We start from the raw sequence: 72,089 nt of genomic DNA, 5'->3' as shown, positions 1-72,089 counted from the left end.
TGTAACTACAAAAGCAGGCCAGAGACTTCATATGCAATAGTGGGTGACTCACCTCCTGACACTCCAAAGCCTTTCCACCATCTACAAGGCACTAATTAACAGTGTGATGGAATACTCCCTAGTTGCCTGGATGAGGACAGCTCCAGCAGCTCTTAAGAAGCTCAACACCATCCATTCTGTTTGATAGTGTACAGTTGCTGCAGTCTGTACCATCTACAAAGTACACTACAATTATTCACCTCGGCTGTTCCAATAACACCTCCCAAACCAATGAGTCCTACCACTAAAGACAAGGACAGCAGGTACAAAGTAACACCGTGATCTGCAGGTTCCTCTCCAAATTGCACACATCCTGACTTGGTGATTTTTCATCATCGCTGGGCCTAGATCCTGTGACTCTCTCCCCAGCAGAACTATGAGACGAGTTTCAGCAGAAGGTCTGCAACAGTTCGATCAGACAGCTCACCACTATTTCCTCCAGGGGAATTCAGAAAGGGCAATAAATTCTGGCCCTTCCAGTGACACACCGAAGGTATTTGTTGAGGGTCATAGGTTCACAGTGCTGATAATTCAGGCAGCAGACAGTAAAGGCAGGTACAGGTATTGTCTCATAATGGTGATGAAATGTTAGCACAAAGGTATTCGCTGCAAAGTTGACGATAAGGTTGTGGAACCTCGTGTGGAGGAAAGTAGCAAGCTGGTCAGTGAACTGGACCTGAGAAAAATTATTCCAAGTCAGGGTCCAGTGAAAGGCAATGGATTATTCATAGCCTGGGTTGAAGGTGATACTTTTATGGCAGAGGCGAGGCACCTTCAGAACAATAGGACTGTTCACAGACAATGAAGGCAGACTATACAGAGGAAGAGTCTATATTCTGTTTGAACATCATAAAACAGACAGGTCACAGGGATTTTGCAAAAGCAGCTGCACCACTGTAAGAGGCCACGGACAAGGTGAGAAATAACAAGCTGAGCACAAGGTGCTGTGGTGAGGTGATACCTGTCGGGTCTCGCAAAGGCAATGCAGAGAAATCATTTGAAACCGTGGACTCCTAAGAAAGAGCTCCATGCTTACAATGCTCTTGCTATTTAGAGTAGCTGAATGGATTGAACCAAATGCAGATTGAGTTGGATGCAGCAACAGGGAGCTGGACTGCAATATGGTAGTTCAGTCCCTTAAGTCTGCCTTGCTATTCAATATGATCATGGCTGATCTGACCCAGTCCTCATCTCCTCTTCTTTACCAGTTCCCCATAGCCCTCAATTCCTAGATCTTTCTACTTTCTCTTTAAATGCCCCTAAAGATCTAGTTTCCACAGCCCTCTGGGGTAGAGAATTCCCCTCTCAGGGATTATACAATGTACAATGATATAATTATCCAATATAATTTACTTCTATTGTATTTAAGACACTCCTGTAGGTTTGCTCTTCATATTGTTTCCCTGCATCCACAGATAGTGGCTCCCAGTGATTACTACTATTCTACCTTCTTTTGCAAAAGCCATCCTTTTTTTATTGCAATTATAACATAGGCTGCTTTGAATGGACACATTTAGGTTGGTGATTTCCCCTGGCATTGATAATAGATCTAAAGGTGTTGGCTTTCAGGGCACCTGCTTAAGAAGGTGCAGATAATGTTGCCATCACTGTCCCTGTAAACTTTGCAAAATACTCTTACATCTACATCTTGAACTGGGGTTTTTCAGCACTATTTCCATCCTCCCCCCCCTACCCCTTTACTATTCCTTTACTTTTGCCTCTCTCATTTTGCAACATACTATTTTTATCATTTAATCTGCTTTGCAATTGACTCCATCATGGACCTTACCTTTTGTTCTCTCTTCACCTTCCCCCTTGTGAATATCTGGAGGTTGTATGAAAAGGAGGAGGCAAATAAAATCTGAAATACCAAAGAAAATACATTTTAAAAATCTGAATGTTGGTGATGTGAGATATAAGGCTGGAATAATTGATTGCTTGAACTGTTGTAATGAGCCTGGAAGTCTGTAATCTGACAAATCAGAATATATAGTACTGTTCCATGAACATTCGTTGAACTTGGTCAAGATTGTAATATGCGGTGTTTAGGGTGGTCAGAGTGGGAGTGGAGATTCAAAATTGACAGGATGAAAGAAAGCTCAGAGTCACACTTGGAGACTGAACAGAGATCTTCTGCATAAAGGTCACCATCTGTATTTTACGTCCCTATTGCAGAGACAACCGCACTGTGAGCACCAAATGCAGTATACTAAATTGGAAGATTCACAAGTAAATCTCTGCTTCACTTAGAAGGAGAGTTTGGGCTGATGAATAGTGAGAAGTGAGGAGGTAAAAGAGAAGGTATTGCACTTCCTGCAGTTTAAAAAAGGGGAGAGGCTATTGGTGAAAATGGAAGAAGGGACCAAAGCATTATGGAATAAATGGAATGCTGAACGAGGTAGAGAGGGGCAAATGTATCTAACAACGGCATCATGTTGGATGTTTTGGAAATTATACAGGATGATCTGCTAAATGTGGAAGCTGATGGGGTGGAAGTTGAGGACAAGCAGAAGCCCTGTTCTTGTTTTGGGTGGGAAAAGAGGGGGTGGGAGCAGAAGTGCAGGAAACAGATGCTATTGAGAGCCCTGCCAACGGGAATAAGTAAATTAGGAACTGGAAGTAGATCAGAAGCATTGCAGATTCACTGGTTCCTGTAACGACTCCAAGTTTCTCTGTCTCTGTTGCATCTGTTACAATGATGTCATCTTCCACACTAGTATTTCCAATATGCTTCATCTAAAACTTGTCAACTGAGTTCTAATTATTTATTAACAGTTTTGATATTTTAAATTACTTGCCTTGAAGAGTTCAAGACAGACACATTTTCAGTTTACCTAAGGATAAATGATAAAGGTTTCATTCACAAAAAATGAGGAACCAACTTTAGAAAACCCACCACTGGTTGGAATGATACCTAGCACAAAGGAAAATAGTTGTGGTGGTTGGAGGTCAATCATCTCAGCCGCTGGACATCTCTGTAGGAATTCCTCAGGGTAGTGCCCCAGGCCCAACCATCTTTAGCTGCTTCATCAATGACCTTCTTTCAATCATAAAGTTAAAAGTAGGGATGTTCGCTGATGATTGCACAATGTTCAACACCATTCATGACTCCTGAGATAATGAAGCACTCCACAGCCAAATGTAGCAAGACCTAGACAATATCCAGGCCTGGGCTGATAGGTGGTAAGTAACATTCACACCACACAGGTGCTGAGCAATTATGATATCCAGCAAGAAAAAATTCAGCTACCACCCTCTGACATTCAATGTCATTTCCATCACTGAATCACCTACTATCAATATCTTGGGAGTTACCATCGACCAGAAACAGAACTGGAGTAGCCATTTACACGATGGGGCTACAAGAGCAGGTCAGAGGCGAGGAATCCTGTGGCAAATAACCTCACCTCCTAACTCCCCAAAGACTGTCCACCATCTACACGGCTCAAGTCAGGAGTGTAGTGGAATATTTTCCAAATGCCTGGATGAGTGCAGCTTCAAAAATACTCCAGAAGCCTGACAACATACAGGACATAACAACCAGTTTGATAGGCACCTCATCCACAACCATTCACTCACTCCAGCACTGATGCACAGTAGCAGCAGTTTGTACCATCTATAGGATGCACTGCAGCAACTCACCAAGACTCCTTACAGAGCAAACCCACGACTTCTACCAGCTGAAAAGACAAGGACAGCAAAAGCAAGGGAACACCACCACCTGGAAGTTACCCTCCAAGCCACACACCATCCTGACTTGGAAATATAATGTCCATTCCTTCACTGTCACGGGGTCAAAATCCTGGAACTCCCTCCCTATCAGCATTGTGAGTATACCCACATCTTGAGGTCTGTAGCAGTTCAAGAAGGCAGTTCACCGCCACCTTCTAATGGCCACTAGGGACGGACAATTAATTCCTGGCTCAGCCTGCAAAGCCCACATCGCTTGATGATCGTGTAAACTGAATGGACTAAAGTGCTAACATCTTTCATTATTGGTGCAAAATTGCAAATGAGATGTCATGTATTAAATGTCAATATTCGTGAGGGTTTAGTTATTTTCCGTAAGTGATATTGTGGCTTACTTGGATTATGTCCAACAGAAAATTGTTGATTTTGTATATTGATGAATTGGTAAGTTGGTTTATTATTATCACATGTACTTTGTTTTGCATCCCATCCATTCAGATCATTTCATCACAGCCGTTCATCAAGTAGTACAAGGGAAAGGCAATAACAGAATGCAGAATATAGTGTTACAGTTACAGAGAAAGTGCAGTGCAGGCAGACAATAAGGTGCAAGGCCAGGACGAGGTAAATTATGAGGTCTTATTGTACAAGGGGTCCGTTCAATAGTAAATCTCTTGTCACTGTCAGCTGGAAAGCAACTTTTGATTTGGCAAGCCCCAATTAAGTTGCACCCTTTAACGCTGTCTATCATTCAATGTGGGCAAATTAGAAAGATAAATAGTTGCCCAAGCTTTGAAAATACCATTCACAGAAAATGTGCCTGTGTTTATAAATAATTGACCATGACGTTGGTTCGAAGTGTTTCACCTTACAGAGTTGGGAGTTGGAGCGAGATTTGGAGCGGGACCTTTGAAAAGAGGTGAGTCTCTGTGCCTGAGCTTGTGAGTTTCTGCTTGCAGGACTCTAAACAAGGCACATTTGCAAATTGTTACCTGCTGATTGGCTTATTAACAGCAGCAAATAAAGGTAAGGCAAGAATAGGCAAAGTGGCTAGTTTGGGAGTGATGAGTTGAGGTTTTGGTTCAAGAGGCTTTGAGGAGAAGAGGTGAAGGTAAGTCTTTGGTAAGTTTCTTTCTTTGATTTGGTGTTCCCTTCAGTGCAGAGTAGTGAGAATGGCTCCAGGGTCAGTGGTGTGTTCAGTTTGTAAGATGTGTGGGTTCTGGGAGACATCTGGTCTCCCTGATAACTACACCTGCAAGAGGTGTATCCAGCTGCAGCTCCTCATGGATTGTGTTAGGAAACTGGAGCTGCTGCTGGATGACCTTTGGCTGCTATGGGATACTGAGGTGCGTGTAGATGAGAGCTAAGGGGAGGCAGTCATTCCAAAGCTGCAGGAAGTGGGTAGCTGGGTGACTGTTGGGAGAAAGATGGAGAATAGGCAGGTAGTGCAGAGTACCCCTATGGCTGTTCCCCTCAATAACTGGTATACTGTTGGGGGGATGACCTATCAGAGGCAAGCTGCAGTGACCAGTTCTCTGGCACTGAGCCTGGTCATGTGGTGAAGAAGGGAAGAGGAGGGTGGTAGTGATAGGGGATTCCATAGTAAGGGGACCAAACAGGAGATTCTGTGGATGTGATAGAGACACCTGGATGGTATGTTGCCTCCCCGGTGCCAGGGTCAAGGATGTCTTGGATTGGGTTCACAGCATTCTGAACTCTAGTCACTCCACACTTGGAGTATTATGTTTGGTTCTGGTCTCATTATAGGAGGGATGTGTCAGCTTTAGAGAAGGTGCAGAGGAGATTTACCAGAATGTTGCCTGGATTGGAGAGCATAACTTTTGAGGATAGGTTGAGCGAGCTAGGGCTTTTCTCTTTGGGGAGAAGGAGGATGAGAGGTGACTTGATAGAGGTGTACAAGATAATAAGAAGCATAGATCAAGTGGACAGTCAGAGACTTTCCTAGTGTGACAATGGCTAACATGAGGGGGCATAATTTTAAGGTGATTGGAGGAAGATATAAGGGGGATGTTAGGGGTAAGTTTTTTTACATAGATGCTGGGTGTGTGAAATGCTCTGTCTGCAGAGGTTGTGGGGGCAGATACATTGGGAACACTTAAGAGACTCTTAGATAGACACATGAATGATAGAAAATTAGGGGGCTATGTGGGAGGGAAGGGTTAGATAGATCTTAGAGCAAGATAAAATGTTGACACAACATTGTGGGCCTAAGGGCCTGTACTGTGCTGTAATGTTCTGTCTTACACAGAATGCTGTATCGATTAAAGGACCTAGAATTTGTGAGCAGATCCTGAGGTTAAAAATCAAAGTGATTGATATTGGCCCACTGTTAATAAGTAGCAAATCCATGTTTGGAATATACTTGAATTTAATTGTGGTCAACACTGTCATAGAAAATCTTGTGCAGGATTTAAAGACAAAGCAAAAACGATACTTTGTTTTTGTTGACTGCACTGTATGAGGTTAATATCAATGATGTACTTTAATTGGAAAAGGCTTGATTTTCATGATAATTAGAAAGTAATAATTTCCATTGTGTGCAGAACTGAAGCAGACAAGGATAAGTTTACTAATTAAGAACAGTACGTTCTTAATTTACTAAAATGCTGGCAAATTCACAAAACAAATTAACAATGAATGGTGAAGCAATGAACCTTAACTGGTGTCAAGACAGATTTTTATCCCCAGTGGGTTTCAGGGTAATCAAAAGTTTCATTCTCTGAATTAGATGGAGCAATACTTTGAGTGCTTTTTAAATCACTTTCATATATGAAACTTTTAATATACACTGTAGAAACAAACATGTTCCTTGCATACATCCATGCAGACAAATACAGATTTAGCAACAGTGAGGAGGAAACAATAAATCTACCTGTAATTACTGGAAATGCTCAGCCTGTCAGACAGCATCCGTGAATAATCAAATGGTGTAAGTGTCTCAGGTCAATGAGCTATCTTCCAAAGTGAGTAAAGTAAACAATGAATACATTTGAAGGTGTGGAGAAATAGGAAAGAGAAGGAAGGAATGAAGGAAATTCTGTGATAGGGTGGCAGTCTGGGGAGACTATATGTTAAGAGGTAAAAGTGCAAGATGAAAGAAGGTAGTAATTGAACAGTAGAGAATGGAAAAATCAGTACTGGCGGGTAAGTGGGGGAAGCAGAACTGTAACCTGAAAATATTGATCTCAGTGTTAGGTTCAGGAGTCTCTAATGTGCTTAGTTAGAAGATGAAGTTCTATTCTTCAAGCTGATGTAAAGCTTTGTTGCAATAGTGAAAGAGGATGTGGATAGAATGGTCATAAAACACATAATTAAAGTGACAGTCATCCAGAAGTTTGGGAACATGCATGTGGATTGAACAAAGGTAATCTGCAAAGTGGTCAATCCAATCTGTCCGGAGATGCAAGAAACTGCAGATGCCAGAAATCTGGAGCAATGCAAAATCTAAGTGGTATTCCCAGTGCAGAGCACACATTGATGAATATGGTATACCAAGCTTAAAGAAACACAAACTGCTGCATCATCTTGAAAGAGGGTTTGGCCCCTGGAGGACAGAAAGGGAGGAGGTAAAAGGGAAGATGTTGTATCCCTTGGGTTGCTTGGGATACTACCATTGTAAGGAGAAGATGTATTGATGTTGATAAGAGTGAAGCAGAATATTTGGGATTGAATGAAGTCTGCAGAATCCTTGCAGGAAGGGAGGGGAGGAGAGCTGGGTCTGGTGGTTGCATTAAGTTCAATGTGTCAGGAATTAATATTGAATGTGAAGAGCGATGTCAAAGAAAAGATAGAAAGAACTGGAAATGAATTGTGCAAAGATGATGGATGTTTGGAAACAAACTATAACACTAATGACACTTTCCTACTGAGGCAAAGAGTATAATGTTTCAACAACAGTCACCTCTGCACGAGAGGAAATTAAACAAAAAAGGACCATAAATAGGACTAAAACAAAGAATCTTCTGCATAACCCTTGGAAAGATGTGCATGACAAGGAATCAACTGGGGTCCCATAGCAACCAACTGATCAGATTTACATCCTGCTGCAAACTTGGGCAATCTTCTTTGCTTTTTACAACTTCACCAAGAAGCTCACATTTCTTGAATAGATACTTAAAACAATCCTTTAATTTGGAGGAAGTGAATGGAGAGAAAGGGGAAGTTGTTCACTATTTATTCTACCCCATCATTGGTTTCCTTTTCATTATCTCTTCCTCTAATCTTTCTCCACATACTTTACTTACAAGAGGATACAGCCAAGCTAGGTAAATGGGTGAGATTGTAGCAGAATTTAAACTGGGAATCAGGAGGGCTAAAAAGGAATGTTCTTGGAGAGTAGGATCAAGGAAAATCTCCATGCATTTTGTATATAAAGTAAAAACGAAAGTATTACCAAGAAGAGTACAACCACTCAAGGACAAAGGAAGTCTGTGCCCGGAGCCACAGGAAATGGGGGAAGTACTAAATGAGTACTTTGTATTGGTGCTCACCAAGGAGGAGAGTGAGATCAGATGAGGGGTATGCTGATAATCTAGGGTATGTTGATATCAAGGAGTGCCCAGTGTTTAGTTGCAGAATGACTGCTACAGACAGATCAGGGCAGCACAGTAGTGTAGTGGTTAGCATAATGTTATTTCAGCGCCAGTAACCTGGGTTCAATTCCTGCTGCTGTCTGTGAGGAGTTTGTACGTTTGCTCTGTGACTGCTTGGGTTTCCTCCAGGTGCTCCGATTTCCTCCTATTTTCCAAAGATGTACAGGTTAGGAGCGGTGGGCATACTATGTTGACACCAGAAGAGTGGCAACACTTGGAGGCTGCCCCCAACATTCTCAGTAACACAGATGCATTTCACTGTTTCAATGTACATGCGACTAATAAATGCATTGTGTTTGTTTAATGCTCCAACTTAATGCAAATCAAAGTGAAATTCGGCTCTGGAACAATTCAGAAGCCTCCCTAATGCAGTACACTGACAAAGAAATGAGATGCAAGACTCTAAAGCTGAGTGAGTTCAAAACTTTGGAAGATTGTGGTGATGCAGAAGGCATTTCATGCAACTAAAGTTAGATGAGCACATGCAGGAAGAGCTCAAGACGAGATGGCAGTAATAGGAGAAAATAATCCTACTTTTGTGAAGATAGGAGAAAAGTGCTTTCGATGGAGTTGATGATGTGCATGTAGATGAATGTCATTCGGCTCAATGTGTAGGTGTGAGTTCTCGCAGCAAAACAATATGGATAGTGATTGTCGAATCAGGACATGACTATGTGAGTGTTAAGTGTGGATTCATCAAGAAATATGAATCACATTCCACTGAACTATTGATGCTTCTGAAGTCCAAAAATCTGTCATCTCAGACTTGAATATATTTGACTCACCCCTCCACAGTTCTTTGGGAAGAAAATTTCAAAAATTCATGACATCACTGAAGAAATTCTTCCTCCTCACTTACTCTCAGACATTTCTTTATTCTGAGATTGTTTACTAATTCTAGATTTCCCCTCCTAAAGGAACCATCCTTCATCCTTTCAAGCTCCTGCATGCTCTTGATTAGTTCAGTAAGGTCACCTCTTATTTTCTAAACTACAGAGTATGTGAGTAAAACTTGCTCAATCACTTCTCATGAGGTAACTGATTCATCCTAGGAGTCAGTCATATAGGTGTACTGTGCAAAAATGACTGCTTCAGCCTGTCATGTTCATGCCAAGTCCTTTGCCCATCTACCCTAATTTCATTTACCCACATTTAGGTCCATATCCTTCTGTACCTTGCCCATTCTGCTGCCTGTCTAAATATCTCTTAAAGGCAGTGATTGTATCTGATTCCACCTCCTCTTCTGGCAGCATATTCCAGGTGTGTGTGTGTGTCTCACCTTAAACTTATTGTTCCTTTTTTGATCCCTTATCATGGGATAAATATTATGACTATCTATGCTTTCTCTGCTGCTTATAATTTTATATACCTGTCAAGTCACCTTTCAGCCTCCTTCACTCCAGGGAAAACAAGCTCAGCCTATTCAATCTCTCCCCATAACTAAAGTCCTCTGATCCAGGCAACATCTTGGGAGCATTCTCTGTGCTTTATCCAATGTAACCACATCCTTCTCGGACTGTGGCGACCAGAACTGTACACAATACTCTGAGAGTTAACCAGTGTTTTGTAAAGTTGCAATATAACGACCTAACTTGTATTCTATGCCTCAACCCATGGAGGCAAGAAAGCCGTATCTACCTGTGCTGCCATTTTCAGGGAACTGAGTGTGAATGCTAAGGTCCCTTTTTTCATCAATGAATGGCCAAGATTTCCAAGATTATGCCTGGAATGCAAATTAAGCTTTTTTAAATGAATATTAACCCTATCACCTCTATATGGTTTCAATTGACACGTCAAACAAAGAATCGAAACCAAGGTCTGCCAGAGTTTCCTCTTTAGTACTCAAGTTACTTAAGCATGCATCTGTACCACTGACTATTAATAACTTCACATTTGATTTATTGTTCTAACTTATCACTTCTTATACTAAATCACAAGACTCTCTGCTTGGACTCAAATATTACCTGTGTGAGATGAACTGGCAAGGCTCACTTCAACAGGGGTGGTAGTCTTTGGAGTTTCAATCTCAGGGCCTTCTTGCAATGTTTGTTCCTGAGTTATCACTCCTGTTTGACAGCCCTTTTATGATTTTTCTTTCTAAAAGGCTTTCTATGTTCTTACCCTTTCCCAGGACTCTGAAGTCATTCATTCAATCTGCCATTCATTCAAGGACTGGGCAAACAAGATGCATCTGTTTTGCTTCCTCTTTTAAATTCCTTAACTTAGACCTGAGCCCTCATCAAGATGAGCATCCTTCACAATTGACATTCCAGGACTAGTAAACAAGATGCATCTATTTTCTCATCAGGTTAGACAGTTCTTTAACTGTAAGGGTGCCTGTTTATGTTTTGCAGTTCACAGACATCCTTATCTGCTTGTTCTGTGGCCACGGTTAGCTCACAAAGCTATGTTGGCACCACTCTACCACATTGATACTGACCAGCTGTTGTGTGTGTGTGGTGTGTGTGTGTGTGTCTGGCAGTGTATCCCAGAATCTGTCAGGATACTTGACATCTTGTTTCTGGCTACATGAATGATTGAAAGGAATCTCAGTATAGATTTCTGAAACAATGGAAGGTTTTGGAGAAAAAATATTGAACAAAATGATTTCTTTGATCTTGTGTTAACATGACAGGTGAGTCTCAATGTTTTTGTTCAAAACATCAATGGGAAATTGGGAGAGAGAAATCAGACAAAGGCTTTTACTCTGGAATAACTGAATGTTACTTTGAGATGGAAAGCATGTCAATTGGAAGTAAAAGAAATGATCTGGAAGAATACAAGAATTCACTAGGAAATGGACTGAGCACAGGCAACTTCATTTGAAACACATCCATATCTGATAAGTAAATGCCTCCCTATGAAGTTCCTTTTTATTATGACATCTGGAAAACTATAGGGAAATGTTGAATATGTTTGCTTAAAATTAAAATAAACCCTGCCAGATAAAGAACAGAGGTTAACATCTTATGGACAGGTGGTTTAGCTCGTTCTTCATCAGCTGATTTTAAGTTCACTTTACGAAAGGTAATTTGTTTGTGCTGTTTGGGAATGCTGAGGAAAGATTGGCTGTAATGAAATTAGTGACAATACTGAATAAAAACTTAAACAGAAAATGCTGCAAACACTCACATCAGGCAGCCTCAAAGAGAAACAGAATTCATGGTTCAGGTCTGTAATGTATTTAATACTGGTTGTGAATAACAATAGTTTGCCATCCATTTAAGGATTGTCTCATAAATAACTGCCCACTGGATTCCAATAATATTTGTGCAAAGTACTGGAGGCTTTCTATGAAAACTATTGAATAAACTGCATGCACTTTGAGCTTGTGTCCCATGTGTGTAAACCTTAACACTGGAGTGGACTTCATGATGGGTTAAGAACACAGTGAGCACACATTTTACAACTTTAATTATTTCAGTTCTGATGAACTTGAACCTATAACACCGTTCCTTTCACTACAGATGCTGCTTGGCCTGCAGATCATTTACAGTGGCATGCAAAAGTTTGGGCACCCCAGTCAAAATTTCTGCTACTGTGAATAACTAAGCAAGTAAAAGATGACCTGATTTCCAAAAGGCATAAAGTTAAAGATGACACGTTTCTTTAGTATTTTAAGCAGATTACTTTTTTTATTTCCATCTTTTACAATTTCAAAATAACAAAAACAAAGGACCCGAAGCAAAAGTTTGGGCACCCTGCATGGTCAGTACTTAGTAACACCCCCTTTGGCAAGAATCACAGCTTGTAAATGCTTTCTGTAGCCAGCTAAGAGACTTTCAATTCTTGTTTGGCAGATTTTCACCCATTCTTCCTTGCAAAAGGCTTCTAGTTCTGAGAGATTCTTGGGCTATCTTGCATGCACTGCTCTTTTGAGGTCTATCCACAGATTTGATGATGTTTAGGTTGGGGGACTGAGGGCCATGGCAAAACCTTCAGCTTGTGCCTCTTGAGGTAGTCCATTGTGGATTTTGAGGTGTGGTTAGGATTGTAGATGCTGTTGTAGATGCTAATCCTCTTTTTCATCTTCAGCTTTTTTTAAAGAAAAAAAAGACGTGTGATGTTTGCTTCCAGAATTTGCTGGTATTTAATTGAATTCATTCTTCCCTCCGCCAGTGAAATGTTCCGTGCCACTGGCTGCAACACAAGCCCAAAGCATGATCGATCCACCCCCTTGCTTAACAGTTGGAGAGGTATTCTTTTCATGAAACTCTACACCCTTTTTCTCCAAACATAACTTTGCTCATTGCAGCCAAAAAGTTCTATTTTAACTTCATCAGTCCACAGGACTTGTTTCCAAAATGCATCAGGCTTGTTTAGATGTTCCTTTGCAAACTTCTGACACTGAATTTTGTGATGAGGATGCAGGAAAGTTTGGAGAAAAAAGGGTGCAGAATTTCATGAAAAGAATACCTCTCCAACTGTTGAGCACGGGGGTGGATCGATCATGCTTTGGGCTTGTGTTGCAGCCAGTGGCACGGAACATTTCACTGGCGGAGGGAAGAATGAATTCAATTAAACACCAGAAAATTCTGGAAGCAAACATCAGTCTTTCTTTTAAAAAGATGAAGATGAAGAGGATAGCATCTACAACAGGATAGCAATCCTAAACACCTCAAAATCCACAATGGACTACCTCAAGAGGCACAAGCTGAAGGTTTTGCCATGGCCCTCAGTCCCCTGACCTAAACATCATCAAATCTGTGGATAGACCTCAAAAGAGCAGTGCATGCAAGATGGTCCAAGAATCTCTCAGAACTAGAAGCCTTTTGCAAGGAAGAATGGGTGAAAATCCCCCAAACAAGAATTGAAAGACTCTTAGCTGGCTACAGAAAGTGTTCACAAGCTGTGATTCTTGCCAAAGGGGGTGTTACTAAGTACTGACCATGCAGGGTGCCCAAACTTTTGCTTTGGGCCCTTTGCCTTTTATTTTGTATGTGTAAAAGATGGAAATAAAAAAAGTAATCTGCTTAAAATACTAAAGAAATGTGTCATCTTTAACTTTATGCCTTTTGGAAATCAGGTCATCTTTTACTCACTTAGCTATTCACAGTAGCAGAAATTTTGACTGGGGTGCCCAAACTTTTGCATGCCACTGTATCACTTTCTACTTGCATTTATTTTTAACAATCCATAATATCTTTTGCCTGCAGTTGAATACAATATTTTGAAGATTTGATGTTTGATAGTTAGGAACACTGAACTTAACCCTTCATTGAAGGTAAGTTGGACTTCAGCCAAACTTTCTCATTTGCTTAGCTTGTACACTGATTAGCTACAAGCTTTCATTAACCTTATTCTACCAATGTTCTTTTTAGTCACTGCAGAAGATGAGTTCTTTCTTAATTTCAGTTTCCTTAAAGTTTGGTCTCTGATTACCCTGTCTACACATTCATTATTCAATGTATGGTTCTTAACAGTGAATGCTGGCAACTTGTTCATAACCAGGTAACATTGTAACTGAGCTTGATACTGTCTATTACCAACCACCAAACAGTGCTGGCAGAAGTTGCCAATTAGCAATTAATAAGCTAACTTCAATTTCAAAAGGAAAATACTGTGGAGCTTCATCTCATGTTCTCCCTCAGTACACTATAGCCTCCATGATGTAACAAAAAAATTTAACTTTTTAATATAATTCCAGTCTTACTTTAACATTCCAAGCATTAAGGTTTTTTCCCTCTCCTCTTCTGTTTTCATGTTCTTCTCTAAGCTACACCACCTCCAGATTTGCCTTCCATGCCCCCCTCAACTAGCACCACCAGCACCTTTGACCTTCCCCTTGACCTTTTCCCCCCTTTCTCTGTAACTTAAAACTTGTTACTTCTCTCAATTTTGATTAAAAGCCTATTAACCTATAAGACTATACAAGAGACTGCAGATACTGTTATCTAGAGCAAAAAACACTGCTGGAGGAACTCAGTGGATGCAGAGTCTTGACCCAAAAAACATCAACCATCCTGCCTCCACAGATGCTGCCTGACCTGAGTTCCTTCAGTTTTTTTGACCTAAAAGGTTAACTTTCCACAGATGCTGCCTGAGCTGCTAAGTATTTGTAACATGCTCTTTTTATTTTGGCAACCAACTTTTTTTCTCATCCAACCTTTTTGGTATCTGGGGAAATTGTTCTGCTCCTCTTGCCATACAGGTTGACTCAGAACATTCTGAGATCCATATGAGACTTGTGGAAAACCACAGGAACAAGAAGAAATTCTGCTTATGACAGAAATTTAACCACTTGAGCATGTCCAGCAGTTTTGAGGCAGCATTTGTCAAGAGATCACGAGTAGGTCACTGGTTTGTATGCAGGATTCTGCCTTGCTAAACAAACTTTTCATTAGTGTGGTTACTGTCAGGAAAGACACAACAGGTGTCTTTCATAAGCCCCCTGAAATTAAAATCTATGGCTAATTATTATCGAGGGATGGTTTAGCTCGAAACCATCCCCTGTGCTAGGATTAGGGAGTATTGGATTAAAACAACCTGTTTTTTGCATTTAAGTGCATGAAGTTAAAACCACACTTTTTATATATTTAAAAAATGTGCTACTATTTTAGCAACACATTTATATAGTGGGGAAATGAAAGTTTCTATGTGGATGTAAGAACTTTCAGATACAATTGATCTACAAACTTGCCTGCAGATGTGAAAACCACACTTGTGCTTTCATAATGCACATGAGTATGTGTGAGGAAAAGCATAAGCTTATTTCAGAAAATCTAAGGAACAATGATCTTAAAGACATTTGACGGAACTTTTGCTACTCCCTATGATAAACCTAGTCAGACCCCCACTTGGAGTACTGTGCTCAGTTCTGGTCACCTCACTACAGGAAGGATGTGGAGGCCATAGAGAGGGTGCAGAGGAGATTTACAAGGATGTTGCCTGGAATGCGGAGCATGCCTTATGAAAGCAGGTTGAGGGAACTCGGCCTTTTCTCCTTGGAGAGATGGAGGATGAGGGGGGTGGGGGGGACCCTGATAGAGGTGTATAAGATGAGAGGCATTGATCAGGTGGATAGTCAGAGGCTTTACCCCAGGGCTGAAATGGTGGCCACAAGAGGACATAGGTTTAAGGTGCTTGGGAGTAGGTATAGAGGAGATGTCAGGGGTAAGTTTTTCACTCAGTGGTGAGTGCGTGGAATGGGCTGCCAGCAACAGTGGTGGAATGGGCTGCCAGCAACAGTGGTGGAGGTGGATACGATAGGGTCCTTTAAGAGACTGATTGGTACATGGAGCTGAGAGAAAAAGAGGGCTATGGGTAAGCCTAGTAACTTCTAAGGTAGGGACATGTTTGGCACAGTTTTGTGGGCCAATGGGCCTGAATTGTGCTGTAGGTTTTCTGTTTCTAATATACAATGAAAGTTGAAATTGAAGGAAAATTTGAAAACTCCAGTGGAAGTTAAGTTTGCTTAAATGAATGCACGTTCACAAAGTAAAACCATGATAACATGGATAATAAATGTCTCGTCAATAACAAACCTCTCAACAACAAAATTCTGGATAAGAACACTGAAATCTGCAATGAACCACATTTGCAGAGTAGTCTGCATTTAGTTTTCCTCTTTGTGTGCTTCACTGCTTGCAAATGGATTGTACTTAGAACTTCAAAAGCAAAAATCTGATGCTGGACATCTGAAATAAAAACAATGCTGGAGGTACTAAGCAGATAAGGCAGCATGTACAGTATGTACTAACAGAATTACTAGTTCAAGTCAGTGACATTTAATCTTTCTAATGAAAGGTCATTGACCTGAAATACTCAGTATTTCTCTTTCCACTAGTGCTGCCTGGTCTAAGTATTTAGTCTTATCTGATTTTAGTCATATTAACTAAATGCAACATAAGCAGAGCAAACTGGTAACCCACATGTTATCCATTCAGTTAGTAACTCCAATATACTTCACTGTAGTCATGGTGAGGCCTTTAACTACTTGGCTGGGAGCAAGGAATGGCATTAGGGCCCTGGTAGGGTTTAGGCTGCTCCAGGATCTGGTGATGGATCACTTGATGTCATGGTGGAGGCAGGGAGGACCTGCAGGATGATTATTTTCTCTTCTGATTGGAGGCAGGTAACACCAGGAAGATATGGCTGGCAGTGACTGCACTCGTGCAGTCACTAGCTCTTGGATTCATTGTTACAACCAGTTTAATAACTCTTTAAATCACGATTGGTGGGCATAGTGGCATATTCACCTATATCTTAATGTGCACATTATTCTCTGTTATAGTACAATACTCCTCAGACCAACTCATGGTACATTATTCCTCACAACAGTTCACCTTGCACATACACATTTATTTGCACATTTCCTAATCTCCTTCTGTGCAGCCACTGCTGACATTTTGCATATCTCAAAGCTATGCCACACCTCCCCTGATAATCATCTAACACTGTTACACTCCATTCATTTGGCATTACCCTCATTCATACATCTTAACTCTATCAGAAGTAACTCTCCAGCCATTTATTGCCTCAGCAGAAGAGGTGACTGGAGAAAGTGAGCATGATGGGATGTATTGCTATCAGACAGCAATCCCACAGCTGGCTGCAGACAGAAATTTACTTCACACTGTTACATTACATACAGCATTTCACTCATCTGTACTTGAAGCAGCATGGAGTAACACATGATGGATAACATCACTGGAACATTCTTGCCTTGTCAGTTCTCAATCATGACTTTCATCTCTCATGTGGCTTTCACCCACCTTAGTATATATGCTGTATACGAGCAATGGCATCTCCTCAGAGGCATTCCCTCATTCTGAGGGTAGATTCTCATTGCACTCCAGCTGATAAAGCACCATGATGCTGGAGGAACTCAGCAGGCCAGGCAGCATCCGTGGAGAAAAGCAGGCAATCAATGTTTTTTTGGTCAGGACTCTTCTTCAGGACCATGTGCTTTTCTCCACGGATGCTGCCTGGCCTGCTGAGTTCCTCCAGCATCATTGTTTTTCAGCTTGATATTCCAGCATCTGCAGTCCTTTGTTTCTCTTATTATACACCAGCTCAGGCACCCAGGGCCTGGTAAGGGAGAATGTTGTGTTCTCACCTGATGATGCACACTTCCCAAAGGGGAGGGCAGGCAGCAGGATAGCAGTATGTACCTTGCACTGAAGAAGATAAAAAGTTACAAGCTCTACTCATCTGGATGTATGTGCTGGATCTCATGAAGGGAATACTTCTGGAGCATGAGCAATGAATAAGCAGTTGACTGACAAGCTTTCTAGCAACACTCTACACCTGTCTTAAGCAAGAGAAACTTGATGCCACAGGCTTTTGCAAGCCTGATGTCATGAACTTTGGCACCAATAACTTCAACCAGGTAAGTTATTGGAGAAATCACCAAAGTGCAGGTAGCAATTCACTGGTTTGCACACTCTGGGTGCCAGGTGTACTGGGATAATGGATATCCTCTCCTTGCCTGATTGGTCCCTCACTAATGTGCAGCAAAGTGCCCTGTGGCTGATGTAGGAGAGCTATGAGAGTGATAATGGAAAGAGGATCCATGAAGTGAGCTGGTCAAAAAAGTTCACTTTCTCACAAGTTGTTCCTTACTGCTTTAATACCAGAAAAGATCTGATGATAAAATCAGAGACATGGAAGTGACTGCAGCAGAGAATTTAGTGTTTACAAAACTAAGATTGTCAGACAAAGTGAGCTTGACTATCAGAGCAGAGATGGGAGCAGTCTGTCTCAATTACTAATGAGACTACAGGGATGGTGCCAGTTTTGGGAAGAGGAAGATTCCTAATATGCAAAGTAGATTATTATGGTGGAAGGGATAAGGAAAATAGCTGCTATCTTGTCAAATGGGCTATCTATCTTCCTACCCTCCTGTAGGCAATTTGAACCTCAATAACAGGACATCCAAAGACAGGAAGCAACGTATACCATTCCTCTGACCCTGCATCTTCTTTGAACTTCTGCTGCTACTCCTTCTGCATCTTTTCTGCCCTCTGTCTCCAACCTTTGGTTCTGTGAGAAGATCACCACCCTTGTATCCCTGGCTGCTCCTTAACGATGCACGCTGTCAGAGCAGTCAGCCGACAGCTTGCTCATTGTTTCTGCTGCACGTACAACCTCAATCCTTGTGCACCTGTGATTCATTGTTTTGGTCTCTCACTGAGATTACCAGTCATGGGTATCCTTTTATTCCAGGAAGCCAGGCCTTGTATTTAATTTGTGGTCTGAATGTATGGAAAGAGCAGTAGGGTTATTTAGTTCCTCTAGCTTTTTCTGCTACTCATCTGTGACTTAACTCTATACTTCAGCCTTTACCCCACATCAATACATTTTGTTAATAAAATGCAAACAATCTGTTTTAATGTTAATGAATGATCTAACATTAATTCCTGTTTGTGAAAAGGAATTCCAAATTTCTCAGATTCTGTAGAAGTGTTTCGTAACTTCAATCCTGAAAGGCTTGACTTGAATCTTTAAACTGTGCCCCAGTCCTAGATTCCCTGTTTGGTGGAAAGGGGGTCCTACTAGTTCCTCTTGATTGCCCAAACACTTTAATCAAACTGACACTTTAAACTTCTAAATTGCAGGGAATATAGTTGCAGCTTGAGCAATCTCTCATTGTAACTTGTCCCTTGATCTCCAGGATATATTACTAATAGATCTATGCTGCAATTTTTGCAAGCCAATATATTCCTAAGGTGTGGTCAGATACCCAGATCAGCACACGACACTCCCAATATTTATTAACTCTGACTTTATATCAATGTAGTGTCATTTCTGTGCTTTTATTCTTCTGTCTTTGATATCAATATCAGCATCAAAGGGTAGACTGGCTCATTTGCAGCAGCTGCCTAGGAATTAAAAACATACCTGGAGAAAGATCTTCTTGTAAGATGCAGACTGTCTGAATGTTAATAGAATGGAAGAAACCTCCTCAGACCATTGGATATAGGAGCAGAATTAGGCCAATTGGCCATCAAGTCTGCTCCACCATTCAAACATGGCTGATTTATTTTATTTTCTCAACCCCATTCTCTCCATAACCCTTAACCCCCTTATCAGTCAAGAACCTATCAATCTTTGCATTAAATACACCCAATGACTTGGCCTCCACAGTCCTCTGTGGCAACAAATTCCACAGATTCACTACCTGGCTGAAAAAAAATTCCTCCTCATCCTAGTTCTAAAGGGCTGTCCCTTTATTCTGAGGCCATGCCCTTGGATCCTAGACTCTCTTACTCATGGAAACATCCTCTCCCCTCAACCCTATCCAGGCCTATCAGTATTCAGCAGGTTTCAATGAGAACCCTGCATCATCCTTCTGAATTCCATCAATTTCTGGCCCAGTGCCATCAAACACTCCTATAGGTTAGGCCTTTCATTCCCTGGATTATTCATGTGAACCTCCTCTGGACCCCCTCCAGGACCAGCATATCTTTCCTTAAATCCAGGGCCAAAAATTTCTCTCTTCCAAATGGGATCTGACCAATGCCTTAAAGCCTCAGCATTACATCCTTGTTTTTATACTCTAGTCCTCTTGAAATGAATGTTAACGTTGCATTTGTCTTCCTGCCAACTCAACCTCCAGCGTGAACAGAGTGTGTATGGTATTTGTTATGTCCTGGAACTATGGGATACCAGTCAAATCACAAACCTGGCAGCTCACTCATTGTGATTGGTCTCATTGGTGATAATGTTAACATGTATTGGTGTGGCTATCTCATTAGTGGTAATGGTAATATAATTACCAGCTCTTGAGAGTAATACATCCACCGACTGCCACGTGTGTCCAAATACGGCCTGCAGCGGATTCTACAAAACCCTCCAACTGACCTCTGGAATGATGCCAAGGTGTAGGCTTTGACGGCAACGGTCACTTTCACACTTGTTGACAGTGTGTCCACCAGGTTCAGCAAGCAGTAAATCATGTTTCCAGAAGGGTGCAAAAATCTGCCACTACCAGCCATGACACCCTGAGCCTCTTCAGTCACTTGTAGTCATATAGCTGGGAAACAGGCCCTTTGGCCCAAGTGGTCCATGCCAACCGAGATTCCCATTTAAGCTAGTCCCATTTGCCTGCATTTGGTCCATATCCCTCTAAACCTTTCCTATCCACGTACCTGTCCAAGTTTCTTTTGGATGATGTTGAAGTACCTGCCTCCACCACTTCCTCTGGAAGCTCATTGGTACCACCCTCTGGGTGGAAAAAGTTGCCCCTCAAGTTGCTACTAAATCTCTCCCCACTCGCTCTAAACCTATGTCCTCTAGTTCTGATTCACCAACCCTGGAAAAAGGACTGTGTGCATACACTCTATCTATGCCCCCTTTGATTTTATACACCTCAGTGATATCAGCCCCTCATTTTCCTATGCTCCAATGAATAAAGTCCCAGCCTGCTCAACCTCTCTCCATAACTCAGTCCCTCAAGTCCTGGCAACATTCTCGTAAATCTCCTCTGCACTCTTTCCAGCTTAATGGCATCTTCCCTACAACAGGGTGACCAAAACTGAACACAATACTCCAAATGCAGCCTCACCAATGTCTTGTACAGCTGCAACATAACATCCCAATTTCTATGCTCATTGCCCTAACTGATGAAGGCCAGCACGTCAAAAGCTGCCTTCACCACCCTTTCTGCCTGTGCCACCACTTTCAGGAACCATGTATTTGTACTCCTAGGTCCCTCTGTTCTACAACATTCCCCAGGGCCCTACCATTTACTGTGAAATTTCTACCCTGCTTTGTCTTCCCAAATGCAACACTTCGCACCTATCCAATTTAAACTCCACTTGTCATTCCTTAGCCCACTTACCCAGCTGATCAAGATCCTTGCATAATTCCTGATTAATCAGCAAATCAATAAAGCTGGCTCTCTGTCTGCAGATGGTTTCCTGCAAACTGGACCACTCGGATGATATTCTCCCTTGTGGGCAACTGCAACCAGGGGAGAAGCAGTCTGTTGCAATTCCAAAATTCCACTATAATCTTCCTCAATGTCTCTCAAAATCATCACATGATGCTGGGAATGGCAGGAATGCAGTGTTGAGGTCACAATTTGACCGGTCATGAATATTGAATGAAGGAGCTGGTTTAATGGGTTGCCTACTCCTGCTCCTAATTTGTAAGTTTGCACATTTGAATGTTTGGCCATCAGCTGTGACAACATGACGTTAGCTGATGGTGACAAGGTGAGCAAGTCCAAATGTTAAATTTGAATTACACCTTTCACAAAATTATCATCAATTCTACAAAAACTTTCCTTGACTTTTCCCAAACACAGAACCAACACAACAATTGTGAAGGAAGTTTTTTTTTCAAATGGATACTTAAGAGAACCTCCAAAAAGCAGACTCATTTACTATCTAGCTTCTTGACTCCATCCAATGCCAAGTATTTTCACAATGGTTTCGCTGCTGAGTTCCAGGATGCTAGAAAACCTGCATGTTTTGACAAATGTCAAAATTATTCTATGATATAATGAGAACAGCATATTTCAATTCATGGCTTGCTTCCATTTGGTTTGGAAAAAGGAGGATTTCCCAGTCCCATCCTGTTTAAATCTGCAAGTTGATGGACTTGTGTCAAGTTTCTGATGCACTGTTGATTTTTACCAAATTATCCCCCAATGCAGCTCATAACTAGTACCTTCACACATACATTTTATTCAGCCCAGGTGTTTTCTTTTCTCTGTTTTATAGTGGCACTTTCTCTATCTTCACACTTTACATCACTTTGATCTATGTGCTCAGTCACCAAACCAAATCAAGTTATTACTGTTGGCTGAAGCAATGAAATGTACCTGCAATAGTTTTCAATATCTTTCACTTTAAACTGAACTAAATGAGTTGGATGAGAGCCCAAGCTGAGGAGGGAGGAGAACTTCCAATCTAATTCTTATCCTCAAACAATCCCACATCATATAGATAGTTGAACCCATACCTGAGGTTTGTGCAATCAGATGGATTAAGTGAAATGCAATCTAAGATGTATTTTACTGACATTTACACTGTCAGCCAAGTATCTGTACTTTCCTTGGGCCTGATTCCAATCTCATCTCACAAGGAGAACTGTGTATTCAATCTGTTTAAGTTAGTATGTTAAATTATATTTGATTATAAATGGCATCAAAATAACTAGAAGAAACAGCATTTTCCTTCCGTCTTTCAGGAAAAGCAACCACAGTAGTCTTACACTTAGAACTGAATGGAGCCTCTCAGCCGTTAGGTCCACGCTAGTTTCCTAGGGATCAATCCTTAGTTCCATCTCCCTTTTCAATATAGATCAGTACAGCATAATACAGGCCCTTTGGCCCACAATGTTGTGCCAAACTATAAACCTTGCCTAAGACTATCTAACCCCTTCTTCCCACATATCCCTCTATTTTAAAGTCCTCCATGTGCTTATCTAGTAATCTCTTGAATTTGACTAATGTACCTGCCTCCACCACCGCCCCAGGCAGTGCATTCCATGCCCCAACCACTCTCTGGGTAAAAAAACCTTCCTCTGATATCTCCCTTGAACTTCCCACCTATTACTTTAAAGCCATGCCCTCTTGTATTGAGCATTGATGCTCTGGGAAAGAGGCGCTGGCTGTCCACTCTATCTTCCTTATTTTTCTGCCGACATGCAAATTATTTCTCTCACACGCCCATCAATTCTCCTTTGATCGCCTTTATGGTTAAACTACTGTATATTTATCTGCAATAAAGATTATTTACCAGCAGCCTATAGGTTAAATCCTTTGACTTCTAATTTCAATTCATTTAGTAGTGTCAGTACACAGGTGTCATCCCGAGCTTCTGGTTGTTTGTCACTTTATTTCTCCATCCCACTTCCACTTTAACCATTCTGTCTTTGGTCTTTTGGCCAGTTTCAAGTAAGCCCAACATAAACACAAGGAAGAGCACTGTGTCTTCCATCTGGGCATGTTATAACTCTCGGGATTTAACACCAAATTTACCAATTTTAATATAATCAGCTTTTTCAATTTTTGTCAGATGCCCATTTCTGAGGAAATGTTATTAACTTGTAACATTCACTGGTATTTGCCTTTCCACAAATGCTCCCACACCTTCTGGATATTTGCAGCATTCACTTTTGTTACACTGCAAGAAACTGCTGTGTTCTGTATCTCGGTTCCATCAATACTTCTTTCTTATCTCCTCTCTCCCCCTGCCTCTCCCAAACTGATTACCTGCAATTAAGAAGACTTCCTGAAATATGCAAAATAAAACAAATCTTTGCTCTTATCTATGAATATCACATGAATTTTGTGAGTGAAATTATATTTTCCATTTAAGTAGAGCCAGTGGGTCAGCTATAAGACAATTGTTGTTGCTTTTTCTGAGAGGGGGAAGGAAAATGCTATGATCTTCAGCTATTTTGAAGCCATTTATAATATAATTTACAAGACAAATTTAAATTGTTTGAATACACAGTTCCCTTTGTGAAACAAGGTTGGCATCAGGCCCAAGAAAAGTACAGATCATTTTTAAGATGCATCAAGTTGAATGCTGGAAGTGTTTATAATAAAACAGCTGAACTTGAATCTGTTGTAGCAGGAAAGAACTGCGAAATAATAAGATTAATCAGAATGTGGCTCATCCAAACAACTGGGAGTAAATATAAAACAAAGGATTAAAATGTTCAGATAGGTCAGAATGGATAAGAAGAGATGGGATATTTTATGTCAGGAATGTAAAAGACATAAATACTCTGAAGAGTGAAAAATTGCTCAAAAGTCACTCTCAAAAATCCAGATAGGAGTTTGTATCACAAACTATCAAATCAGAATAAGGAAGATTGTGGTGTTAATATACAATGATGCACAAGAACAGAAATATATTCACAGATAGGGGACTTGACTATCTCGGAGAATATCCATCTGGCTTCATAACTTAGAAATGTAGTCCTTCACTGTGTCTGTGTCAGTGCCAAGTGCATCTTGGGAGGCTGTTCACAATACTTCCTGCTTTGTGATCTAGATAAAATTCAGGAAATGCATGTCATATGAGCTCTGGGACAGCAACTTTTATATTAGCCTATTTTATCTGACCTGAAACTTGACATTGGCTGAGATCATGACATCTACAATTTTACGAGAAGGGCCATTTATTATTGTAAATAGGTGCTGCAGTAATGATGAAACTTACTTTTCACTTATTCCTCTGATAGAATACTTCCCTGTATATGGATGATAGATTAAATATATGCCTAAGAAAGGCAAATATAGACCGAGATGGCATCACTTTAAGTAAACAGAGTCAATTGGAAGTGAGGTGAAAAAATGAACTCAAAACTGATAGAGGAACTCCGAAAGTATCTGCTGAGCATTAAGAAATTTGAGAAGCATATTAATATGTGCTCAGGGAGTGTAAAATGAGTTTGACTGGTTAAACCAAATACAAAGCCAAAATATTTATCTGAGGAAAAGACTCGGGATCATAGAAACAGGGCTCCCCAGAAGAGAGACAAAGATTTCAAAGTCCATGTAAAACCAGGGCAGTTCAAGATATTATTGCAGAATGTGAAGATATAATATTCACCATTATCTAAGAAAATTCAGCATTAACAATTGTACCAGCAAAGAGTTGGTTCCAAACAGTATTTAAAGAAAAAAAGTTATCAAGTCTTGTATTTGTGCCTCAGTCTCTCTATGCCAATCAATAATGAGGAAGGATAACAATAAGATTTACCACAGGGGACTCAAATTTATCTACACCACTTTTCTGACATTAAAATGGCACCATAAGCTCTCAAAGTATTTTTGAAAAACTCTAAAATGATTGTGAAATTTGTTAGCAACCATTGAAAGGGAACACCACAATACAAGAGCACTCTTCCAGCAGCTGGGGAATGGGTACTTGTCCCAATCATGGGTATGGAGGATGCAGGGAGTGGGGTGGCAGAGCCATCCTGGGTGACAGATAACTCTATACTGGCTGCTGAAGGGTGGTGCAAGTAAGAAGCACCTTCCTTGTGCTGGGGTGCTTCTGGTAGGCAGCTGCCAAGGTGGTCTCTAAGGGCATGAGTGCCCTCTCAAAATGCCTGTAGTTTAGGAATATCTGCAATGCAACCTAAATCCCCTTATAGTCCTGATTGTTAAAGACACACTAATTTAAAATCAAAGAATCCTTTTTGTGACATCTGAACTTTTGTAACTTCTGTAATGCAACAATATGAAGCAAAGTTTTGTATATCAAGTTGGATGGGCCATGACGTAAGGTTTCTGGGAGAGAGGATTACATTGATGTTAACTTTAAGAGCAGCGAGGGCACCTCTATATAAGTTTACACTTGCTTTCTGAGGACATGAGTGTAAAGACTTCCTTACAGGGAGGTGGCTCTGGCAAGAAGTGTTGATAAGGGGTTGACTTCCTGTGGATCCTGGAAGGAGAAGGTGCTGGTGAGCACCTCGTCTGTCAGGTGCCTTTCTCCTACTTTTAAATTCTTTCATCACCTGATGAACATGAAACCACTTCTCCATCTGCAGAATTTCTTCTGACATTTTTGTTCATTAAACTTTTAGGGGGAATCTGCTGAAACCACCTTGTGGTGCGGCAAAAATTTGCGTCAGTTTATTTAAGGCATATTTTGCCAAGAATTGTGTAACCCTTTGAATGCATGAGAAATGGGTGCGATTCATTTAAATCGTGCTGTTGCCAGAGCATTTGACATTTGCAGAAGTTGGTTCTATTGTGAGTGAACAGTGCCAATAATTATTTGGACCGACGTCACAATCAGAACCAGAATCAGAATAAGATTTATTATCACTGTCTTATATGACATGAAATTTGTTGTTTTGTGGCAGCAGTACAGTGCAAAGACATTAAAAAAAAAATAAATTACAAAAATAAATAGTGCAAAATAAAAGGAACAATGATGTAGTGTTCAAGGGTTCATGGACCATTCAGAAATCTGATGGCGGAAGGGAAGAAGTTGTTTCTGAATCATTGAGTGTAGGTCTTCAGGCTCCTGTACCACCTCCCCGATGGTAGTAACATGAAGAAGGCATGTCCCAGATGGCGAGGGTCCTTAATGATGGATGCCACATTCTTGAGTCACTATCTGTTGAAAGTGCTCTCAATAGTGGGAAGGGTTGTGCCCGTGAAGGAGCTGCAGGAGGAACTCAGTGGGTTGAGCAGCTTCTTTGGCAGGAAAGGAATTGTCAATGTTTCAGGTTAGAACCCTGCATCAGAACATGCTTCAGCAGGTTGTTTGTTGCTCTGTATTCCAGCATCTACAGTGTCTTGTCTCCATTAATTTATCCAATATGTTTGAAAACCTCATTTGGGGTTTTCACTATTGTTGATGTCATTTGGACATGTTGGACATCTGAAAACAGTGACAGGGTAAAAAAAAAAATGCACTAAAAAGACCAAATAATATTAACAACAAGGTTCAACTCTCCGAAAAATATGCATAAAATTGTTTAATGTCATGTTAGTGTGATTTTCATCCCCATAACACCGTTTATTCTGACTTCTCAGCAAATGAAATGCTTTTAAAGCATCCACAATTTTTCCATGTATGGGACCACATTACAATGGTATTGGTTTATTATTGTCACTTGTACTGAGGTACAGTGAAAAGCTTGTCTTACAAACCGATAGTATAGGTCAATTCATTACACAGTGCAGTTACATTGAGTTAGTACAGAGTGCATTGAGGTAGTACAAGTAAAAACAGTAACAGTACAGAATAAAGTGTGACAGCTACAGAGAAAGTGCAGTGCAATAAGGTGCAAGGTCACAACAAGGTAGATCGTGAGGTCAGAGTCCATCTCATTGTATAAGGGAACTGTTCAATAGTCTTATCACAGTGGGGTAGAAGCTGTCCTTAAGTCTGGTGGTACGTGCCCTCAGGCACCTGTATCTTCTACCCAATGGAAGAGGAGAGAAGAGACTATGTCCAGGGTGGGTGGGGTCTTTGATTATGCTGGCTGCTACACCAAGACAATGAGGTAAAGACAGAGTCCAAGGAGGGGAGGCTGGTGTCCATGATGCACTGGGCTGTGTCCATGATGCACTGGGCTGTGTCCACAACTCTCTGAAGCTTCTTGCGGTCCTGGGCAGAGCAGTTGCCGTACCAAACCATGATACATCCACAAAGGATGCTTTCAATGGTGCATCGGTAAAAGTTGGTGAGAGTTAAAGGGGACAAACCGAATTTCTTTAGCCCCCTGAGGAAGTAGAGGCACTGGTGAGCTTTCTTGGCTGTGGCATCTACATGACTTGACCAGGACAGGCTGTTGGTGATGTTCACACCCACGAACTTGAAGCTCTCAACCCTCTCGACCTCAGCACCATTGATGTAGACAGGTGCATGTACACTGCCCCCTTTCCTGAAGTCAATGACCAGCTCTTTTGTTGGCATTGAGGGAAAGGTTGTTGTCATGACACCATTCCACTAAGCTCTCTATCTCCTTCCTGTACTCCGACTTATCACTGTTGGAGGTACAGCCTACAACGGTGGTATCACCTGCAAACTTGTAGATAGAGTTAGAGCAGAATCTGGCCACACAGTCATGAGTGTATAGGGAGCGGAGTAGAGGGCTGAGGATGCAGCCCTGTGGGGCACCAATGTTGAGAATAATCGTGGCAGATGTATTGCTACCTATCCTCACTGATTGCGTTCTCTTTGTTAGGTCAAGGATCCAATTACAGAGGGAGGTGTTGAGTCGGAGGTCTCGAGTTTGGTGACAAGCTTGCTTGGAATTATTGTATTGAAGGCAGAGCTGTAGTCAATAAACAATAGTCTAATGTATGTGTCTTTACTGTCCAGATGCTCCAGAGCTGAGTGCAGGGGCAGGGAGATGGCATCCGCTGTAGAGCTGTTTCGCCGATGGGCGAATTGCAATGGGTCCAGGTTGTCTGGGAGGCTGGAGTTGATGCGTGCCATGACCAACCTCTCAAAGCACTTCATGATGGTGGATGTCAGAGCCACTAGTCGGTAGTTACTGAGGCATGTTACCTTGCTTTTCTTTGGTACCGGAATGATAGTGGTCTTAAAACAGGAGGGAACCTGAGACTGAAGCAGGGAGAGGTTGAATACATCCGCAAATACTTCTGCCAGCTGGTCAGCACAAGATCTGAGCATGCGGCCCGGGACACCATCTGGGCCAGGTGCTTTCCTCGTGTTCACTCTCCGGAAGACTGATCTTATGTCCTCCACTGTGATCACAGGTTCAGCTGCGTTGATGGCTGTCAGGGTGGATGGTGACAATCCACTTCCCTTTTGTCCATGTACAATGAGGTCCTGCTCATGGAAGTCATGAATATAACTCATCTGTAACTTATTAAATCATTATTTAGTATTGTGGTATCTCTTCTGGTTTCCAAAACAAAAACAAATCCTTACTTGCTCATCAATTTGGCCATCTTTAGTATATTTTTATGTCCAAGATGATAAATGTATCTGTAGTTGGAAGTGGTATGTGAAGTAAATATGGCTGGGAATAATGGTGTCAAAAATTGTATTTATAGAAGTATGCCTCAAACCCAGCACCTGCTGATTCAGAGGTGAATTAACATAGAACATGAAACAAAGAACAATGCAACACCAGAACAGGCTCTTAGACCCCTAGTGCCTGTGCCGACCCTGCCAGTTGCAGCTACTTTCTCAGTGCTGATGTCTCAACCTCACAATGATGGCTGATATTACCTGCAAGTTGCCAAACAACTATATTTATATTGGATCAATGTCATAATTTAAATTCATTGAATTTTGGAAACTTAAGCAAAATAGTTGGACCTAACACCATCACTGCTGGGAAACTAAGTGCAAATCTAAAAATAAAGGACAAAGCAACAGAAGAGACCTGGTTTGGTGTGAGATTTCCCATTCACATTGGATGCGGTGATGGTGTGGTCAGGAAAGGGAGGATTCATGTTTCATAATAATTGACTAGAGGCTTAGAAGAGGAGCATAGGAACATCTTCAGCAGCTGTTGAATGGGCTCATGTGACTTGTTCCCTAATTACAAAAAGTATTTTTGAATAGAATATGAAGTTGGGGTTGGCCATATTTGGAAAACTTACCCCATTACTGATTGAATGGGATAAGCATCAATCTGCTTCAAATACTGCGACTGTATGAGGTACCATCAATAAAAATCTTACTTGACAGAATATGTGCCTTTAAGACCAAAGCTTCTGCACGACAGCTCACAAAAACTCAAGTTTATTTTGTGACAGCCTGCTCCAGGGTTGTACTCAGCAGACTGACGTACACCCACACGTGTCTCACAGTCAGCTGCAGATTTTCACCAAGGCACAAGTGACAAATACTCATACAACCAAACAAACGCCCTTTATCTCCCTGATCATTTATCTCTAGATTCCACTCTAATAAAAAGACACCACACACACCATCCTATTGATGTCTTTGTGCTCTTTCTGCATACTCTTGGTTTACGTAAGACGATAAGAACAAATGAAATAGAAACAGAGGTAAGTCGCTCTGCTACTCACACCTGTTCCAATTTCCAAAAGGTCATGCATGATCCAATCTTAGACTCAATGCTTTCCCTTGCTCTCCCTCTCCACTCCTTGTCATGCAGTTAGAATCTTTTGTGGTTCACTTGAAGGCTGACTGCCACAAATAAAGATAGTGTTTGCTTGAAGCTCCAGATCTGAGAATTGTAGTAGTAGAAAAGCAAATAAAAAGGCTGCAGCTGCTGGAACTCCAAAAGAAAAACAGAAAATACTGCAAATTCTTATCAGCTTGAGCAGCATGTGTGGAGAAAGAAACTGAGCTAACTTAGCTCCAGTCCAGTCTTGAACATTCAGTTTCAGCTGCTTGAAGATTATGCGACCTTTATGATTAGTAAAGTGCTGATAAGGGAATTTCCAAGCAATATACTTGCAAAAAAAAAAACTCTTTGATTTTAGGACAGTTTTTTCACATGATTTTTTTTGATTTCCCACATTTCTCTTTGCAGCAAATATCTTCAAATCCTTGCAAATCTATTTTGAACCCTAGAATATTTTAAGTAAGCATCCATTCAAAATTTACTCTGCATATCAAGGCATGCAAGCTATCAGGCATACTCTGGTTTATGTATACAATAACTTTATAAAAGGTGTTGAAATTGACTGCACACCCTGTTAAGGAGTGGCAAATTCACTCCTAGCTATTGGCTCATCTCCTTTACACAGATAAGGAGATGGAACTGTTCTGATTTCCAAATGTAGGAAACTTGTGGATGTGTTCATTCTGAACTTGCTTCTGATCTCATTGCAGAGCTGGGGCAGAATGATCCTTTCTTTGTGGTTCCAGTCCCCATATTAGTTTAAAAAGGGATAAATATTCAGAAATTTCATTTAATTGCAAATGTGATGCCTTTTTTCAGCACTGAGTGATCTTTTTCTGTGTAACAAGCATTTCATCTTTATTTTTTTGCCCCAGTGAGAAAGTGTCATTGGCATCTCCTATCATGAGACACCGACCTGAACTCTGATGTGATTTCTGTATCAGGGTTGCATGGGATGATATCATTCGCCGCACAACTCTCCGTTTGAACATGACAGTTCTGAAGATGCCTGTAAATGGATGCTCCCAGAATAGCGCAGTCTCACTCCTACAACCCCGACCTGGAATTCCTAACAGGTCAGTAAAATATTTACCTAAATTCTCGCCCTCCCACACCCATTATTGAAACTGTCTCCAATGCTCCCTGAGCTCCAGATGGTCAAGTCAAGTCAAGTCAGAAACAGGTTTATTATCATTAACTTATATGATGTGAAATTTATTATTTTGCGTGCAGTAGTCAAGTTTATTGTCATATGCACAAGTACTGTGAGGCACAGGTACAATTAAAAACCTTCTTGCAGAGGCATCACAGGCATGTAGATTCAGATAACACAAGAAAATAAATTATACAAGACAGTGAAGAAAAAGACTGATCAAGCCATCTGTGCAAAAAACCACAATCAGAGACAAGTCGATGGTAGTGTAAGAGGTGGTGCAATTGCTGAGGTAGGATTACAGTTGTGCAGGTTGGCTCAAGAACCTAAGGGTTGTAGGAAAGTAACTCTTCCTGAACTTGGTGGTGACACTGCCTGATCCGTTGCATGCACAATGACCATAACAACACCTACCACCACCAGCCAATCACTTGGCCTCCAAACTCCCACTCACTCTAAACCTCAGATCCCTAGCTCCCTCCCAGCTTCTTTTACATGCTCCTTTCTTGTTTCCAAGCTCCTGCTTCTCCTCCAACTCCTGGCCTCCAGTTGACTTCAGCTCCCCGCCCCCCACCCCCCACAATGCTGATATCGTGGTTCACTTTCTTTCCTCATAACCAAAAATGTTGGTGCCCAAGGATCCTTTGCATAGCACTCAATCTGACCCCACCCTAATCCTATCAGATTATGGCCCGAGCAACCCCTTCCACTTCTACTCTGCTCTCCGAGGTCTGGAATGATCACTCATCCCTTCCACTCTCTGCAGTTGGTGCTTCCAATGTCAAAACTTATGGTGCTGCTGTGGTCTAGCAGAGAACTTACACTGGTAAACCTGTGTGCAGGACCTGCACCATGTTAGAACAGGTATAGGTAGAGTGAGCCCATCCATCTAAATGGAGAAGGGTATGTATAAGGCCACTTTCCTTTTTACCAATTTAATTTAAATTGTATTTAATTGCTCTTTATGGTTGTTTCATGTTAGATTCTTTTGTAAAAATTCTTTAAAAATTAACTGCTTTTTGAATTTTTAATAGCCTTTGTAGTATGAATATTTACAAATGTAAGAGATATTAACAGTTTTCAATGTCTCACAGTTGGTAAATTTAAAGCCGGGGACTCATTCAGGCTGGGTCACGTGATGCTATTTATGATGGGAATGCTTCAGTGCCTACTAGATCCCACCAAGCAGCTCCCAGCTGGCTTGTCTTCTGCATTTCACACCTAGGAACTAACTCCAGGTAAGAGCTGGTTTACCTGGCAGGTTTGCTGATGAAAATCAGATCAATCAGGCCTATATTCCACATCCCATTTACTGTTCCCAGAATGTTTTATTTAACTTTATCTTAACATTAAGCCAAAATATATGCTATCAATTCTCAACCCCAAAGACTTTATTAGCAATTCACTAACCAGTGCATATAATATTTTACTATTTACCCCCTCGTCCTTCCCCATAATGTTGTCCGTGTCAGCTGAGTTTGCTTTTGTTCTTCCTTGATCTAGTGGATGCCGCCTTAGACTTTCAAGTGATCCATTGTGCCATCATCCTTTCAAATGATTTTGAAATCTTTCTGTAATTTTGTGCCAGAAAATTATTTCTGAGGCTGCTGCTTTTGTTTGAATGTGGCTGTCAAGATGACGTGGCTTAAATTGCAGGAAAAAAAAACCAAGGTTTCTGAAACAAAATATTTCATGCCAAAAGCTCTTTTGAAATAAACATCTCCCAAAATGATCTAATGGTCAGTCACTGAAAAGGTGACAGATAATCAGCCATATCCAATTCATCTACTGATCCAGTTTTCTCACTTGTGGAATGAGACCCACAAAAATAAATTTCAGAAAGAATCTGTGTCTTTAAGTTGCTGAGACTGTGAACTATGTAGTCATAGAGCACAACAACATAGATACAGACCCTTTGGCCCAACCAGACCATGCCGTCCACATTGTCCGCCTAGCTAGTCCCAATTTCCTGCATTTGGCCCATATCCCTCCAAGCCCTACCCCTCCATGTGCTGCTTAAGTGATACTATTGTCTCCACCTCAACCACTTCCTCTGACACTTCCTCTGTTCTTATATGGTGAATATAAGAACACTTGGTGACGTCTGGTTCTTTTTAACATATGTATTTAATTTTGTGATGGACCAGTTTCCTGTTCAACATACGTATCATCAGCACAGAAAGATTATACAGGAGGTCTGGCTGCAGGGAGACAGATTCCCTTGGCCAGCAAAGAAAATTCAGGAGATAGAAGAGAAAAGTTTACATAACTTGTACTTAAAGGGTTCCATGCAGTTGCAGTGAGGAAGTGAAATAGCTGTTGCTAAATATGGAAAAAGGAAAGTATTTGACTTTTCTGTTTGAGAAGGGAGAAATACAGCAGTTAGGAAATTAATGAAAAATCCAGATGTACAACAAGAATATAATTTTCATAACTTCTGGTGTACAGAAGTTTATGATCTCATAGATTGACAAAGAGTATCTTGAGATGAATGAGAGAGCAGTTGACATAATCATGTGGAATATCCTAAGAAGAACAGAGTGATAAGGCAACATTGCCTGAAATTATAGTGTATAGGTATAATATTTGGTCACTGCATGGCGCATCAATGACCATTTTGGTTGTGAACTTACCATTGCAAGCTTACCATTGAGGCCTTGGCAAACGGGATCTGACGGCAATAAGTTCAGTTACAACTATGCATTCTTCCTGCAGGACAAGACCAGATATAACACCACATTACAGCAAGTGGCATTTGAAAATGCATGATTCTAATTGGTGTCCATTCTCAATTGTTGGAGATGGAAGGGTGGGTCTTTAATGTGGTTATAGTGAGAATGTGTATAATTTATTTCAGTTGCTTTGTATTTTTCAATCTCTTCCTCAACTACAAGTAACTTCATAAGAGATCCGCAAAATAGTTGATGAAGCTGAGGGCACCAATGACACAACTGAACTCTTCTGTCTTTTCCTTTAGATGTTGGTAGCCAGGAGACAGGAGGGAAGATGGATGAAGACAACACCATGCAGTCTCTTTTCCTTCTGGAAACACAGAATATTTCACCCAGTTAGTCATTCGCTCTTTCGCCTACTCTTATCAGCTCAGACTGATTTCAGAGAGTATAGATAGGGAATGGCCACGTGATAATACACAGAGGACAGGGGAGCCAAGAGTTGCAGGGTGTGCAGACGTAGTGTGATTCAGGAAAGTAGTGGCATTAGGTATGTTGGTTCTTGTTTTCAGAGCAAGTAGAGGATGGTAGTACAGCATCAGCCAGATCTCCATGGTTTCTTTTATCGTGTGACACAATGGCTGACTAATGGAATAATGGCAGAGTCTATGTCTGTAGTGCATCTATTTTAAGGTTCCATCTGTTGCTGGCCAGCTTTCAGATAGTGATGAGCTGCAGAAGCATCAAACAATATGGGTTCAGGAGTAGGTCACTTAGCTTCTTGGTGTCCCTCCATTTCAATAAGACAATGTCTAACCTGCATCTTAACTCTTCCCTCCCACCACCTGCCATCCCTCCACCCCAGCTCTAAATTAATTGATATTCTTGGCAAGCGAAATATCGATCAATCAATTGAGCATCTACCAATGTTTCATGAAAGTCCCAAGTATATCATTTAACTCAATGCCAGGCATTGATGAAGGACCTTATCCTATCCAGTCAGCAACATGACAACTTTGACTGATTCTCCCAGAGATTTGGTCATCCTTCTCATGTCATGACATCAGTTTTCCCACTGATTTCTCCCTTTGAAGAAGCTGGCGTCTATGTCTTGGGAACTGCTTCTGCTCAGAACAACTCTGTAGAGATGTGTTCCATCAGCTTTGTGTAGAAGCTGCCTAAATTAGAGTCACACTTTGAGTACTTGTTTATTTCGTAGAATGTTATTTTAAGTCTTGCTTTAGTTTTGGTTTTGGTGATACAGTATGCAGTAAAAAGTGGGATCATCTGTCACATCAAGATAGAAAGGTTAAGTACTTGCCCATAACACTCAATATGTAATTCCTGATAGGCTTTTGTTTTCTGAATATTAAATGCCAATTGATTAATTGTGGAGTTTTGTGCCTTGGATTGGGTCAGCAGAGTTCAATCTAAGCAAAAGTCCACATTTGAGCACTGCAAAGTGATAAATCGCTAGTTTACCAGTTCAGGTTATGGAAGTTGACGGGTGAACATGAGGGGAACCCTTTCAGCAATAACAGGTATTGATAATACCTCCTTGAATGTTCCACTTCTAACATGCAAAGGAGTTTGCAGGAGCAGTCACCTCTTGGTTAGGTTCTCTAATTGATTACTCAGTTCATTGACACTTGAATAACAATGGAGCTGCCTTTGCTTGCTGCTGACCACCCAACAAAGTTCCAAGTTAGCTATTAAGGCTCTTACTGCAGGAACTAGCTGTTTAGAACTGGCTTGATCACTTATGGCAGGGTCCCATAAGAGTTGAGTAAACTTCTGATTTCATAAAATCATACATTGGATAGGGTGGTGGTAGTTGACAGAACAACCTCACCCACTAAACAGCTGAAATTTCAGATCAAGACTAAAGCTCTCTGGTGTTTAAGTATAAGCTTAATTGCTTATCATGAATTCTGGTTTATGAGCTTTAAAGCACTCAATTATAAGATCCTCACAAAGCCATTTTACATCGTAACCTCAAAACAATGCACCTTGCCATTAGAAATCAGAATTAAAATTAAATGGAACCGTTGATATTTAACAAAAATAACTCTGGAAAAGCTGCCACATTTTCTCTAATTCAATTAACCAATGCTTTACTGGATAGACCATTGGCAAATGGTCTTGTCTTTGACAATCTTACAAATAAAAGATTTCATTTGTGCAGGCATTGGTAAAAACATTGAAAAATTGTAAGCATTTACAGTTGGAACATAAAACATTACAGCATAGTACAGGCCCTTTGGCCCACAATGTTGTGCTGACCTTTCATCCTGCTCTAAGATCCATCTAACCCTTCCCTCCCACATAGCCCTCCATTTCTCTATCATTCATGTGGCGATCTAAGAGTCTCTTAAATGTACCTGATGTATCTGCCCACACCCTGTCTGCCGGAAGTGCATTTCACGCACCCACCACACTCTGGTTTTTAAAAAAAACATACCTCTGACATCCCCCTTATACCTTCCTCCAATCACCTTAAAATTATGCCCCCTCGAGTGAGCCATTTTCGCCCTAGGAAAAAGTCTCTGACTGTCCACTCGATCTATGCCTCTTATCATCTTGTACACCTCTATCAAGTCACTTCTCATCCTCCTTCTCTCCAAAGAGAAAAGCCCTAGCTCACTCAACCTGTCCTCATAAGACATACTCTCCAATCCAGGCAGCATGCTGGCAAATCTCCTCTGCACCCTCTGTAAAGCTTCCACATCCTTCCTATAATGAGGTGACCAGAACTGAACTCTTCCTTTGTTTATACCAACACTAACATTTTTTAAGGAATGTATTTAAACAAAGAGTTGCAACAGATTCCACAGAGAATCTTCAACATTTATCAATGCATCTGCTCCAATGCACATTTCTTCCAGCCCTGTTTGTTTTCTGATCTAGCCAGCTGACATTGAGCAATGTCTTGGTTTTAAAATCTTTAGCTATATAATCTTCCTGTCTCTGTCTTCCATTCCTTCAACTGTCTCGTATTAAGGGGTTCCTTCAATTTTGGTTTCCATTGTACCCCTGGTTTCAATCATTGTCATTGGTAGTTGTACCCTCATCTGTTTGCACCTTGATTTCAGAATTCAAACTCCTTTAAGAAAAAAAACTATCTTTATGACCAAGTTTTAGGTCACCTGTCCTAACATATCCTAATCTGGCACGGTGTTGTATTGGAAAGAGAGAACAAGGGGAACATTTTGGGAAGTTTGACTGTGTTAAGTACTATATAAATGCTTTTTATTGTTATCTGGCAACATATTAATTAAATGCCATCACTGATATTACTGTAGTACAGCATCTGGACAGTGGAAGATTATCATAAAGGAAGTGCCTGTCAGCATCATGTATTCCTGAATCTGAAATAGACTGCATGTTACTTTCCCACTTAACCATAGTTTGTGTTCATCAATAGGAGGAGGGCTTTAGTTTTGGAGAAGCAATGACAGATTTGAAATTTCACAATGCAAAATTTTCCCAATTACAGAAGCAAATCCAAATATATTTGAATATGTTTGTTCCAAAGTTTAAATCTTAATTCAACATTGAAACCAATATGCTTGAACCATATAATTAGAAATTTTAGTTCAGAAAATATGCATCTATTGTTAGGAAACATAGTGTACATTTCATAAATTGGAATAATGTTCAATCGGGTTTTCAGTCCTTGTAACTAGAGTATCAATTTTACCTCATAGTTCCATCATCCGAGCTCTCTGTCACAATTATTAAATCTTACAGTATTTTCACTTTTCTTGCTAGGTGTAGTTTCAATAACAGTTTAAAGTATATACTTAATATCTCTGTGTGTATGTTTACTGTCATATTTTACTGGATCAATAGTTCTTAATAAATATTCATTTCAAAAGGACTTTGAAACACAAGCCTTTATTTCAAAATCTGATTGTTACTATTGGATAGAGAATTAATTCAAATTAGCTGATTTCTGCATTCAATTTGTAATACTTGGGCTCAGCAACTAAATGTTTTGTGAAGAGACAGCAGCTATAGATCAGTACAACGTGGCTGATTCAGAAGAAATACAAATTGCCCTGAGAATGGCTATTGCTATGTTTGCTTTATTCATTCACAGGATGCAAGCATTCTCAGCAGGGCCAATACTTATTATCCATCTCTATTTTTCCTTAAATTGAATGACTTGCTAGGCCATTTTATAGAGTCGTAGAATTATACAGCACTGAAACAGGCCCTTCAACCCAAATTGTCCATGCTGACCAAGGAGCCTTCCTGAGCTAGTCCCATTTGCTAGCATTTGGCTCACATCCCTCAAAATCTTTCCTATCCATGAACCTGTCCAAATATCCTGTAAATGTTGTACCCACCTCTACCACTTCCTCTGGCAGCTCATTCCGTATACCCACCACCCTCTGTGTGGGAAAAACTTGCCCCTCAGGTCCCCTTTAAATATTTCCCCTCTGGCCTCTAATGTTAGACTCTCCTACACTGGGAAAGAGACTGTGACCATCCACCTAATCTATGCCCCTGATGATTTTATAAACCTCTGAGGTCACCCCTCAGCTTCCTTTGCTCTGGCGAAATCAGTCCCAGCCTGTTCAGTCTTATAACTCAAGCTAGCCAGTTCTGGCAATGTCCTTGTGAAACTTCTCTGCACCCTCTTGAGCTTAATCACATCCTTCCTATAGTATGGCAACCAGAACTGCACACTATCACAATATTCCCGATTCAGTCTCACCCATGTCTTGCACAGCTGTAACATGATGTCCCAACTCAATGACCCACCCAAGGAATGCAAGTGTGCCGTATGCCTCCTTCACTACCATATCTACCTGTTTCGTCACTTTCAGGGAACTATGTACTTGTACCTCTGGGTGTTTCTGTTCTACAACACTCCCCAGGTCCCTGTCATTCACCATGTATGCCCTGCCCTGCTTTAACTTCCCAAAATGCATGACTTTGAACATTTCTGAGTTAAATTCCATCTGCCATTTCTTTGCCCACTTACCTAGTTGATCTAGATCCTTTCAACTTTTCTCGCTGTCCACCACACTACCATTTTAAAGGGCAGATATTACTCAATCACAATGTTGTAGGTCTCTAGCTGCATATAAGCCAGAGCAGATAAAGATGTCAAATTTCCTTTTGTAAAGGATGTAAGAAAGCCAGATAATTTCATCTGCACCATCACAGTAGTAATTTTTAATTTAATTAACATCAATTAATTTTTCCAATTACTTCAGTGGGATTTAATCTCATGTCCCCAACTCATTAGAGAACGCCTCCAGATTGCCAATGCTGTCATTTAACTTTATTTCCTTGGCTACGAGGTGATGATAACTCGCTAATCATCATTTCCTGTTTATTTTTACTGAGAGATTTGTTGATATTATCAGCAGTATTTTCATTTTTTCCTACATATTTTTGTGCATCTAATCTGGAAACCACTTTTGGAAATCTGTGTATTTTTTGTTTCCTGCAAACCATCTTAAGAAAAGAAACAAGAACAGCAACTTGTAATTATTGATCTCTTAACATATCGAAGTGACTATAGCCTCCTCACAACAATGTTATCAAACAAAATATAACATTGTGACACATAAAAAGGCATTAGGACCACTGACTAAAGATTTAGGCAAAAATGCAGGTTTGCGGCAGCCTCTTCAAGAAGGCAGAGTAAAACAGATTAATTAAAGGAGGAGATTAAAGAGCCAATAGAGCAATTAAAACTGGAGTGCACACGAAGCTAGAATTGGAGAATCTTGGAAGGTCATTGGACTGAAGGTGCCATGGAAATGGAGTGGGTCCAGACTGCGTAGAGGTTTAAAAAACTTTAAAATAAAGGCATTGCCAGAACGTGTGAGTCAGGTGTGAAGGATATCAGGATTCAGACAGCAGGATTTTAGGTAAAGCCATGTTTGTCTATTGGGTGGAGTACTGGATATCAACCAAGAAGTACAGTTGTAAGGTAATAAAGATGTGGGTGAATATTTCAGCACATGGGTTGAAGCAGTCCAGAACCAGGCATAGCAATGGATGTGACAGTAATGATGGAGCTAATATGTGATCTGCAACGTGCAGTGTTAAATATGATGCAAGGCTATGAACAACAGGTTCAGTCTCAATAGGTCACCAAAACAAAATTATTTAATCATTTAATCTTTTCACTTGGGATTTGCTCTTTTGCATATGTATGCATTAATTATTGATAAATAATCATCATCTTGACATTGGTGGATTTAAAGGAAATTAACTTCTGTTGTCTGAAATTTTGTTGTTCCATAAAGTTGAAATAAAACTCCAAAGAGTTAATCAGCTCCATTTTTGGCAGCCAAGCCACAGTTAAGCCCCTGATAAATATTTCTATACACCACATAATAAGATCGAACTTGTACTTACCGATAGTGACTTATATCAGTCATAAATGCTGATCAAAAGTACATCTTGACATTCATGCCAACTCAATGAATGAAAGCAATATTTTCCAACCTGCATGTCATGAATTGATTATAGGAATGCAGAGCGAAAACAACATCAGATCAAGATCGATGGCAGGAATGATATAACTGCCAAAGGCTAAGTGCCTGGACTTGTTCAGCAATACCATCTGAAGTTGTGCAATGTTTTTTTTTCTGGAGTGCAGATACGTAATATAACTATTCTTTTGTTGACCCTTTAGTTATCTGTTTTGCTTGTTATATTACACTAGTTTTACAGATGTCAAAGATGGGAAAGAACTTTTTACTGAAAATATAGAAAGGTGTACAGAACTGGTAATTGTAATACAGGAGCTGCAGGCCTGGTAAGTCTTTTATTAAACCCTTTACAAATACAAGAAAGAGTATGTAATAAAATAGTCTATTATCACTATCAATTTGCCTTGTCTGTAATTGATGACAACTGAAGATAACAAACTCCTCTGACAGGCAATCCTGTACTTTACCCGTAAAATCCAGCCTTTTTCACTTTCCTTTCACCTGCATTATTCCTTTCCACAAATTACTGGGCTTTCCCTGAAATACTTTCTTCTTTCTTTTCCTTATTTTAAATACTCATCCAGCAAAAGTGTGTGTGACTCAAATCAGCTTCTAATGCTATATATTTATTGAAATCAAATTAATAGATATTCTTTTTGGCCTTGATATCAAGGCTTGCAATAGCTTTCAAATTATAATGTGGCTTTCCTGAGTGCTTCTATTTCTTTGGGTATCAGAATAGAGTCAAATATTTAATATGACCTGCTCCAAGATTAACATTTTTTCATAATAAGGCACATCATTTTATTGATCTTGCTGAAAGATACCATAGTCTTTCTGTATGTCACATACGGTTGTGGGAAACACTCATGAACAAATTACATTTGGAAGACTGGAAGTTGTCGGCTGCTGCTTAGTGGCAGCATTCTCTCCTTAGAGTTAAAATAGACCATTGGCTCGAGCCCTACTCTCTAGACTTCAACGCATTATCTACAGATTGAGACTTCCAGAGTAATCGTATACTAAATAGGAGCTGTTTTTCTTCTGAGATATCAATTTGCCTTTCCATTCTAATTAAAAACAGAAACCAATAGAAATACTCACACACAACAAGCAGCATCTGCAGAATTAACATGCCGTATCGCAGTTGACCCAGTCTGTGTTTTGCGGTTGTCTCCTGTGCAAGCCCTATGGTTCCATTACATTTTTGCATCCTCAAGCATAGTGGCTCCATCTGCCTAAGACATCACATTGGGGATTCAAATTCCCTGCTCACTTAGGAGAAAGTATCTATGGGTCTTGGCACCGGGCACCAACTCCAGTAGGCAGAGTGAATACTTGAACATGACCCAGGTGGGAGTGTACACCTGTAGGGAAACTCACCTGTTCTTTTCTCTTTTGAAATAAGCAGAGGGTCACCATGGTTGAGCTAACAAAAAATTTCACGTCATATAAGTCAGTAATAATTCTGATTCTGACTAACCCAGCTGTCCACTGTTCACTGTGCAGGTGATCAAGTGCAGTGTATGGTGCAGAAGAGAACTCCCTGCCCTGGACCACATCCCACTCAGAGCTCAGCAGCTGATACCTTCAAGGCAGTCCTGTGTCACGTAACTGCATCTCTGAGCTCCCAATCTATTTTTGCCCAGCCTTGAGGATTTCAGCGAATATCCTGGTGGGAGCCCTCGCCAACAACCACATGAAGCGCACGCACCATAAGCTTACAAGAAATAATAGGCTATATGATCCCTCTGTGTGCTCCCTTGGTCAACAAGGTCAGTGTCGACATCCCGGTACAAACGCCTTCCCCAGAGGCTCCGCTGCGCTGGTGGCGTCCGTGTGAGGTCGATGGGGACAGTGCGAGTCACCGCAAATGACTGCTGCACCCTGAATCAATGTGATAAGTAGACTGCTGGGAAAAGGAGTTTTGTATTTGATTAGGTTACTGTATATGCTTTAGTAAGTTCGAAGTGTGCGTGTCTCTCAAGTGAAATGTCTTTCAAATGTCATTTAATAATTTGAATTGTTTAAAGCTTCTTTTACTTTCAAGACAGTTGACCTTGTCTGTCAGCCAAGGATCACTGGGCTGAGAACGATTTGTTTTCTGTCCGAATATCTATATTTATAACCTGTTTCCGATTCCTCAGAGCGAAACAGAAACTACAACAGTGACAGACTGACGAGCGCTAGAGCGGAATCCTTGAGGTAGTCTCCCCCGCACTGGTTTTAGTGGGGACGTAAAGTACCATCAGAATGGATATTGACAACGAGGATTAACACCGGCACAGGAGCGCAGGATACATGATCCCCTCGCTGACGGTTAGTGGTCATTTCTCTCGCGGCAACGCTTCGACAAAATAAACTAATTGTTGCTGGCACAAGAGACTGTAGCTGCTGGAATCTGGAGCAACAAACAATCTGCTGGAGGGACTCAGCCGGTAGGGCAGCATCTGGGGAGCAAGTGGGAGGAATTGTCGACGTTTCGGGTCGAGATTAATTTGTTGGGTTTGGGAAGGGATTCACCAGGGACTTGGATAAATCTGGTTTGCAGCTGTAAAACACTAAATGCTCGTGTGGTTGGAGTGTTCTTTGCGTTTGATGCCTTCTCAGAAAGTGGCCTTGACGTCAGCTTCTGGGAAGCCTCTCCTGCTGTTCCAGAGCTCACGGTGATCGGATGGAGCAATGGAAAGTTGAGGATTTCTTTCTATTCTTTATTACTGCTCAACGCAGCTCTTCTTTCCCTCTTTCTGTCAGGCAAGGTTCCGGTGGCTGGTTGATTTTTCAGTCTGGGTGTATCTCTGATTTAAAGGGACACCTCGCTCATTTCCCTCATCATATTTCACCAAATTGTCTGAGTGTGGGCAATAAGGAGGCTTCAAGGAGATGTATGCTGACTCAGTGGACAGGGAATGACAAGACAGATGGAATATAAGGTAGACAAATGGGAGGTCATCCACTTCAGTAGAACGAAAATGTGCAGGCAAAGCATTTTGTAAATGGAGAGAGATGAAAAGATGTTGGTGTTCAGAGGAACTAATCACTGAAAACGAGTGTGCAGGCACAGCAAGTAATTAGCTGGGCGCACAGCTTAGTGCTAAAAGACTTGAGTACAAGTCTCACTGCAATTATTTAGGGCCCTGGTGAAACTGCACCTGGAATATTTCATATGATTCTGGTCTTCCTACCCATTGATAGAGGAGCTGGTACAAAGCTTCATCAGATTGATTTCTGGAGGAGGGACTTGTCGGAGAGGTGAGGTGGACTGATCCTTTAGAGAGGACAGAAGAAAGAGGTGATCTCATGGAAACGTATAGAATCCTTATGGAGTTTGACAAGGATGATTATTGCAGGATGATTCCTCTGGCTGGGGAAACAGGCATCACTGTCTCAGCGTCAGGAGTCAGTGGCTCAGGACTACGATGAGAAGAAATATCTCCCCCAGAGGGGAACAAGTCTTTGGAATTCTCTGTCCAAGTCGGCCATGGAGGTTCGGTGGCTGAGGATGTTCAAGGCAGATGCTGACTGATTTTTAGATATTAATGATATCAAGAGATATAGGGTTAGTGCAGGAAAATGGTACTGAGGTAAAAGATCAACCACAATCTCATTGGTTGGTGGATCATGCAAAAGGGGCCGAATGGCTTGCTCCTGGTATTTCCCACGCTCCTATATTTGTCAGAGAAAGTACAATAAATGGTGCTCAGTGTCTTATCCTCCTTCACTGAGTGTTTGAATCTGCTATTTAATGTTTAACATTGGAGCACGTTTTACGATATATAAAAAAAACACCTATTAAGATGATTTCCCTGTGATAAATTACAGTCAATTTGGAGCTCCATTGAAAGCCAGCACTGCTGGCATTGTATCTGTTGGGAATCTCTGGAACATGGTGTGATAGAATCACTCAATTTGGACCAGCCAGAACCTCAGTCCTTGTGCCTGATTCAGGAAATTTATTGATGAAAATAAGCATGGTCCAGATCTTATGTTATCAGTTTTCCATTTAAATTCAGGGCACTTTGCTCAATGCAGGACTGTTGACAATCCTTCTGCTCATTCTACCCTTCTCACTTCCTGTTTCCAGAACTGTACTCACTCCTTCAGCTATTGAATAATTCCCGTTTTATACAGTTCCAGCATGACCCCCTGCTGTTGTTTTCCATGCCTCTTGGCCAAAACATTTTTTAACTCCCTTCACTTACTTTGGTCCCATAACCTTTGATACCCTTGCCTAATAAAATCTATTAATCTCAACTTTGAAAGAGTCATCTGACCTAGCTTCAGAAATTCTCTGGACAGAAACCTAGATTTCCTCGATGCTTGAATGAGGAATGCTTTTTGGCCCATGTCTCACTTATGGCTTCTTGTTTTGAACATCCCACCAGATAAATTTGTTTCCAACTGTGCTGTCAATGTCTTTCCTCATCTTAAACTCTTCCATTAGACCACCACTTAATTATCAATGCTCAAAGGAATTTCAATCAGGAGCATGCAGACTGTTGTCATAATACTTTCTAGTGAATCTGCAGTCCCCCACCCCCAAAGGCAACATTTGCTTACCAAAGTGTGGCACCTGCAATGAATGCAATACTTTTGACTCTGATCAGTAAGTTTTATAACTGTAGGATAGTGTCAATCCTGTTGTCATGGAGTCATAGAGTTGTTCAGCACAGAAACAGGCCTTTTGGCCCACTATGTCCATGCTGACCCATTTGTCCATTCAAACTAATTCCATTTGCCAGCTTTAGGAACCTATCCTTCTTTGCCTTACCTACTTAAGTGTCTGTCTAAATGCCTGCTAAATGTAGTAATTGTACCTGATTCCACAGATAGTCGCCACACATTATAGATATCAACTGCTCTCTCAAAAAAAAACTTGCCCCTCAGATCCTCTTTAAAATTCCTTCCTCTCACCTTAAACCTTTGCCCTCTTGTTTTTGATACCCCTACCATGGGCAAAAAAAGTTTGACAATCTATCCTAGCTATGCCTCTCATAATCTTACGTACTTCAGCCTCCTTCACTCCAGGGAAAACAAACCCAGCCTATCCAATCTCTCCCCATAACTAAAGTCCTCCAATCCGGGCAACATTCTTTTGCACTCTTCCTAATGCAATCACATCTTTCCTATAGTATGGTGATCAGAAACGCACACAGTTCACGTGAGGACTGCGGCTTAATGTCCCAACTCTTACATAGAGCATAGAACAGTACAGCACAGGAACAGGCCCTTCAGCCCACAATGTCTGCACTGAGCATCATGCTGAATTAAGCTAAATCTCTGTACATGCCTGTGCATGATCCATATCCCTCCATTTCCTGCATATTCATGTGTCTAGCTAACAGCCTCCTAAACACCACTATCATTTCTGCTTCCACCACTACTCCTGGCAGCCCACTCCAGGCACCTACCACTCTCTGTGTAAAAACAAAACTTGCCCTGCACATCTCCTTTAAGCTTTCCCCCCTCACCTTAAATGCATGTCCCCTCCAGTATTTGACATTTCTGCCCTGGGAAAAAGGTTCTGGTTGTCTGTCCTATCTATACATCTTGTAATTTTATAAACTTTTATCAGATCTCCCTTACCTTCGACACTCCAGAGGAAACAATCCAAGTTGTCCAACTTCCCCTTCTAGCTCATACCCTCCAATCCAGGCAGCATCCTGGTAAACCTCTTCTGCACCCTCTCCAAAGCCTCCACATCCTTCTGGCAATGGGGCAACCAGAACTGCGCACAATGTTCTATTACTATATTCTATGCCCTGACCTATGTTATATATCTTCTTCAGACTATCAACCTGTGTTGCTTCTTTTAGGACCCTATGGACTTGACCCCTAGGTCTCTCTATTCATCGACACCCCTTTCCATTTACTGCATATATCCTACCCCCACTTGACTTGCCAAATTTCATCAGCTTGCACTTATCAGAAGTAAATTTCATCTGCCAATGCTCTGTTCAACTTGCCATCTGATCTATATCCTACTGCAGCCTTAGACAACTTTCCTCACTATGCACAACACCACCAATTTTCATGTCATCTGCAGACTTACTACTTATACCTCGTACATTCACATACAAGTCATTAATGTGTACCAGAAACAGCAAAGGTTCCAGCACCAGTCCCTGTGATACACCTATAGTCAGAGACATCAAATCAGAAAAACATCCACTACCTCTGTGTCCTATCACCAAACCAGTTTTGGATCCAATTAACCAGCTCGCCTTGGATCCCATCTGCCTTGACCTCTGGACCAGCTTACTATGCAGGACCTTGTCAAATGCCTTACTAAAGTCAATACAGACAATATCTATCACCCTACCTTCATTAATCTCCTTTGCCACCTTCTCAAAAAACTCAGTCAAACTAGTGGGACAGGATTTCCTCCTCACAAAGCCATGCTGATTATCACTAATCAGTCCCTGCCTTCCCAAATGTACATAAATCCTGTCTCTTAGAATTTCCTCGAATCATTTCCCTACCATTGACATGAGGCTTAGTTACTGGCCTGCAGTTACTTCTTAAATCCCTACACTTCTTAAATAAAGAAACATTAGCTATCCCCAAATCTTCTGATACCTAACCTGTGGCTAATGAAGATGCAAAAATCTCCACCAGTGCTCCAGCAATCTCATCCCTTATTTCCTATAGCATTCTGAGATAAGTCTCATCTGGCCTTAGGGATTTATCCACCCTTACCCATTCCAAGGCATCTAACACCATAATATCTTTGTAATATCTATATGCTCCAAATAAGCAATTTGTCTCTTCCTGAGCTCACTATCCTCCACATCCTTCTCCTTGGTGAATAATGATGAGAAGTATTCATTTAGGACTTCACCCTCATTTCTTGGCTTCACACATAGATTACCCTTTGGTCCCTAACGCCACCCACTCTTCCTGTCTAATTTCTTGTTCCTAATGACTTACAAAAGGATTTAGGATTCTCCTTAATCTTACTTGCCAAGAATATTTCATGGTGTCTTTTCACCCTCCTAATTTAAGTACTCTCCTAAACCTTCAAGATTCCTCAAGGGTCTCACTTAATTGTAGTTGCCTTTATCTGTCATATGCTTTTTTTCTGATCAAACCTTGTATTCCAGTGCCCTTCAGAAAGAAGTCAGCATATCATCAGCTTTTAAATTGTTTTGTACCTGTCCATTAGCATGTAGTGGCTTCTGTATTCACAGTCCAAGATTTTAACCATGGTTCTTAGCTGCTACTATGTCACTCCACCAGTGCCCTTACTGTTGCATGTAAGCCAGCCAGCCAGCCCAGAGTGTTGTTGCTCGGGCTAAGGTGCTGACATTTACAATTGCGCCTTCTAACTCCGCTACTGCTTGAGGTAAGCATTCTTCCATCAGCCCTGCCAAGCCACTAGGGAAATATTTCATAGACACACTTGCAGAAGGAAAGCCACATGAAAGAGGCACTACAGGTATGCACAGGGGTGATCAATTTGCTTTTGTAAGTATTGCGCGCGATCTAATTAATACACTTTGATTGGAACATGAAATTCTGTCAGCTTTCATTTTCAACAACCAAAGTGTAAGTAAATTTCTGACAATACCTACATTATGAAACAAGAAAAGTGGAATGGATTTTATTAGATCTGAGGTTTTAACTGTTTCTCGATATTGTTCTTAAATCAGCAGATGAATCAAATTCTGGAAATGGGTTTATGCTTCAAATTTTATTCTTATTTCCTTGTGTACCTGTGTTTCAACTCACCCTGTGCAGAAAGTAAGTACTGAAATGCTTGTCAATAAATAGTTCATTCAACATTGATTATTAAACTAGTAATTGACATTAATGGAAGTTAATGATTTTCAGCATTTGTGAAGTTGAATTGTGAGAAGTCAGTGACAGGAGTATTTAATGAGGACACCATACTACCATGCAGAATGGATACAACAGAGCTGATGACACTTAGAGTAACAAAACTGCATGAAATTGGAGGAGATGAAGTTGTATTTACCTTTAACTCAAGTGAAAATGGCAGTGAAGTTCGGGGTCAAATTAAATTACGTCGTCAAGATTCAAAAGATGTGTCCCTGATAATCCAGAAAACACAAGCGTCCAATAACGGGACATATCAATTCTATGTGGAAACAGATCATGGATATGACACTAAATCCATCAGTTTGATGTTTAAAGGTGAGTAATATTGTACTTTCTCTGCTTTTAATTTTCTTTATGAATATCAGTTACATCTAATTGGCAATAAATTGCAATTTTATCTCTCAAAGCTCCTTGATTTGTGAGTTAGGTAAACATATGTAATATTAATAGTTGTATTTGGACAAGGAGAAATGGTTGAATTTATGTAATCACATTTATAAATCATGTCACTGCAACAAATTGTTTTGAACTTTACCAACTTGAGCAAAATTCTGTTCCATCAAATAATGAATAAATGTGCAAGAATAAAGTACATTATTTTCAGTTTGTCGACTAAATGCATCATTGATATTCAAGAATATGGAAATTTCTGATGATGGAATATATCAGAGATTCATAAATTGTGGGCCAAGTGACCATTGTGGGTGACGAGAAAAAAACCTTGTGTGAATGATAGACAAAGTCTATCTGCTATTTGAAGAACGTGAGGGATAGCAATATACCCGGTTAGTCACTGAAAGCTCAGTTAATGTAATTGCATTAGTAAAGGAGCAAAATACAATATTTGGGTTTCTGCCCCAGTGCATTCCTAATCTCTTAAGGTTATTGGGACGTAAGAGGAAAGTTTAGTACTTTTAATGGTGTATATTTATATCTGGAGTTGGCAGTGATGTCCTCAAGATACATTTGGCCAGAAATCCTATTACTGGGAGTGTCTACTCTGGATATTTGGCTTTGAGACTCCATTGGTTGAAGGACCTGCAACTGTTCTCCTTGGATTTATACATTGGCAAGTAATGGAGAGCTCTTGCCATATATCTCACCATGTTCTAGCTTTGGTCTGGCTGTCCCCTAATGGTTTGATTAGTCAAATAATAAAGTTTCAGATTTGAATTATGCAGTGAGTCATCTGAATGCAAGCCTTTGTATAAAGAAAACTGGGAAAATGACATTCATGATGTTAGCATGGATATTAGTGCTAATCCTGTTAGACTTAATTGTGTATCCTATACTGTGGTCGCAAGGCTAAAGATGTAAAGCATGTCTTTCAGCTCCATATACTGTGCCACAAATAAGCAAAAAGGACCAAGGTGGTGAAAAGGGTCTTGTATGCACTACAGTGGGATATCCACAGCCACAACTTTATTGGAAGACTGAAAATGAAACCAACTTGACTCATTATGATACCATTGGGCAAACAAACGATGAATTGTACAACATCACCAGCTATATTCCAGTAGCTGAAGACTGGTGTTTAATAAACTATAGTTGTTTTGTTTGCATGGAAAATAATTGCACATCCAAAGGTAAGTTTGTGTCTTATTTACCTTTGATTGAAATGCAAGTACTGTAATTTCTACAACTGGGTTGTGAATTGGCTGGTTATAAAATTCATAGCCTCCATGTATGCTGTAACAATTTCAATCTATGATTCCATGAAAAGAAAAAGATGTATTTATTTACTTCTATTCATTCCTGACATGTCATCAACATTGTAACTTGGGTTCTGCAGCAGTCAATTTGTGTAGAGCAAGCACATCTACACAGCACTGTGATAATGACTAAGTAATATGGTGCAGAGAGGAAAACGGGAGGCTCAATGGCTGTTATCAGAGGTGTACAGAAAATGTGGATGTCAAGGCAAAGAATCTGAAGCTGGGTAGAGGAGTAAAGTCAGGAAGCACCCAGCTGCTGAGTGGAATGTGGGGATCAGTTTAAACTAAATGTATGATCAAGAATACCAAAGATCATGATGCACCCTTGTGCAATCCAGTGTAAGAGGGGCTTTCAATCATACTTCAAAGTTATATTTGCATTATAATAGAAATAGTGAGTCCAGCATTGACATTGCAGCTCAGTTCTGCATTGTCCCACACAATATCATAACCCAGTCATATATTTCTGCCTGAATTACTTAATTATATTTTGTATTCCTTACTACATGAGTAGAATGATTTTGATTACAAATATTTTTTCTAATGTTGCAATCATGTTTAAAATGTCAAAGTTTACGTTATTTCTGCTCCCATTGTGTTCCAGGCAACACCCTCCAGCCTCATCTGGTTAATCTTAACACTAAAATAGAAACTGCAGCAGTGAACTGATCTAAGATCTTCCAGGCCGTAATGCATGAGTTCCAAATTGGCTCTTAAGCAGCCACAATGATGAGTACTCTGGATGTGTGAGGGCCTCTCTGCTAGCAGTGAGCCATGGTTTAGTCCAACGTTTTCAAACTCCCAGTAATTTTCATAAATTATCTAAGGCCCTGGTATAATTTCAGTGAATCCCCCACAATGTTGAAATTCCATTCAGAGTTGAATCCGCATTAGGATTGTCCTTGTTTCCTACGTCTCAGAGAATCATATCCATTCAGTGTCACAAGTTGCCGCTAACCGTTAGCAAACCTGTCTTGTCTAGAAGTTCCTATTCAATGTAACCTGAGGCTAACACACAATTCACCTGATCCATGGCACTGTTATCTCATGAATTAATGTCATACACAACCAATTATAAAATTAAATATTAACTTTAAATTTTTGAGGCACAATACATAAATTCTATGTTTTGAGACAAGTTAATTATTCATTTTCCCTTTCAGAATTAGAGTGCACTAAAGCTGAACCAATTTCTGGGCAACCACAGGAAAAAGACAGAGCTGGTTGCAGAGACAGAGTTGGTGTTTTTCTCATCCTGGGGTTCTTAATGCTTCTGATATTCACAGCGTTTTTTTACGGCAAAAAGGAATTCTATCGAGGTAGAGTATTAAATCTGGTCAATGAAGGAGAAGAACTGATGTTACGTGGGAGCTTTCAAAGCTTCTGTTTTCCATTCCATTTACTAATTAACACCACTCATACCAGTACTCCTTTCTCCTCTCCAACCTTAGCTGGTGTAGAAATTGCAGCATGCACCATATTCTATCGAAGTGACTATTTTTCATAAAAGAGATTAGACAGCATTAAACATAATCGAGCAATATGAAAATGGAAGTGGCCATTGCTGACCTCAGTCCTGTTCTCTCTAAATGCCATCACACACTCACCATAGAATATAAGCAGTTGATTAGTAAAACATCTCAAGGCAGTTCACATGAGCATAATTATATGAAAACTGACACTGATCTAAAGAAGGAGACAATAGCCCACGTGAGCCAACAATTGGTCAAAGTGGTTGATGTTGAGAGGTGCTTGAAGGAGAGAAAGAGAGAGGGGTAAAAATTTGGGGACTAAAATTTGAAATAAAGGTGCACCAGAAGTCAAAAGTGGAGGAAACAAGAAGTTTCCAGTAGGTTGTAGGGTTGCAGTTTGTCTTGAAAAGAGGGAAGCACAAGTTCAGGAAAAAGATTCACATGTAAGGATGAGAAATTTGAGGCATTGCTTCAAAAGGAACCACTGTAGATCAGCAAGCTCGGGTGAATGGGATTTGGTCCATTTAACATGATCATGGATGATCATCCACTTTAATGTTCTATTCCAGCTTTTTTTTCTCTTGATTCCTTTCAGCAACAGGAACTATATCTACCTCCATCTTGAATATATTTAATGTCTTGGCCTCCACTGCCTCCTGTGGTGCAGAATTCTACAGGATCACCACCATTTCAGTGAAGAAATTTCTCCTGATCTCGGTTCTAAATGGCACGTGCCATATCTTGAGGCCGTGACCCCTGCACTCCCCAGCCACTGGGAACATCCTCCCTGTATCTTGTCCATTTAGTCCTATTCGAATTTTTGAGGTTTCTAGGAGATCCCCTCATTCTTCAGAACTCAAGTGAATATTGGCCGAACTGAACCAATCTCTGTCCATACAACAGTCATTCCATCTCAGGAATCAGTGCATTAAACATTCATTCACTCCATCAAGGACAAGCACCTTCTTTCTCACATAAGGAGACCAAAACTCCAGATGAGTTTTCAGCAAGATCCTGTGCAACTACAACATGACAGCCTTGCTCTTACAATGAAGGCCTTCTATTTGAACACTTGCTTTCAACTATTGATGTACAAGGACACCAGTTCATTGCACATTTCCCTTTCCCAATCTATCACTACTCAGATAATAATCTGTCTTTCTGTTTTTAGAATCAAAGTGGATAACCACACACTTATCAACATTAAAATGCATGAGCCTTGCATTTGCCCACTTACCCAACTTGTCTAGACTTGTTTAGAGCTTAAAAAAAGATAAGAGGTTTCAGCAGTATACAATGTGTGGAATGGTGCATGGTTAGGTATTGTTAAGCAAAGCTGTTTAAGAAACACCTTTTCAGATCCAACATAATACTAATCTATGGTTTACTTGAATACTAATGTTGTCATTTTCTCAAAAGCATACATCAGGAGACAATCTGAATCAGCAACGGAAGATTTAGTAGGTATGTACTGTTTAAGAATATGTTTTACAATCTCTAAAAAGAAGTGTTTAATTAGAACATAGAACAGTACAGCACAGGAACAGGCCCTTTGACCCACAATGACCATGATGTCAATCAAAACTAATCCCATCTGCTTGCACATGGTTTATATCCCTCCATTCCCTGCCCGTTTATGTGCCTGTATCAATGCCTCTTAAACAATGCTATTCTATTTGCTTCCACCACATCCCCTGGCAGTGTGTTCCAGGCACCTACCTCTCTCTGCATAACAAACTTGCCACATAAATCTCCCTTTAAATGTTCCCCTTTCACCTTAAAGCTATGCCCTTTAGTATTTGACATTTCCATAGAACCATAGAGCACAAAACAGGCCCTTTGGCCCACCATGTTGTGCCGTCCATCAAACCACCCTCACACTATCTAACCCTTTCATCCCGCATGTCCCTCTATCTCACATTCCTCCATATGCCTATCCAACAAACTCTTGAACCTGTCCAATGTATCTGCCTCCACCACCACCCCAGGCAGTGCATTTCCATGCACCAACCACTCTCTGGGTGGAAAACCTCCCCCTGACATCTCCCCTGAACCTCCCATCCATAACCTTAAAGCCATGACCTCTCATCTTGAGCATTGGTGCCCTGGGAAGGAGGCGCTGGCTGTGTACTCTATCTATTCCTTTCAATATTTTATATACCTCTATCATGTCTCCTCTTATCCTCCTCCTTTCCAGTGAATAAAGCCCTAGCACCTTAAGCCTTTCCTCATATTCCATACTCTCTAATCCAGGCAGCATCCTGGTAAATCTCCTCTGCACCCTCTCCAACGTCTCCACATCCTTCCTATAATGCGGTGACCAAAACTGAACACAGTACTCTAAGTGTGGTCTAACTAGAGTTTTGTAAAGCTGCATCATCACTTCGCGGCTCTTAAACTCAATCCCACGATTTATGAAAGCTAACATCCCATAGGCCTCCTTAACTGCTCTATCTACCTGTGAGGCAACTTTCAGTGAACTGTGAATATGAACCCCCAGATCCCTCTGCTCCTCTACATTGCCAAGTACCTTGCCATTTACCTTGTACTCTGCCCTGGTGTTTGTCCTTCCAAAGTGTACCACCTCACACTTCTCCGGATTGAACTCCATCTGCCACTTGTCAGCCCAGCTCTGCATCCTATCAATATCCCTCTGCAAGCTTCGACGGCCCTCCACACTATCCACAACACCGCCGATCTTAGTGTCGTCCGCAAACTTACTAACCCAGCCTTCCGCTCCCTCATCTAAGTCATCTATAAATATCACAAAGTAGAGGTCCCAGAACCAATCCCTGCGGGACACCACTAGTCACTGCCCTCCAATCCGAGGGCACTCCTTCCACCACAACCCTCTGCTTTCTACAGGCAAGCCAATTCCTAATCCACACAGCCAAGCTTCCCTGGATCCCTTGGCCTCTGACCTTCTGAAGAAGCCTACCATGAGGAACCTTATCAAATGCCTTACTAAAATCCATATAGACCACATCCAGGGCACTACCCTCATCAATCTTCCTCGTCACCTCTTCAAAGAATTCTATCAGGCTTGTGAGGCAAGATCTTCCCTTCACAAAGCCATGCTAGCTGTCCCGTAGCAGTCCATCATTCTCCAGGTGTTCATAGATCCTATCCCTTAGAATCCTTTCTAACAGCTTACCCACCACAGTCGTAAGGCTCACCGGTCTGTAATTCCCTGGACTATCCCTACTACCTTTTTTGAACAAGGGGATAACATTCGCCACTCTCCAATCCTCCGGCACCATCCCCGTGGACAACGAGGACTCAAAGATCCTTACCAGCGGTTCAACAATCTCCTCCCTCGCCCCTCGAAGCAGCCTGGGGAAAATCCCGTCAGGCCCCGGAGATTTATCTGTCTTGATATTATTTAACAATTTCAACACATCCTCTGTCTTGATATCTACAACCTCGAGAACATTACCCCTACCAGCACTCCCTTCCGCGTCATCAAGACCCCTCTCCTTGGTGAATACCGAAGAGAAGTACTCATTGAGAACTTCTCCCACTTCCGCCGCCTCCAGGCACATTTTCCCACCTTTGTCTTTAATCGGACCTACCTTTACCCTAGCCATCCTCCTACCCTTCACCTAGGTGAAAAAGGCCTTGGGATTTTCCTTAACCCTACTAGCCAACGCCTTTTCATGTCCCCTTCTAGCTCCCCTCAGCCCTTTCTTAAGTTCCTTCCTCGCTACGCTATATTCCTCAAGGGCCCTGTCTGAACCTTGCTACTTATACCTTATGTATGCTACCTTCTTCTCCCTAACTAGTTATTCCACCTCTCTCGTCACCCATGGCTCCTTCACCCTGCCATTCCTTCTCTGCCTCACCGGGACATATTTATCCCTAACATCCTGCATAAGATCCCTGAACATTGACCACATCTCCATGGTACATTTCCCTTCAAAAAGGACATCCCACTTTACACTCCCAAGTTCTCTCCTTTATAGCCTCATAGTTTGCCCTTCCCCAATTAAATATCTTCTTGTCCTCTCTGCACCTGTCCCTGTCCATGACAATTCTAAAGGTTATGGAGCAATGGTCACTGTCCCCCAAATGCTCACCCACCAATAGATCCTTCACCTGTCCTGGTTCATTTCCTAAAACTAGATCTAGCATGGCATTCCCTCTAGTCGGCCTGTCAACATACTGTGTCCGGAATCCCTCCTGGACACATTTAGCAAATTCCGTCCCATCTAAACCTTTGGCACTAAGCAGGTTCCAGTCTATATTTGGGAAGTTGAAGTCTCCCATTATAACAACCCTGCTGTTTTTGCTTCTCTCCAAACACTGCCTGCCAATCTGCTCCTCTATATCTCTACCACTACCGAGGGGCCTATAGAATACTCCTAGTAGAGTAACTGCTCCTTTCTTGTTCCTTACTTCCACCCATACGGACTCTAGAGATGATCCTTCTACAACATCCATCCTTTCCACAGCCGTAACAGTGTCCCTGACCAGTATCGCCACCCGTCTTCCTCTTCTCCCCCCTTCCCTATCCCTCTTAAAACACCGAAAACCAGGAATATTCAATATCCACTCCTGCCCTGACGTCAGCCACGTCTCAGTAATAGCCACAATATCATAGTCCCCCATACTTATCCAGGCCCTCAGTTCATCTCCCTTATTCCTGACACTTCTTGCATTTAAGTAAACACACTTCAATCCATCTACCTTACTACTTTTATAGCCTGTATTCTGCTTCTCCTTCCCCAAAGCCTCTCTACCTGTTTGATCTAACTTTTCCCCATCCCCTTCTTCCTCTGACCTGCTCCTCCGGTTCCCTTCCCCCTCACAAACTAGTTTAAACTCTCCCAAACCACCCGAGCAAACCTAGCCGCAAGGATACTGGCCTCCTCCTGGTTAGGGTGTAACCCGTCCTCTCTGTACAGGTCCCACCTTCCCGAGAAGAGATCCCAATGATCCAGAAATCTGAAACCCTCCCTCCTGCACCAACTTCTCAGCCACGCATTTATCTGCCACCTCCTGTTCCTGCCTTCACTATCGCGTGGCACTGGCAGCAATCCTGAGATTGCTACCCTTGAGGTCCTGTTCCTCAGTCTTCTGCCAAGCTCCCTGAACTCACTCTTCAGGACCTCATCCCCCTTCCTACCTATGTCGTTGGTGTCAACATGGACCACAACTTCCAGCTGGTCTCCCTCCCGCTCAAGAATCCTGTGGCCCCGATCAGTGACATCCCAGACCCTGGCACTTGGGAGGCAACATACCATCAGGGATTCATGCTCACTGCCACAGAACCTCCACACTGGGGAAAACGCTCTTATCGACCACATCTATGTTTCTCATAATTTAATATGCTTCTATCAGGTCGCCCCCTCACCCTCTAACACTCCAGAGAAAGCAATCCAAGTTTGTCCAACCTCTCCTAATAGCTTATACTCTCTAATCCAGGCAATGTACTGGAAAACATCTTCTGCACTCTCTCAAAAGCCTCCACACCTTCTATTACACAATGACTTGAACTGCACACAGTAATCCAAATGTGGCCAAACCAAAGTCTAATACAACTGCAGCATGACTTCCCAATTTTTATACTCAACATCCCTACAGATGAATGCAAGTATGCTTTACCACCCTATCTACTTGTGTTGCCACTTTCAGAGAGCTATGGACCTGTACCCCAATATCCCTCTGTATATCAATGCTCCTCAGGGTCCTGCCATTTACTGAATACTTTCCTTGTGCATTTGACCTCCCAAAGTGCCACACCTCACACTTATTTGGATTAAACTCCATCTGCCATTTCTCTGCCCACATTTCCAACTGATTGTATCCTGCTGAATCCTTGGACAACCTTCCTCACTATCCACAACTTCACCAATTTTTCTGTCATCTGCAAACTTACTAATCAGCCCACCTACATTTTCGTCCAAATCATTTATGTAAATCTCAAATAACAGAGGTCCTAGCACTGATCCTTTTGGAACACCACTAGCCACAGACCTCCACTTAGAATAACACCCCTGCATTACTACACTCTGTCTTTTATGGCCAAGCAATTTTGCATCCAATTGACAAAGTCTTCATGGACCCGATGGACCTTAATCTCGACCTACCACGAGGGATCTTGTCGACAGGTTTACTGAAGTCTATATATGTAGCATCCACTACATTATCCTCATCAATCACCTTCATCACCTCCTCAAAAAACTCTGACCAACCCGACACAAAGGTCTGCTGACTATTCCTAATAAGTTTCTGCTTTTCCAGATGCTAGTCGATCCTATCCCTACGAATCTTCTCCAATAAGTTGATGTAAGACTCACCGGCCTATAATTTGCTGGTTTGTCCCTTAAACAGAGAACAACACTGGCTATTCTCCAGTCCCCTGGGACCTCTCCTGTGACTAAAGAGGATATAAAGATCTCCATTAAGGCCCCAGCAATCTCCTCTCTTGCCTTTCTCAATAACCTAGGATAGATCCCATCAAACCCTGGCGATTTATCCACCATAATATTCTTCAAGAGTCCCAACACCTCCTGCTTCTTCATATCAACATGCCCTAGAATATCAGCATACCCCTCCCTGATCTCACCACCCTCCATATCCTTCTCCTTGGTGAATACAAATGCAAAGTATATGTTTAGTACCTTGCTCACTTCCTCTGGCATTCCTTAAATTGATGTTATTTTTTTCCCTAACAGATGATGAAGAAAACTGAATTTGTCTATGAAGTTAAATCTCAAAGGGAAGACTCAGATTCTGACATCCAATCTGCTCCTGTCTATCACCACAATCATTCATGTAAATTAGCAATATCACTCCTATCAATATATTTCCACCACACTCCATAGTGTTGATAACTCGCAATTTAATCAGCTACTTATGCTTTCCTAATTGCTTCCAAATCAATGGACTGCACTCAGAGCTGGGAGACAATCAGAGTCAAGGAAGAGACTGTAACAAGGAGCAGAACAGACAGGACAAAACCTGAAATTCTGAAGATTATGATCAACACACAGAACAGCTGAAATCAAGATGAAAAATAAATCCTTTCTATCTAATTACTCAAATCTTGAAGAAACATAGTAAAGCTTTAATGATTAACTTTCAAAATAAAATGCTCCAAATTCCAGACCGTTTCATTGTAATACCCAGTTTCTGAGTCAGAAGATTAATGTGAAAGCTATTTAGTTCAGACCTAAGCTCACACCCTTTTGCTAAACTGATGTGAAAGGCCCAGACACAGAACCCAGCACTGCCTCGTTTCACATTCACAATGCTTTAGGGCTGTTGGGATGGAAGATTAAGGCAACAGCAGGGGGTGTATAAAATGTGGGCAAGTAGGTGCACGGACAATCCAGGTAATAATCATCTAACATAATATGTATTATGTAAGGTTAACGATGCATACATCAGTATAGGATGTTGGTGAGACCGCACCTGCAATATTGGGTGTCGTTCTGGTCGCCATACTATAGAAAGGAATTGGAATTGGTTTGTTATTGTCAAATATACCGAGGTACAGTGAAAAACTCATCTTGCATACCGTTTATTCAGATCAATTCATTACAACAGTGTATTGAGATAGTACAATGTAAAAACAATGCAGAATAAAGTGTTACAGTTACAGAGAAAGTGCAGTGCAGATAGACAATAAGGTGTAAGGTCATAACAAGGTAGATTGTGAGGTCAAGAGTCCATCTTGTCATACTAGGAGACTATTCAATAGTCTTATAACAGTGGGATAGAAGCTGCGTCTGGTAGTACGTGCTTTTACGCTTTTGTATCTTCTGCCTGGTGGGAGTGGGGAGAAGAGAGAATGTCCTGGGTGGGTGGGGTCTTTGATTATGTTGGCTGCTTTACCAAGGCAGCAAGAAGTATTGGTTTATTATTGCTATTTGTACCAAGGTACAGTGCAAAACTTGTCTTGCATACCGATTGTACAGGTCAATTCATTACACAGTGCAGTTGCATTGAGTTAGTACAGAGTGCATTGATGTAGTACAGGTAAAAACAATAACAGTACAGAGTAAAGTGTCATAGTTACAGAGAAAGTGCAGTGTCATAAGGTGCAAGGTCACAACAAGGTAGATCGTGAGGTCAGAGTCCATCTCATCGTATAAGGGAACCGTTCAATAGTCTTATCACAGTGGGGTAGAAGCTGTCCTTAAGTCTGGTGGTCCATGCCCTCAGGCTCCTGTATTTTCTACCTGATGGAAAAGGAGAGAAGAGAGAATGTCCTGGGTGGGTAGGGTCTTTGATTATGCTGGCTGCTTCACCAAGGCAGCAAGAGGTAAAGGTAGAGTCCAAGGAGGGGAGATTGATGTCTGAGACGCACTGGGCTATGTCCACAACTCTCTGAAGTTTCTTGCAGTCCTGGGCAGAGCAGTTACTGTATTAAGCCCTGATGCATCCAGATAGGATGCTCTCTATGGTGCATTGATAAAAGTTGGTGAGTGTCCAAGGGGACAAACCCAATTTCTTTAGCCTCCCCTGGTGAGCTTTCTTGGCCGTGGCATCTACGTGATTTGACCAGGACAGGCTGCTGGTGACGTTCACTCCCAGGAACTTGAAGCTCTCAACCCTCTCGACCTCAGCACCATTGATGTAGACAAGTGCATGTACACTGCCCCCTTTCCTGAAGTCAATGACCAGCTCTTTTGTTTTGTTGCTATTGAGGGAAAGGTTGTTGTCATGACACCATTCCACTAAGCTCTCCTTCCTGTACTCCGACTCATCGCTGTTTGAGATATGGCCTACAACGGTGGTATCATCTGCAAACTTGCAAATGGAGTTAGAGCAGAATCTGGCCACACTGTCATGTGTGTATAGGGAGTAGAGTAGAGGACTGAGGCTGCAGCCTTGTGGGGCACCAATGTTCAGAATAATTGTGCCAGAGGTATTGCTGCCTATCCTCACTGATTGCAGTCTGTTGGTTAGAAAGTCAAGGATCCAGTTACAGAGGGAGGTGTTGAGTCCTAGGTCTTGGAGTCTGGTGACGTTTGCTTGGGATTATAGTATTGAAGGCAGAGCTGTAGTCAATAAACAATAGTCTAACATAGGTGTCTTTACTGTCCAGATGCTCCAGAGCTGAGTGTAGGGCCAGGGAAGTGGCGTCCGCTGTTTCGGCGATAGACAAATTGCAGTGGGTCTGGGAGGCTGGAGCTGATGTGTGCCATGACCAGCATCTCAAAGCACTTCATGATGGTGGATGTCAGAGCCACTGGTGGGTAGTCATTGAGGCATGTTACCTTGCTTTTCTTCGGTACTGGGATGATAGTGGTCTTCTTAAAACAGGTGGGAACCTGAGACTGAAGCAGTGAGAGGTTAAATATGTCTGCATATAGACAGAGTTCATGGAGGGGAGGCTGGTTTCCGTAATGTGCTGAGCTGTGTCCACAACCCTCTGCAGTTTTTTGCAGTCACGCGCAGAGCAGTTGCCATACCAAGCCATAATGCATCCAGATAGGATGCATTATGGTGCCTCAATAAAATTTGGTGAGTGTCAAAGGAGACATACCAAATTCCTTTAGCTTCCTGAGGAAGTAGAGGCATTAGTGAGCTTTCTTGGCCATGGGGTTGATCTTGTAAATTCCTTATGGGTCCCAACCTGCTGTGGATTTTGCTCCTTCTTTGACACTGAGTGAAAAACAACTTTTCACTTCAATTTCTGTTGCAAATGTAATAATGAGATCTGTGCATGCTGTGAAGAACAACCAAAGTTGCCTGGTGCAAATTGCTAATATGTGGGACTTCCACCAGAAAGAGGAGTAAATATTTCAAAGTATGCAAAAATGATACGTCTTAATGTGTATTTCTGTGGAATGTAAAACAGAACAGTACAGCACAGGAACAAGCCCTTCCGCCCATGATGTCTGTGCCGAGCATGATGCCAAATTAAACTCATCCCTTCTGCCTGAACATGATCCATGTCCCTCCATTCCCTGCATATTCATGTGTCTATCTAAAAGTTTCTTGAATGCCACTATCATATCTGCTACCACTACTACTCCTGACAGCGCGTTCCAGACACCTGCCATTCTCTGTGTAAAAAAATTTGCCCAGCACATCCACTTAAGCTTTCCCCCTCTTCCCTTAAAGCTATGCCTTCTAGTATTCAAAATTTCTATCCTGAGAAAAAGATTCTGGCTGTCTATATCTATGCCTCTCATAATTTTACAAACTTCCATCAGGTATCCCCTCAGTCTCCAATGCTCCAGAGAAAACAATCCAAGTCTTTCCAACCTCTCCTTATAGCTAATACCCTCTAATCCAGGCAGCATCCTGGTAACACCTTCTATACTCTCTTTGAAGCTTCCACATCCTATAGTGTGGCAACCAGAACTGCACACAGTACTCCAAGTGTGGCCTAGCCTTCAAGCTTCATACAACGGCAACATGATCTCCTGACTCTTATACTCAGTGTCACTAGCGATGAAGGCGAGCATGCCATATGCCTTCTTTGCAACTCTATCTACTTGCATTGCTGTTTTCAGGGACCTGTGGACTTGGACCCCAGTATCCCTCTGTAATTCAATGCAGTTAAGGGTCCTGCCATTAACTATACTTTCCCCTTATGTTTGACCTCCTAAAGTTCAACACCTTACACTTGCCTAGATTAAAAGCCATCTACCATTTCTCTGCCTATATCTGCAACTGATCCATATCCTGCTGTATCCTTTGACTTCCTTCTTCACTGTCCATTACTTCACCAATTTTTGTGTCGTCTGCAAACTTGCCAACTAACCCATTAACATTTTTATCTGTCTCATTTCTATACATCACAAGTAAGAGAGGTTCCAACACTAATCCCTGCAGAACACCACTGGTCACAGACCTCCAGCCAGAATAACACTCATACACTACTACCCTGTCTTCTATGGGCAAGCTAATTCTGAATCCAAACTACTGTTACGAATCAGCAACAAAAGAAACACACTAAGTCATGATTCAGTGTTAAAAACTATTTTATTAATCACTACTTATGATAATACGAAAAATAAAAGTAAAAATGTTAGTATGTTAGAATTAAAAATGTTAAACCTTGAACATTAACCCCAAAACTAAACTCTTCGTGTGTGTGTGTGGCAAAGTCCCAAACTCCAAGTCCAGGAATGGTTCTTAAAGTTCAGTGCCGCAAGCCATAAGGTGAAACATGAGCAAAGGCTTCTTCAACAACCACCGTTGTCTGAAGATAAAACGTAGATGTAGAGAACATAGAGAGAGTAATTATGAAATCCAAATGTTCCACGATGGAACCCAAACGACACTTCAGTGTTTACTCGGTAGTGACTTCCTCACCCCAAAAAGCATCCGAATCGTGGTCGTCCACACAAATACCTGTTTCCTTCTACAGGTCAGCAACAAAGTGAACTCCACCGGATTACTTCCAATTTCCAGCAATGGATTTCTATGGCAGACACAGTTCTTGTTTCTCATCCATTGATAGAGAAACTAGCAGGCTGGTGTCTCTCTCCCTTTTCTCTCTCTCTCTCTCTTCGACTGACCTCTTCAACAACGTCATTACGTCCTTTTTCTTCTATTGACGTAAGCACGCCACACACAGACACACACACACACACACACACACACTCTAAAAGGGACTTTCACCGAGTCCGTAACACTACCAATTCGCCGTGGATCCCGTGCATCCTAATCTTCCTGATCAGCCTACCATGAGGGACCTTGTCTAATGTCTTACTAAAGTCCATGTAGACAACATCCACTGCCCCACCTTCATCAATCACCTTGGACACCTCCTCAAAAAACTCAATCAAGTTTATAAGACATGACCTGTCTCACACAAAGCCATGTTGACAGTCCCTAATTAGCCCATGTTCCTCGAAATCTGAGTAAATCTTATCCCTCGGAATCCACTCCAATAGCTTCCCTACCACTGATGTGAGGCTCACTGCCCTATAATTTCCTGGATTATCCCTATTTCCATTCTTAAACAAAGGAACAACATTGGCTATTCTCTAGTCCTCCATGACCTCGCCTGTGGCTAAAGAGTATACACAGACATTTGTCAAAGCCCCAGCAATCTCCTCCCTTGAGCCTCTCAGTAACCTGGGATAGATCCCATCAGGGCCTGGGGATTTATCTGCATTAATGGTCTTCAAGAGACCCAACACTATCTCCTTCATGATTTCAAATTGCCCTGGCATATTAGAATACCCCACACTGATCTCACAATCATCCATGATCTTCTCCTTTGGAAATATTGATGCAAAGTACTCGTTTAGCAACATCCTCTGACTCCAAGCAAAAATTCCCTCTTGTATCCTTGAGCAGTCCTACCATCTCCCAAGTCATCCTCTTGCTCTTGATGTATATATAGAATGCCTTGGGATTATCTTTAATCCTTCTTTCCAAGGTCATTTCATATCCCTTTGTGGCCCTCCTAATTCCTTGCCTGAGTCCTTTCTGGCTTTCTTTAGATTCCTTAAAGGCCCTGTCTGATTTTAGCTTTCGAGACCTTACATATGCCTCCTTTTCCCTTCTGACTAAATTCACAACCTCTCTCATCATCCAAGGTTCACTTACATTACCATCTTTGTCCTTCCTCCTCACTGGAACATGCCTGTCCCAAACTCTGGTCAGCTAGTCTTTAAATGACTCCCATATGTCAGAAGTGGACTTACCCAATAACAGCTGTTCCCAGTTTACTGTCCCAAGCTCCTGTCTAATAATGCTGTAATTTGCTCTGTCCCAGTTTAGTACCTTCCCCCTAGGTCCAGACTTCTCCTCGTTCATGACTATCCTAAAACTTGAAGAGTTATGATCACTGTTTCCAAAATACTCTCCCACTGAAACGTCAGTCACCTGGCCAGGCTTGTTTCCCACTACAAGACCCCTCCTCCAGATGTACTATCCACACACAGTTTCAAGAAACCATATGGCAACTGCTCTGCCCGTGACTGCATGAAACTGCAGAGAGTTGAGGACACAGCTCAGCACAGCATGGAAATCAGCCTCCCCTCCATGGACTCTGTCTACACTTCTCACTGCCTTGGTAAAGCAGCCGGCATAATCAAAGACCCCACCCAGCCCGGACATTCTTTATCCCCCCCCCCCCCCCCATCAGGCAGAAGATACGAAAGCCTGAAAGCACGTACCACCAGGCTGAAGGACAGCTTCCCTCTCACTGTTATGAGACTATTGAATGGTTCCCTAGTACAATAAGACGGACTCTTGACCTCACAATCTACCTTGTTCTGACCTTGCACCTTATTGTCTACCTGCAATGCACATTCTCTGTAAGTATAACACCTTATTCTGTACTCTGATATTGTTTTACCTTGTACTACCTCAATGCACTGTTGCAATGAATTAATCTGTATGAACAGTATGCAAGACAAGTTTTTCACTGTACCTTGGTACATGTGACAATAACAAACCGATTTACTTTACAAATTCTGCCTTAAGTCTTTTGCACTGAGAAAGCCCCAATATTGGGGAAGTTAAAATCACCCACGACAAGAACCTTTTAGATCTTTCCGTAATCTGCCTACACATCTGTTCCTCTATCTCCCACTGGCCTATTCACCAAATTAATTCTCACTAGTCTCCGATAGATGCCCCTTCCCCTTTACCACTCATTTTCTCGATATATTTACGTTAAACTTCTGCAGTTTTAACATCTCTACTAAGTTCTTCTTTTTAACCCGATACCCCTTTTCAACTTTAATGACTCATTCTGTATCCCATTACTGCTTTTTCTAGCTCTCCCAGTCAACTGGATTTCTGTTTTTCCTTGCAGTTTGAGTTCAGACATAGCTTCCTCTTACTTTATTTACTAATATTTGGTAACAGGATAAGCCATTGTTTTGCTTTATTTACTGTACTCATTAACCAAGGACGTGTCCAATATTTGTATTGGTGGATTTTGGGAGGGACATTCTTGTGTATTGTTAATGTTAGGGCACAGAAACATTCATTCATGTCAGCATTTTGGAAGGGTCAGAACTCCTCTTGACACCCCCTGCTACATGTTGTTGGGGAGGAGCAAACTACAGTGAGAGGTAACATGGTGCAGTTGACCTTGTCTTGACCAAGGTGTTGGAATTTTCAAAGTTAGTCTTGTCAGTTCAGATGTGTGAATGTATAACTAAATTGAACTATCTGTTCACATCCAAAATATTGCTGTAAACCATGCTTTTTGACTATGGACATTGACCACCTGTTTCTGTCCTTGTAACTTAAAATAAAAACAAAAACATTGAGTTTCCGAAGATTCTTCCACCAGGTCTCCCCTTTATGTTTGCTGGCGCTGGGCTACAGCTCCGGGCTCACTTCAAACCACAAATATATACATACTGTAACCCTGCCATTAGCAGTTCAGATCTGCAGCGCACTCCAATATCAAATCCTGAACGTGGAAGTGAAACTTTTGCGCTTGTCGTATATGCAAAAGTTTGAGATGTAAATCCACTGTATTCGTTGACGTCGACAATTTAACAAGCCCGACTGTGGAAGAAAACTTAAATAAAATTTGGAAAAGAAATGGTCTTTAGACAATGTCCCCGGAATAAATGCTCGAAGAGAGGAATAAATTCAGCGACGCTGGGGACAGTGTATTTGTTACAAGAAACGGGAGGGATTTCGAAATCTCCAGAGCCCGGGTATTTCCCAAATTGGTTTCGTTTCTCTGGCGCGGTGAACAGCAGTCCCATTAACCTTCATTTCCATTCTTCACTTGCTGCGAGCTGTTGGAGAACAGGCTTCGGGTTACCTGCAAATTTAACAGCAGGGCGACTGAGAAAGTTCCATGTCAGGAATAAATCGTCAGCGTCTGGTTTTCGAACTGAAACTCGCTTTCGCCACTACTGCTTTAGACCATTCACATTGAAACAGAAAGTCAGAAAGTTGAAAGTGCAGGAGACAGAAGTCGCCACTTTGCTGAATTAATTCAGCTGTCGGGAGGCGGACGGCGCAGACCCGCAGGTAAATTTGCCTCCGCGTTTTCTTTCACACCTGGTTGCAGACTCCGGAAGCTTTCTCAGACGGATCGATTCCTTCGCTTAAGCTCCACAGATCCCCTGTGTTTGTATTTACACTTTGGATTCAGGCAGCAAATGCAGCTGTCTAGAGTCACGAAGAGACTGCTAAACGCAGAGAAAACTAGAAGGTTACTTAAACGAGGTTTTCTAATTGGTCAAAATTTTCTAGCAATCCAATGTAGTTGATGTGATTTACTGTTTTGTGTACAGTTCCACACAATTCCTGACAAAACCTAGCTTCTGATGCACATACAAAGTAACATGGTGTTTCGTTGGATTTCTGAATTTTTCAAGTATTTTTTGTATACTGTGCTTAAATCAGCAGGTGAACTGAATTCTGGAAATGGATTTAAAACCACAAGTATATTTGTATTTCAGTCTGTTTGCAAGTTTACACTCTGCACAAGGTAAGTACTGAAATGCATGTCAGTAAATAGCTCGTTCAACACTGATTGTTAACTTAGGAACAGAAGTTGATGAAAGTTCCTGTTTCACAGAGTTCGTGGAGTTGAAGTGCGAGGAGTCAGTGACAGGAATATTTAATGGGGACACTGTACTGCCATGCAGCCTGAAAACAGCAAAGGAAAGCAGATTTACAATTGAACTGCGTAAAGACAAAGACTTTACTCCTCTTTTTACCTTTGACACACGTAAACGCGGCAGTGAAGCTCAGAGTCGAATTAAATTACTTTCTCAAGATCCACAAAATATATCGCTGGTAATCCAAAATACACAACTTTCCGATAGTGGGAACTATACTTACACTGTGAAAACCAATCTTGGACATGCGCAAGCTGTGATCAATTCAGTGGTTAAAGGTGAGTAACAGTGTACTTACCCTGCTATTTTTTTTCATTTTGAAAACCGGTTAATTCTAGCAGACAGTAAATTGCAGTTTTACTCCCCTAATACACCTTGATTTGTGAGTAAGGTGAATGAACACTGTATTGAGAATCTTATCTGCAAAAATGAAGAATGACTCTGCATTTATGTGGCAGGTATCACATCTTCAGAATGACCCAAAACATATCCCTGCCATTGCAGCCAAGCCCATTATATCAGCAAGCTCATCAGGTACCTGGTACATAGAAAATTTCCTCTGATGGCAGATGACTGAACAAATGAGTGGATGACCTGCATCAACGTATGTTGGCAAAGATACTTTGGCACTAATGCTGAGACTTGCCCAGGTCTCCCCTTCATTAGTAGTGGCATCTTCCACCCATCTCCCACATGGAGTGGCTGCCCCAGTGCTGCACTAGTAGTGTCCTCTTGGAATCCAATTGCACAGCATAACCTTTTGCAGGTCCCCCAGCTCTCTGATGGGAAATCTGTCCTCAGAGCTTATGTCAACTTAAAGCTGGTGTAAGCATGGCAGTGCCCATTCAAATGAATGGGAGAAATTGTCTCCTTGGGAGAAAGGCAAGTGGTTATGGTTTCCTTTGTGTGGAGGTGAGGTTCAGCTTTTAGATGCAAAAATATAAACTTTTTAAACTTTATTTGTATGTTGCTGAATGTTTGTGAAAATGAAAACCTCTGAGGCAGGGTGCAGGGTCTCGAGGGTTGTCACAGCTGTTCTGTGAGTCCTGGAGGCTACCTGTGCTGGGATAGCCCTTGTGCTGCACCGGACTAATCTCAAGTGCTAAGCGCTGGACTCCTAGAGGGAGATCATACACAGGGACCATGCTGGAACAACATGGCAGGAAGGGCAAATTTTGGGATAATGAAAGATCCAATCAATATTATTAAATAACAAGATGTAATCTTTTTAGCTCCATACAGTTTGCCAAAATTGGAATTTAATTTGACAAATAAGGAAATGGTGGTCAGTTGTGAAACGACTGGATATCCTCCTGCTCAGATTCACTGGATTGTCAATGGAGAAAGGAAGCTTGCATCTGAGTCAAAAACCTACCATGAGAAAACCTCCCAAGGTCTGGTCAATATCACCAGCATACTTACAATCACAAAATCAGAAAATAGCCAGATGCTTAACTGTACTTGCGCCGTGTGGAATGAGGAAGAGAATAAATATGAAGTGAAGGAATATTTCTCAGGTATGTTCATAATCTTCTTTTTCATGATTGGGAAAATGATTGTTTAAATAATTACTACTGTATTTATTGTTCTCAATCCTGCAAACCTGGTGAATATGAACTTCCAGAGGACCTTTGATTGAGTGTGACAGAAGGAAAGTATGACACCAATTTGAGCACATGTTATAAGATGGTCTGAGGATTGGGTAATGGACAAAAAAAAACAGAATATGAATAAACTGGTCATTTTCAGGCTGGGAGGCCATGACAAGTGGGGGGTTGCAGGAATCAGTGTTAGCTATTTGGAGCAACACAGAAAAGGCTGGAGGAACATAATGGGTCAGGCAGTGTCTATGGAGGGAAATGGACAGTTGACATTTCGGGTTGAGACCCTTCATCTGGACTGAAAGATAGCAGGGAGGTAGCCAGTAGAAAGGGGTGGAGGGAAGGGGTGGAGCAAGAGCTGGCAGGCGATAGGTGGTCCAGGTGAGGAGGGGTGATGGGCAGATGGGGGAGGGAAGAGTGGGAAGAGCACCAGAAGCTGGGAGGTAATAAGGGGCTGAAGATGATGGAACCTGATAGGAGAGGAGAGCGAAGCATGGAATCAAGGGAGGGAGATGCAGAGGGCAGATGGGACTGGTGGGGCAGGGGAACCAGTGGGAGGAGTCTGTGGACCAGTGATGGGCAAATGGAAAGGGTGGAGAAGGGGAAGGAAATGGGGTGATGGGAGGTGCTGGGGTGAATGTGGGAAGAGCAAGGAGAAAGAAAAGGGACGGAGGGGAGCAGTTACTGGAACTTGGAGAACTCAGTGCTCTTGCCATCGGGTTGTAAACGACCCAAGCAGAATATGAGGTACTGTTCCTCTAGTTTAGGTTTAGCCTCACCCTAGCAGTGGAGGAGGATGCAGACAAGGACATCGCAGATGGAATATAATGAGAAAAACTTTAAGGCCCCTTTGGTAGAAAAAAAACATTTTTTAAATGGTGAGAGATTGAAAGCTGTTGGTCTTCAGAGGAACGTAGGCATCCTTTGACACAAATCACTGAAAGTTAACATCCATGTAATGCAATGAGTAAAAAACCAAATGATTTATTAGTTTTTAATTGCATGACGATTTGAGTTCAAGAAGCGAGACGTCTTGCTCCAATTACATAGGGCCCTGCTGAGACTACATTTGGAATCCTGTCTGCCTTCTCAAGGTGCAATATATTTGCAATAGAGAGACTGGAGCAATGGGTCACCAGGTTAATTTCTCGGACAGTGATGTCGACCTATGCCTCCTTAAATTTAGAAGAATGAGTGGTGATCTCATTGAAATGTATAAAATTATCACAGGCATTCTCTGGACAGATGTTGGTTGACATTCCCTGGTTGGAGTGTCTGGACCTGGGGTCAGTTTCAAAATTCGGGATTGGCCTTTCACCACTGAGATGAGAGGAAGGTTTTTCACCAGGGATTGATCAGTCTACCCATGAAGGCTGCAGAAGCTGTGTCACTGAGTTTGTCCATGTCAGAGATCGATAGAAGTTTGGCTATTTAGAGATACGGAGATAGTGTAGGAAAATAGAGCTGAGATAAAAGCTATGATCTCATCGAATGGCAGAGAAGGTATAATGTTTTGATTGTCCCACTCCTCCTTCTACTTCTTATGGTTTAGTGTTCCAAAGGCGATATTTAATTCCTATGACTATTTGTCCTGGGATGGTTGTGGGATTCCTTTTAAATTGTTGCAATCCTATTCATCATAGTTTTGTTTGAAGGCCAACATGTCTGATATTAATTTAATAATTGCAGGAGTATGACACCACCATTCTTCTGAAGGACTGATGCTGAAATTTACAGTTTTTTTCTGCCAATTTTTAGTTCCAGATGTGAATAAATCGAACCATGATCAACGTAGTGCAGAAAAGAAGAAAAAAGTTCTCACAGCGGTCTATGTCGTTGTTGGAGGTCTTTTAGCTGGAATACTCATCCTAGCTCTTTTGCAAGTCTGGAGAAGGTGCCATTCAGGTACAACATTTGAGCAAATGTCTGATTCCAAGTAAAACTTCTGAATCTTTGTTATAGAAGGTCTTAATCTTTGGTATTAAAATGCCCATGGATAACCATTTATTAATATAATACATGATTTGGTAACCTGTGAAATATTTCAAACTTCTATGATTGCCAAAATGTAATGACCTTCAGGTGGTAGGTCAAAGTTGTTGGTAAGGCTGTGTTCAAGGAAAGGGTAAGCACGGACATTACACACTCCATAATCATTCAACAAGTGTATGTCTGTGTGTGTTTGCCTTCCAAAACCTAGCAGATTTGAAGTCCTGTGCACACACCTGGAAAGGGATGGGTCGATAAAGTACCGACATAAACCACAGTAAATTATGGCACCAATTTACCAATTCAAAAGTCCAGATGAAATTAATTCAAATCCTAGCCTCACAATGTGGGAAGTTCTTCACCATACTCACACTTTCACTTAAAGACTCACCAGGTGAGCCACCTTAGAAAGCTCTTGTGTACCTTCTGCAGTCATCAAACCACCATCATATACAATGGACCAAGTATTGTCAGTTAGTGATGGGAAAAACAAATGATGCTGGAGAAGAAATGAAGTATTCTCTAAAAATAACAGAAGCTTTTAAAAGCATAATTTCTGTGTGAAATATGCTGCTGGCAGAGTTGACATTTATTGCCTTGACTAAGTGTTTATAGGTCTCTTTAGTAGTTAACTGAGTGAGTGACTTGCTAGTTGAGAGAGCGCTGGAGGAATGTTGTCAAATAAAAGCTAGACCAGGTAAGGACAGTGTTTTTTCTTGTCTAAAGGACATGAATGAGCAAGCTGTTTTTTACCACAGTGGTCTAAAGGTGATTAAATCTTTATGGTTACAGTTACTGCCAGCAGGCATTATTTATGAAACTGGATTGAACTTCCCACATTGTGTGGCGAGGATCTGATTTAATTTCACCTGGACTATTAGTTGAGACCTTTTGAACCAGTAAATGGGTAACATAATTTTCATATTACAGTCACCTCCTATTGAGTAGGAGCAAAATATTATATGTAGAATGATCCCAGTCTCAAAATTGCAACTATTTTGAATCCCATTTGTTAAAAAAAAACATTTTATTGTTGGAATTACCTGAATGTTACAGAAAATGTAAGAATTCTTTATTACTATAGTTATTATCACTACCTAAATATGCATGATTCGGAATTTAAGAACCATAAGGAAAATGAACTTCTTTTTTACATCAAGAAATATTAACTTACTTCAAATTAATGTAACATAAATAACAAATTATTTGTTTTCTTCTTTTGTTCTTAGTTCAAAGGATCTAAACAGAATCTGAAGACTTAATGGTACTGTATTTTTTTTACAGAATCAGCCCGGGAACCATTTGAGCAGCAGGTCCCTCTCAAGAACGGTGAGTGTATTTAAAAAGCTTAATAAGTGGAGGGCAACCGAAGGGTTAAGCAGAGTGTTGAGTAGTTGATTAGAGGGAGTGAGTACTTGAGATAATTGGCAGGAACAAATATAAGGAGGGGTAACTGAAAAGGAGTGGCTAATGAGGAGTGGCCCAGGGTAGGAGTAGAGCTTTGAGGATTTGGCTTGAGAGGCTTCGGTGAGCTTGCTCCCAGAGAGGTAAGGCTGGGTAAGTTCCTTTAATTAAGTTAATTAATGTAGGAGTAGGTAATGAAGGCAGCAGTTAGGGCAATTAAGTGCTCTGTATGCAGTAAGTGGGAAGTCAGGGATGGCACACTCGTCCCTGATAACTACACCTGCAAAAGGTGCATCCAGCTGCAGCTCCTGACAAACCGAGTTAGGGGACTGGAGCTGGATGAACTTTAGATCATTTGTGAGGTGAGGCAGAAATAGACAGGAGTTTCAGGGAGATAGTCAATCCTAAAAGGGGTA

General features: G+C 41.4%; 2 protein-coding genes and 1 long non-coding RNA gene across 7 annotated transcripts in view; all 3 read left to right on the top strand.

Moving 5' to 3' along the window:
- Positions 1–30,787: 30,787 nt before the first annotated feature.
- On the top strand, positions 30,788–34,174 carry LOC127580155 (uncharacterized). Its single transcript, XR_007957785.1, has 3 exons — positions 30,788–30,922; positions 32,094–32,237; positions 33,977–34,174. It is a non-coding gene; the product is annotated as an uncharacterized LOC127580155 (long non-coding RNA).
- A 7,668-nt stretch (positions 34,175–41,842) lies between these two features.
- LOC127579965 (butyrophilin subfamily 1 member A1-like) lies at positions 41,843–58,249 on the top strand. 5 transcript variants are annotated; one of them, XM_052033063.1, is made up of 8 exons: positions 41,843–41,907; positions 42,280–42,451; positions 47,785–47,875; positions 47,966–48,289; positions 49,306–49,560; positions 50,853–51,008; positions 52,581–52,625; positions 57,839–58,249. In XM_052033063.1, exons 2-8 carry the CDS (start codon positions 42,434–42,436, stop codon positions 57,853–57,855), a joined length of 906 nt encoding a protein of 301 aa, XP_051889023.1. In that variant the 5' UTR covers positions 41,843–41,907; positions 42,280–42,433; the 3' UTR covers positions 57,856–58,249. The 5 variants fall into 5 exon arrangements, with proteins under 5 accessions (XP_051889023.1, XP_051889024.1, XP_051889022.1 ...); XM_052033064.1 differs by lacking the exon at positions 41,843–41,907 and adding an exon at positions 41,929–42,091 and having other exon boundaries at positions 47,788–47,875; XM_052033062.1 differs by lacking the exon at positions 41,843–41,907 and adding an exon at positions 41,929–42,091.
- A 7,144-nt stretch (positions 58,250–65,393) lies between these two features.
- Positions 65,394–72,089, top strand: part of LOC127579948 (programmed cell death 1 ligand 2-like) — an 11,683-nt gene continuing 4,987 nt past the window's right edge. The window contains exons 1-6 of the mRNA XM_052033024.1: positions 65,394–66,083; positions 66,462–66,546; positions 66,637–66,957; positions 67,912–68,196; positions 70,039–70,185; positions 71,554–71,598. Of these exons, the coding sequence (XP_051888984.1) occupies positions 66,483–66,546; positions 66,637–66,957; positions 67,912–68,196; positions 70,039–70,185; positions 71,554–71,598 (862 nt within the window). The 5' untranslated portion in view covers positions 65,394–66,083; positions 66,462–66,482. The remainder of the gene's footprint in view (positions 66,084–66,461; positions 66,547–66,636; positions 66,958–67,911; positions 68,197–70,038; positions 70,186–71,553; positions 71,599–72,089) is intronic.

Source organism: Pristis pectinata, chromosome 18 (assembly GCF_009764475.1).
Source record: "Pristis pectinata isolate sPriPec2 chromosome 18, sPriPec2.1.pri, whole genome shotgun sequence".
Taxonomy (NCBI): domain Eukaryota; kingdom Metazoa; phylum Chordata; class Chondrichthyes; order Rhinopristiformes; family Pristidae; genus Pristis; species Pristis pectinata.
This window is presented reverse-complemented; position numbering and strand designations above follow the sequence as displayed.

What these genes read in the sequence shown, in the direction of transcription:
- LOC127579965 (XM_052033063.1), top strand. An exon ending in CAACTCACCCTGTGCAGAAA is followed by an intron (nt 47,876 to 47,965) that starts GTAAGTACTGAA and finishes AATGATTTTCAG; the next exon opens with CATTTGTGAAGTTGAATTGT. An exon ending in CAAAAAGGAATTCTATCGAG is followed by an intron (nt 51,009 to 52,580) that starts GTAGAGTATTAA and finishes TTTTCTCAAAAG; the next exon opens with CATACATCAGGAGACAATCT.